General features: G+C 44.3%; 4 protein-coding genes and 2 pseudogenes across 4 annotated transcripts in view; 3 read left to right on the forward strand and 3 right to left on the reverse strand.

Annotated features, from left to right (window-relative positions):
• The first annotated feature begins 10480 nt into the window (after positions 1–10480).
• LOC124646517 lies at positions 10481–16238 on the forward strand (annotated as a pseudogene).
• A 270-nt stretch (positions 16239–16508) lies between these two features.
• On the reverse strand, positions 16509–17252 carry LOC124650239 (protein PHOTOSYSTEM I ASSEMBLY 2, chloroplastic). Its single transcript, XM_047189788.1, has 4 exons — positions 17195–17252; positions 16971–17036; positions 16838–16884; positions 16509–16724 (listed from the first exon to the last, which is right to left on the reverse strand). Exons 1-4 carry the CDS (start codon positions 17243–17245, stop codon positions 16637–16639), a joined length of 252 nt encoding a protein of 83 aa, XP_047045744.1. The 5' UTR covers positions 17246–17252; the 3' UTR covers positions 16509–16636.
• A 3018-nt stretch (positions 17253–20270) lies between these two features.
• On the forward strand, positions 20271–26593 carry LOC124708010 (serine/threonine-protein phosphatase 2A 65 kDa regulatory subunit A beta isoform-like). Its single transcript, XM_047239701.1, has 12 exons — positions 20271–20316; positions 21211–21627; positions 21889–22135; positions 23060–23172; positions 23303–23382; positions 23530–23671; positions 23770–23850; positions 24374–24478; positions 24997–25179; positions 25773–25865; positions 25979–26118; positions 26209–26593. Exons 2-12 carry the CDS (start codon positions 21235–21237, stop codon positions 26393–26395), a joined length of 1764 nt encoding a protein of 587 aa, XP_047095657.1. The 5' UTR covers positions 20271–20316; positions 21211–21234; the 3' UTR covers positions 26396–26593.
• Positions 26594–58448: 31855 nt separating this feature from the next.
• On the reverse strand, positions 58449–58597 carry LOC124650739 (annotated as a pseudogene).
• A 207-nt stretch (positions 58598–58804) lies between these two features.
• Positions 58805–62531, forward strand: LOC124646954 (lipoxygenase 2.1, chloroplastic-like). Its single transcript, XM_047186983.1, has 9 exons — positions 58805–58988; positions 59320–59591; positions 59759–59996; positions 60080–60409; positions 60529–60614; positions 60738–60848; positions 60961–61274; positions 61394–61660; positions 61772–62531. The coding sequence occupies exons 1-9, from the start codon at positions 58805–58807 to the stop codon at positions 62529–62531; spliced, it is 2562 nt and encodes an 853-aa protein (XP_047042939.1).
• A 5682-nt stretch (positions 62532–68213) lies between these two features.
• Positions 68214–72089, reverse strand: part of LOC124707976 (tubulin-folding cofactor E-like) — a 4602-nt gene continuing 726 nt past the window's right edge. Inside the window, exons 3-15 of the mRNA XM_047239665.1 lie at positions 71852–71898; positions 71164–71310; positions 71001–71075; positions 70650–70759; positions 70441–70568; positions 70293–70354; positions 70084–70191; positions 69970–70004; positions 69569–69637; positions 69042–69133; positions 68854–68930; positions 68520–68597; positions 68214–68337 (exon numbers count right to left, since the gene is read on the reverse strand). Of these exons, the coding sequence (XP_047095621.1) occupies positions 68239–68337; positions 68520–68597; positions 68854–68930; positions 69042–69133; positions 69569–69637; positions 69970–70004; positions 70084–70191; positions 70293–70354; positions 70441–70568; positions 70650–70759; positions 71001–71075; positions 71164–71310; positions 71852–71898 (1127 nt within the window). The 3' untranslated portion in view covers positions 68214–68238. The remainder of the gene's footprint in view (positions 68338–68519; positions 68598–68853; positions 68931–69041; positions 69134–69568; positions 69638–69969; positions 70005–70083; positions 70192–70292; positions 70355–70440; positions 70569–70649; positions 70760–71000; positions 71076–71163; positions 71311–71851; positions 71899–72089) is intronic.

Here is a 72089-nt window from a genome sequence, read left to right on the forward strand (position 1 = left end):
AGGAGAGACAGACACCCGCAAAGCCACTTATGCAATACAAGTTGCATGTCGAGCGTGGAGCAAATCTCATGAACGCGGTCATGTAAAGTTAGCCCGAGCCGCTTCATCCCACTATGCCACAAAGATGCAAAGTACTCAAACTAAAGACAACATAAGCATCAACGCCCACAAACCATTGTGTTCTACTCGTGCAACCATCTATGCATAGACACGGCTCTGATACCACTGTAGGATAACGTTGCATAGAAAACAAAAATTTTCCTACCGCGAACACGAAATCCAAGCCAAGATGCAATCTAGAAGACGGTAGCAATGAGGGGATTATCGAGTCTCACCCTTGAAGAGATTCCAAAGCCTACAAGATGAGGCTCTTGTTGCTGCGGTAGACGTTCACTTGCCGCTTGCAAAAAGCGTAGAAGATCTTGATCACGGTGCCACGAACGGGCAGCACCTCCGTACTTGGTCACACGTTTGGTTGTTGATGAAGACAACGTCCACCTCCCGTTCCAGCGGGCAGCGGAAGTAGTAGCTCCTCTTGAATCCGACAGCACGACGGCGTGGTGTTGGTGGCGGTGGAGAACTCCGGCGGAGCTTCGCTAAAGCACGCGGGAGCTATGGAGGAGAAGGGCGGCTAGGGTTTGGGAGGGGGTGGCCGGCCACTTGGGGGTGCGGCCAGCTTGTGGTCTTGAGGTGGCCGGCCCCCTCCCCTTGTCCCTCATTATATAGGTGGAAGCCCCAAGGGTTGGACTACAAGTCTCCGAATAAGACCCGAACCCAAAACCTTCCATAAGATAGGGAAACCTACCCAAGCTAGGACTCCCACTAGAGGTGGGAGTTCCACCTTCCATGGAGGGTGGCCGGCCCCTTGGGGGAGTCCACTTGGGACTCCTCCCCCACTAGGGTTGGCCGGCCATGGAGGTGGAGTCCCTTCGGGACTCCACCTTCCTTGGTGGTTTCTTCCGGACTTTTCTAGAACCTTCTAGAACCTTCCATAGAACCTTCCGCATCATTTTAATTCACATAAAATGACATCCTATATATGAATCTTATTCTCCGGACCATTCCGAACTCCTCGTGATGTCCGGGATCTCATCCGGGACTCCGAACAAATATTCGAACTCCATTCCATATTCAAGTTCTACCATTTCAACATCCAACTTTAAGTGTGTCACCCTACGGTTCGTGAACTATGCGGACATGGTTGAGTACTCACTCCAACCAATAACCAATAGCGGGATCCGGAGATCCATAATGGCTCCCACATATTCAACGATGACTTTAGTGATCGAATGAACCATTTACATACGATACCAATTCCCTTTGTCACGCGATATTTTACTTGTCCGAGGTTTGATCTTCGGTATCACTCTATACCTTGTTCAACCTCGTCTCCCGACAAGTACTCTTTACTCGTACCGTGGTATGTGGTCTCTTATGAACTTATTCATATGCTTGCAAGACATTAGACGACATTCCACCGAGAGGGCCCGCAGTATATCTATCCGTCATCGGGATGGACAAATCCCACTGTTGATCCATATGCCTCAACTCATACTTTCTGGGTACTTAATCCCACCTTTATAACCACCCGTTTACGCAGTGGCGTTTGGTGTAATCAAAGTACCTTTCCGGTATAAGTGATTTACATGATCTCATGGTCATAAGGACTAGGTAACTATGTATCGAAAGCTTATAGCAAATAACTTAATGACGAGATCTTATGCTACGCTTAATTGGGTGTGTCCATTACATCATTCATATAATGATATAACCTTGTTATTAATAACATCCAATGTTCATGATTATGAAACTAATCATCCATTAATCAACAAGCTAGTTAAGAGGCATACTAGGGACTCTTTGTTGTTTACATATCACACATGTATCAATGTTTCGGTTAATACAATTATAGCATGGTATATAAACATTCATCATAAACATAAAGATATATAATAACCACTTTTATTATTGCCTCTTGGGCATATCTCCAACACCTTGGGCATCCCCAAGCTTAGACGCTTGAGTCTTCTTGAAATATGCAGGGATTGAACCACAGGGGCATCCCCAAGCTTAGGCTTTTCACTCTTCTTGATCATATATCATCCTCCTCTCTTGACCCTTGAAAACTTCCTTCACACCAAACTTCTCATAAACTTCATTAGAGGGGTTAGTACTCAAAAAACTTTAATCCACTTTAGTCCCGTAGTGACACATTGCAAGAACTCAATAAAACATTAGCTACAGCTCTCCACGTCTAGAAATCCTTGCTTAAAGTCCACAAGAGACAATGCAAAAAACAGAGACAGAATCTGTCAAAACAGAACAGCCAATAAACACGAATTTTTAAGAGGTACTTCCGTTGCTCAAATCAGAAAACTCAAAACTAATGAAAGTTGCGTACATATCTGAGGAACACGCATGAAAATTGGCAGGTTTTTCTAGTTTCCTACAGAGAGACCTACTCAAATTCGTGACAGATAGAAATCTATTTCTGCGCAGAAATCCAAATCTAGTATCAACCTTCTATTAGAGACTTTACTTGGCACAACATTGCAATAAAATAAAGATAAGGAGAGGTTGCTAAAGTAGTAACAACTTCCAAGACACAACAAAACAGTAGCAAAAAATAAAAACATGGGTTATCTCCCAAGAAGTGCTTTCTTTATAGCCATTAAGATGGGCTCAGCAATTTTAATGATGCTCACATAAGGATGAGAGTTGAAGCAAAAGAGAGCATCAAAAAGCAAGTTCAAAACACATTTAAGTCTAACCCACTTCCTATGCATAGAAATCTTGTACACAAATAAATTCATGAAGAACAAAGTGACAAGCATAGCAAGATAAAACAAGAGTAACTTTAAAATTTTCAGCATATAGAGAGGTGTTTTAGTACCATGCAAATTTCTACAACCATATTTTCCTCTCTCATAATAATTTCCAGTAGCATCATGAACAAACTCAACAATATAACTATCACATACAGCATGCTTTTCATGATCTACAAACACATAATTTTTATCAAGCTCAAAAATAGTGGGATTAAAACTTTCAAACCCACTTTTATCAATAATATAACAAGATGATTGATCAATCTCAAAAGATATGGGACTACTAGATAAAGTCAAGACTTCTCCAATCCCTTTTTCATTAGTAGTACAATTAATATTATCAAGTAACATAGGACCATCATCTAGAGCTTTATCATAAACATTTGCTAAGCAAAACTCTTTAGTACCATGCATTTCGACATCAGGCACAAACAAAGCATTATCATAAGATTTATCAAAATAGCATGGATTATCATAAATAACAGTAGCATAATTATTCTCACAAGTTTTACTCATAGGGAATATTGCAAGAGAATCCACAGGAACATAACATTCATCCTCCTTTGGTAAGCATGGAGGACCATCAAATAGTGTAAGAGATAAAGAGTTACTCTCATTAGAAGGTTGGCATGGGTAGCTAATCCATTCTTCCTCCTTTTGTTCATCACTCTCCTCTTCTTTTTCATCCAATGAGCTTTCAGGTTCATCAATTTCTTCTTTCACATGTTCCTGCAAATTGTGAGTGCATTCTTGTGCATTAATGAGTCTATCTTTATAATCAATAATATAAGGATTATTGCTGTAACTTTCTATGCAAAAATTAAGGATAGAAGAGACATAATCTTTAAGGTCCTTACAAACAACACAAGTTTCATAATTTTTAGCCATGAATGATTCTATTTCAGAAGCTCCCATAAACAAAACAAATTGTTCTACTTCTTCGAACCCAAAATGATTATAGCTATTCCAATTATAGTTCTTAATTAAAACTTCCTCACTAAAGCCACATTGAAATTTAAGATGTTTAGTATCCTGTTTAGAGCAACGAGTTTATATCATGGCGTTTAAGCAAGATTTTAGCAATTGTATTCAATTTTTCTATCACATCACTCATAACTTTTCCCGTTCTTGATTCTCTATAATTATTATATAATTCAATAAGCTCCAAATAGGTTGTGGGTTCTCCCACAACAGTTTTTAATTTTTCGGTTTTTCAAAATTTTATGGATTTTCGGGTATATAGGAAAAATAAAACAAGACAAAAATAAACTAGACAAAAGTAAACTAAGCAAAATAAAACTAGACAGAAATAAACTAAGCACAAATAAACTAGATAAAAGTAAACTAAGCAAAACAAAATAAAATAAAACAGAGAGAGAGGTGGAGTGTACTCCCCAGGTGAACTTATGAGTAGAGCTATGCCTCCCCGACAACGGCGCGCGAGAAAATAGTCTTGATAACCCACAAGTATAGGGGATCGCAACAGTCTTCGAGGGAAGTAAAACCCAAATTTATTGATTCGACACAAGGGGAGGTAAAGAATACTTATAAGCCTTAACAACCGAGTTGTCGGTTCAGCTGCACTCGGAAAAGCACTAGTAACGGGGGTGATGTGAAAGCAGTAGTAATATGAGAGCAAGTAGTAACAGTAACACGGCGAGCGATAGCAGTAATATGAGAGCAATGGCACCAGAAAATAGTTGATACTACTTTCAATGACATATAGAAACGAGTATATGATGATGAGAGATGGACCGCGGTTCCCAGCTATCTACACTAGTGGTAACTCTCCAATAACAAGTGTTGGGTGAACAAATTACAGTTGGGCAATTGATAGGATTGAAATAGCATTAAGACAGAACATCAAGATTATTAATCATGTAGGCATGTTTTCCATATATAGTCATACGTGCTCGCAATGAGAAACTTGCATAACATCTTTTGTCCTACCAGCTAGGTGGCAGCCGGGCCTCTAGGGAATCTACTCGGAAATTAAGGTACTCCTTTTAATAGAGCACCGGAGCAAAGCATTAACACTCCGTGAAAACATGTGATCCTCATATCTAAGCCTTCCCCTCCAGCTTATCCCGATTCATCGTCACTCCGGGGCCTCGGGTTCCGGACATAGACATGTGCAAACAACTTGTAGATACAATCTAAGCAATAAGTATAGAGCTTAAATCTAAGATCATGCCACTCGGGCCCTAGTGACAAGCATTAAACACAACAAGATTGCAGCAACAATAACTTCACAAACTTATATAGATAGACTGATCATAATGTAACAATTCATCGGATCCCAACAAACACAACAGCGATTACATCAGATGAATCTCAATCATGTAAGGCAGCTCATGAGATCATTGTATTGAAGTACATGGTAGAGAGAGTACCAACTAGCTACAGCTAGAACCCGTAGTCCATGGGGGAACTACTCACGGAGCATGATGGAGGCGGTGGCGTCGATGGAGATGGCTTCCGGGGGCACTTTCCCGTCCCGGCGGCGTGCCGGAACAGATATTTTGTCCCCCGAATTGGAGTTTCGCGATGGCGGCGGCGCCCCTGGAGTCTTTCTGGAGTTTCATCAATTGGTATCGAGGGTTTAGGTCGCGAGGGGTCTTATAGGCGAAGAGGCGGCGCAAGGGGGCGCCTGGGGGTCCCACCCCATAGGGCGGCGCCCCCCCCGCCAGGCCGCGCCGGCCTATGGTCTGGGGGCCCCAGGCCTCCCCTCCGACTCTCCTTCGGTGTCCTGGTCCGTCTCGGTGAATTATGATGTTGGGTCTTCGTTTCATCGAATTCCGAGAATATTGCCCGAACGACCTTTCCGGAACCAAAAACAACGAGAAAACGAGAGCTGGCACTTCGGCATCTTGTTAATAGGTTAGTTCCGGAAAATGCATGAAATCATCATAAAGTGTGAGCAAAACATGTATGTATTGTCATAAAACTAGCATGGAACATCAGAAATTATAGATATGTTGGAGACGTATCAATGATCATCAAGTGATTCACAAGTTAAGGTTGGAATATAAGCCTAGGGTTGCTTATTAGTTACCTCCATATGATTTCATGTAGTGATTATTATCTACTTATCCTATTAGGATTTAACTTAAACAATGTTGATATATTCATTTGGGTATATGGATAGTTCTCTCCCTGACAATCAAGTGTTGGCTCAATTTTCTTGAGTGTAACACCTTAGCTTGAGCTCTCTCTCATAGGAATAGTTATTCTAGGGTTTATGGTGTATTCCTAATATTTCCTTAGGTATCTAGGCTACAACTCCACTTGGCTATCTTGGTTGGATTAGTCTCATTCTTACTTTATCAGTTCATGGATATAATCTTGTTCCACTTGATATTAGGTTATCTCACCACTCCAAGAGGAAATGGTTTACAACCTAATACTTTAGTTCAATGGTTGTCCTGGATTCTTAGATAGGTAAAGCTAGGATTGGGATGAATGGTCTCTCATTTGGGATGGACTTGAATAATATCCTGGGGTTCTTCTTTAAAGATGATGATTTAAATGCATGGATGTATATCCAAGGTTTAGCTCAAGGTTTGTTATTGCTTCTCTAATAATTATTATAGAACTCTCACCTCTCTAGGTTTGATGTATAAAAATATGGAATAGAGAAGGATATATACTTTTAGGGTTGATCTCCTTGTCATGTTTCCAAGTTTGAAGTGGAATGATTACCATGGGTTCATGGTAGGATCATAGATTAGTTTAAGACATGGAAAAGATAAGTTAAGAATGGTTTCTCCATTTATTGTTACTTGATTTCCAAATAGATGTATGTTCATATGTTATGGCAAGGAATTCCATGTTATGATCTTTAATAAGATCCAGTAGTTGTTCCTTGATTCATATGTTCTTGTGTTGGTTTTAATTCCATTTGATCTAACCCCTTAGATCAAATCATCTCTACCCAAAACTAGATTTTAACAAAGGTCACACTGAGGTTTATAGCACTTGATTTGATGAGCTACTTCAATTCCACCAAGGTCAAGTGAAACTTCAGTTACTGTGACTGTTTTACTTTAAAGCGCGAAAATTCCCCAGATTTTCTATGCATGAATGCAATGCACACAACTGTTTCCTCTATTTTTGTAACCCCATATCCTGGGATATTACAGCACTAGATGAGGCTGCCAGGTTCAAAAGATCGATGCTATATGAGTATTGAGGCATGCAAGCTGGGTTTCCTCCAAGGATGCATGCCTATGCTTTTTGTTGATGGTTGTCACATCAAGACTAGGTACAGAGGACAATTACTGACAGCAGTGGGAATGGATCCTAACAACTGCATATTTTCAATAGCCATAGCTGCAGTTGAAGTTGAAGATACATCAAACTGGTCATGGTTTTTGGATACATTGAAGAGTGATATTGGAATCTAGAACATCACACCATGGACAATAATGTCTGATAAACAAAATGTAACAAATGTTGTTTTCTTCGATGCATTGTCTGATGAAAAAACAAGTTTGTTGTTGTACTAATTGGAGTGTACTAGTGTTTGTTTCTTTATTGTAGGGTCTTATCAATGTTGTGAGACAGGTTTTCCTGATGCAGAACATAGGTTCCGTGTCAGATACCTTTTGGCAAAATTTTCAGTAGCTGTTCAAGGGTGATATCTTGAAAAAGCAGCTCTGGAGGATAGCAAGGAGCAGCACTGTGGTAAGTTTTGAAGCAAATATGGTAACTATGAAGTTATTAAATCCAGATTCTCATGCCTGGCTAGATGAGTTGGATCCAAAAACTTTGGTGAGGGCTTTTCAGAGTGAGCTGCCCAAGTGTGAAGTTCTACTGAAGGGCAGAGAGAAGGGTGGGGAAGAGTCAAAGGTGGAGAAGGGTTGCCGGTTTTGTAGAAAACTCACTCCTCTGCTTGCCCCTTCCAACTTACCCAATTAATCGGACTGGCAGATGGGTTCCATGTGCGCCACGTAAGTCCATACATCTCTCTACACGCGGCGGTGACCGTCTGCGATAGGCCAAAACAAGATTGGTGACCGTAACTGCGTGTTATGGGTGTACAATGACCTTCTTGTGCCACGCCGATAAGTACAGTAATCCGCCATGCATTTTACTCGTAGAATCAAACCATTTAGATTGCCGATTTAAATTGTGTCGCTAGCTAAGAGCATCTCTAACAGAGCCCGTAAACTGGTCAAAACCGAAAAATAACTGCCAATTTACGGGTTCGGTTCAGAAACTGGCGCAGATCAGTCACCGTAAACGAGCCAAAACCGAAAACAAAGTTTTCAGACCGAGACCGAAAACCCAACTTAACCTGTATTTGTAGGGGCTGAAAGAGCGAACTGAACACGGACCCCTGTATTTCGGGATCTAACTAAGGTGGGGCTGGCCAGGGCGGGGCGAGGCAGAGCGGCGCGGCGCGAGGCTGGGTGGAGCACGGCGGGGCGCGGCCCCAGCCTCGCCGATTCGAGATGCGCCAGCAGCCTGGAGCCACGGCGTTCGCGGCCGCTTGTTCGCGCGCGCGTGCACGGCTCTCCGTCGACTTCCGCTGCCCGCATCGCGCGCGTGGTTGACAGGGCTTGCTGCAAGCCTGTGAGGCGGCGCTGCCATCCAAGTTTATTACTTATCATGTCAAATCAACTGTGCTAGTTTAGCGTGCTGTCTTGTTGCAAACTAATAATTCCTTTATGTGTGATGATTTATGGTTCCCTCGCATTTTCGTATGGCGCAGAGCAGTCGGGGGTGGCTGGAGGAAGAAGAAAGAGCTGATATGTGGGTCCATTGGCATATTTAGGAATATGTCTTTTTACGGTTTTAGTTTATGGGCTTTGGTCTATGCCAGGTATTTTTTTAGCCCGTAAACACGAGTTCGATCAACTAAGAGCATCTCCACTCGTCTCCCCGACAAGGCCCCTGCTCTCCACTCGTCTCCCCGACAAGGCCCCCCGAACGACGTTTTTTCCATCCGGACGGCGAAATTCGGCCCAGTCGCGCCCGCGGTTCCTCGATTTCGTCCGGATTTGGGCCTAAATTCATCTGGCGATCCCACGCCATCCCCGCCCCCCGGGGAGCGCTCGGGGAGTCCGGACGAAACGAAAATGCGGGAAACGCCGAGGAAACTTCCCGCGCGTCTGGTGGCCCCAACTTGTCGGCGAGGGACACCGATCGTCGTCCTCATCGCATCGTCTTACGCGCGCTGTAAAAGCCTGTCGCCGTTCAGCATTCGCCGGCCGCGTAGCTTCCACGCGGTGAGTTAATGTCGTCGCATCGTCTTCCGCGCATGCATCGTCTTCCACGCGGCATTAATCGCCGGCGCCCGCCGCACCTATATAAGCCGCTCCGCTCGCCGCGACGTCCCTGCTCCACTCTTCCTCCATTCTCCCTCCACTTACCCTCCACCTCCACCGATGGCGTTCTACGACGACGACGGCGCAGCCAACAACGGGTTCCCCCGCCGATCTCTCCACGCGTGGGAGGGGCACCTCCTCCACCAGGCGGGGTACCCCTGCCCGCCGGACACGAGGCCCCCGGCGGCGGGTGGCGACTAAGCGCTGGTGGCGTTCCAATCCAGCCACCGCCCCAGGGCCACGCCCTCGACGTTGCCATCGAGGAGGCGCGGATGGCGATGACGGAGGAAGAACGCGCCGACCCGCGTCACCACCCCGAGAACTACACTCGGTGGAACTCTTTCTTTCTCCGGCGGTGGGAGCGCGAACTGGCGTCCTACGACGGCCCGCCACCTCCTCCTCCGCGCAACAACGCCGCGGGTCGCCGGCGTTGGTGGAGCGCCCCGAATAGGACGCTCCACAACGTCCTCGAGCACATCGAGGGCGGCAACTCGCCGAGGCTCACGATGCCCCCTCCATCGAGGGCATCGACCAGCCGCCAACGGGGAAACAGCTGGCAGCCATGGCGCATGGCTGCCAGTTCCTCGTCGTCCGGTTCGGCGGCGAGGTCGATCTCGAGGTCGGCGCCATCCTTGGCGCTGGTGAAAAAGGAGCCGGATTCCTCGCCGAGCCACCGCACGCGCGGCGGCGGCGGCATCGTCATCCGCGAGCCATCGACGGCACAAGGACGGCGCCGCCCCAAGCGCGAACATGACACCTCCGGCGAACGGAAGCGAAAACCGGCGAAGGTGAAGGTGGAGGAGGACGCCGAGGACGCGGCCATCCTCGAGGCCGTCATCGCGAGGTCCCTCCAGGACCTCATCCCCGCCGAGAACGCCATGCCGCTCGACCAGGCCTGCGCCTGGTCGAGGGAGCAGTGGGAGAAGGAGGAGGCGGAGCGGCAGGCGAGGCTCCTCCAGGACGTCGCTCGCTACCGACGGCCTGCGACTCCTCCATCCGGCGCCGTCGTCCCCGTCGTCGACCTCGAGGCCTCCGACGACGACCTATACAAGCCATCGCCATCCCCGCCTGCAGCCAGGCGGCTTCGGCGCCGCCGCAGTTGGACGACGATGGCTCCGACGATGGCCGCAGTTCGAGATGGTTTCCCACTGCCTCGTCGAGGTGGGACTAAAATAACGTTTGGTTGGTTAATCACGAAGCGCGTCACGACGCCAGCACCCCACCACGACTCCCCCACTCAAAAACCAAATCCCCGCCCCACCCAGCTAGGGTTCCGGCGACGGCGGAACCCCCTCGCCGGCCGGTCGCCCGCCGCGAGGCTCCTCCGCTTCCCTTCCCGGTGAGTCAGCACGCCCGCCCGCCGCCATACCCTACGCTTTCTTCCCTCCCTCCCTTACTTGCTGGTTCAGTTTCAGTTAGTCCACGGCGGGTCTGCTGTCTACGGGAGGGGATCCGCTAGCCGGCTGTGATCCGGCGCCGCTGCTGATTGTCTTTCTCTTAATTCCGGGAGGAAGCAGAATATGTGCTCTGCCGGGTTACTTTTTAGAACGCTGCTGCTGCTGCTGCTGCTTTGCACAGATTCTGCTGTTCAACTGGGACGACTAGTTGACCTGTAGTTGTAGATAGGAGTTGCGTGCAGAAATCTGCGAAGCGTGAGATGTTTATTGTGCTGTGTTGCCTTTCTTCCGTGGAGCCTACTCTAGGCGCTTCCTTGCTTGCCGTGACTGCCAGTCCAAGGAGAACTTTGCGTGCTAGGCTCCAACTATCCCTGATCAAATCTCAAAGAAAAGTGTGGCAAATGACCAAATATCCCCTCCAGACGGCTGATTGGCTTTGTACGGTTCTGCAATTAAATTAGTGCACATTTTGTCTGTGCGGTTTCCCACGATAAAGGGGCCAGCCAGGAATTGTGACGCCAGTGCGTCGTATTTTCACTACCTGCTATTCCAAGAATATGCTTTTGTGATCGGATCCGCTCTAACTTACTATTGTTGTAGACTAGACGGCAGCGATGCAGAGGGAGACGAGCTCTAGCGATGTTTCTTCCTCTTCTTCTTCTCCTTCGCATGGAGGACGTGTTAGGCATCGGAGACGCCCTACTGAGGTTGGTTATTTTCCTCATCATATTCTTTTCTTCTTTCTTATGCCTCTGGCTTGCTTTCCATGCTTTTATCGAATGGATAAACTCTTAGTTTCTGAGCATGTTGCATTCACGCACCTTGTGCATTGCTCCGTATACTTTCAAGAGGAAGTTGTTGATTGTTTTTTCTTTTCCTGTTAATTTATTCATTAATGTGATGCCTTGCTTCAGACATCTCTGGGCTACAATTTAATAGTAAACCTGCACTTCCATAAAAAGTTGTTTGTACTTGTGCATAAAAGATAATCTTACCCTGCTGATTCCCACCCGTTATTTATTTCATCCTTACTGCAATTCTTCTTGAGTACTATCAATTGGGGCATGCTGCAAAGTTAGAGCATCGACCTGTTTAATACTGACAACCATGACTCTTTTTGAGAGCTAATCTTATAATTTTTTTCTTCAGGTTACGGCCGATGGGAACAAAGCCAACGGACCGGCTTTGCTTGTCAGCGATCAGAACAAGTATAAGTCGATGCTTATCCGTACATATTCTACCATGTGGATGATTGGAGGCTTCGCTTTCCTAGTTTATATGGGACATCTTTATATCTGGGCCATGGTGGTTGTCATTCAAATATTCATGGCGATGGAGCTTTTCAACCTACTCAGAAAATCCAGTGAAGAGAAACAGTTGCCAGGGTTCCGGCTGCTGAACTGGTAGGCATCAGGCCATTCTCATTCCACTATTTATTTTGAACTGGAATATAACAGTGTCCCACCATTTCTTTGCAGGCACTTCTTCTTCACGGCAATGTTGTTTACATATGGTCGCTTTCTTAGTCGGGAGCTTGTTAACACGGTATCTTCAGATCACTTGCTGTTTAAGCTCGTCAGCAGCCTAATAAAATATCAGATGATTATTTGCTATTCCCTTTATATTACAGGTAAGGCTCAGTATATTTTGCAATGCGAAATCATGTTAATTAGTACTTGTTCATTTAGAAATTTCATCTTGTATTAAGAATATTACTGAGTTGTTATATTGTTCTAACATACTAGTATGTGTAAAGACCTTATCCAAAACAGAGTAATAGCCCGTCAGCCCATGACATTTATGGTCTGCTTGGCTACTTTGTTTGTTATTTGATTATAGGTTTCCCAGTCAATGTAAATGACAGTGCACCTGTGGCATTAACAACTATTCACACAAACTCCTAAAGTGGAAATGTTTTGTTAATTGAATGATAGTACTGAATATTGGAGGAATGTAGGACTGAAGGTTCTGGAAAATAATTCTATGGGACCTGGTCCAGAAATTGGCCCCTGTGGACCAACTCCAGCAGTTGACACGTGCATGTCAACTGCTCGAGTTGGTCCACGGGGGTGAATTTGTGAACCGGGTCCCATAAAATTATTTTCCGAAGGTTCTACATCATTAGACCTATTTTGGATGGGCATAATGGTTTGCAAATGTTAATAACCAACCGTTTTTGTAATGCATGTCTGCCCATGTAATCTGAGCAACACAATACTATGCAAAAGCGGGGTTCCTTTATATTTTGTAGTTCGCTTGGTTGCACGAGTTTTGCTTAGACATCCCTTCTTGTAGTGATCTGCTTGTCTTGGCTTGCTAATTTCTGGTTCATATTTTGCATAAGAGTAACATATAATTCCCATGATCCAGGATTTGTATGGTTTATTTTGACTTTGAAGAAAAAGGCATACAAGTATCAGTTCAAACAGTATGCCTGGACGCACATGATCCTTTTAACTGTTTTTGCGCAATCTTCTTTCACAGTGGCAAATATATTTGAAGGAATGTTCTGGTAAGCCATATAATTACCTTGTTAGCATGGTTTTCTTTACAATTCTGACTTGCAGACTTGAGTGAAATGTTGATCCAGTTCTGACATTTGACATGTATGGTATAGTCTAATATCCAAGTTTATTTGTCTAAAAAGCATCTGAATTTGCTGAAGTAACTTCAAGAATTAAGATTCCTAATTTGTTGTACAACTATAAAGAATATTGTTGTTATGAAGTCTTGTACCTCTTCAACTTACTAGGAATTTCTTAGAGTACCACCCTATGTGCTTTCTTCATAAAATCTAAAGATATCACTATAAGAATATCCAGGTCTTCAGCAGAAAGAAAAGAAAAACTTACGAGTGCTAGCTCAAAAACGACCAAACATGTTAGTATGATACACATGTTGCTATTGATATATGTGCCTGGCTATTTCCGTTATGTGTTCTCTCAGTTACAGGATTGTTAGTTTTTTTCTTGTTTCAGACTTGAGTTAAATAGTACACGTTGATAATAAATAGTATATACTGTTGAATAAGATAACTATTTCGGTTCTGTGCATGTTAATTAACTGAGTTCTATTGATATTTTAGCTTGTACATTTTAGAAGATCCATACATCTTCAATGCTATGCCTCTACAGGTTTCTTCTTCCTGCTTCGCTCATTGTGATCAATGATATTGCTGCCTATTTATTTGGGTTCTTTCTCGGGCGAACACCATTGATCAAGTTATCTCCAAAGAAAACATGGGAAGGTTTTATTGGTGCATCAGTGACAACTATCATCTCTGCTTTTCTGGTGAGATGAAAGTCTTGGTTTATATACTTATGAGATCACTAGTACCTTTAAGGGGATGAATCTTTAAATAATAGTTTATGTTCACATTTGATGCATGAAAAATTATTTAAGGCCATTTCATATTAATTCTGTACAATACCATTTGTTACTTACACTTAATTTCTTTGGCAGTTAGCAAATGTAATGGGTCGCTTCCAGTGGTTTACATGCCCAAGAAAGGTGACTTATCATTTCTTTCAGAATGTGACGTTAGTTGGATGGGCAAATGCTTGTGCTGTTGAATTTGTTCTTACTTTATTATGGAAATATTTTCAGGACCTGTCGACAGGGTGGCTTAGTTGTGATCCGGGGCCTATGTTTAAGCCAGAGCATTATTATTTGGGAGATTGGGTGCCACTGTGGGTAAGAACTAAAAAAATGTGTCTTTTCAGTTTGTTATTTTGAACACTTTTTTGTACAAAAAAAAAACCTCGACTCCAAAACTGCTTGGTCAATAACTTAGCTCATTGCCCCCACACGGCCACGCCAATGTTGCCAGTGTGTGTTTTGTCATGCAAGTGGTTTTGGATGGCCAATCAGCAGAATCAGCAAAATAACCAAAAAGATGGTGGGACCACATGTTGTCTCGAAACTTCCTTCATCTGTTTCTTTCTTTCTCTATTCCTCTTTCTGCTGCCCTCCCAAACACCGTCCTGGTCATCCCCATTGTGATAGAATGTAACCTTGGCGCTGCTGCCCCTTTTATTGTGCCCGGTCACTTTCTCGCTCATATTATTTTCATTGTGCCCCTCACCTGGGGTCCCACTACCTTTCAATAACAGAAGCACGAAACAAAGCACCACAAGTTCGCAGAGCATAGGGTTCATCTGAACATAACTGTTGGGACCTAATGCCTTCTCACTCAGATAGTAATAAGGACACCAGGAAGAGCATTTTGACCTTTGGTTGTCCTGCACCCAGACAGAGTTTAGTCTTTCAGGAGTTATGGAGTTCCTTGCGATAGGTGTCCAAACTATGTTAGTCTCTGTTGTGTGTTAGTCGTAGATTAATAGTCATATTATTACTGTTCTATTATATGGACTCCCTCTAGATAATCGGAGTGTGGCAGGTGCTCAGCTGAGCCTACATGCTGTTCATTTGCATGTGGTCAGGTGCTCAGCTTAACCTACATTCTGTTTAGTCTTCGTCCGTATCCATCAAATTCCCTTGCTTGATAAACTAGCGCTACTTCATCAAGATAATGGATCTATTTGCTTTAGTTTGTTGTTTCCTCATTGGATTTGTACCATTTTTCAGAAGTTTCTAGATCTTTTACTTGTGAACTTTATCTGATTACTTGTATCTCTTGGCAGTTTCCATGGAAAGAAGTTTTCCTTTTGCCCGTGCAGTGGCATGCTTTAGCTCTTGGTTTGTTTGCATCGATCATTGCACCATTTGGTGGATTTTTCGCGAGTGGATTCAAGAGGGCTTTTAAAATAAAGGTGTGTACTGTTTCTGATTATTTTGCTGCCTCTGGGAATAGGAAAGTATAGAGATTATACAGTCTTTACTTCCATTAATAATATCTTTAAATTCTATAGGATTTTGGAGACAGTATACCTGGACATGGTGGAATTACTGACCGAATGGATTGTCAAGTAAGTCATCGCAGAAAACATCTATAGGGACATCTTGCTCCCTGTGAAACATATATATACATATACCTTGAACATTTTGGTTCTGCAAAAGTTGAAATGAGTAGGCTTGTGGTTAGTAATTCAACTTTTCTTGGTGTGATTTTCCCAGATGGTTATGGCGGTTTTTGCATACATATACCACCAGTCATTCATCTCGCCCCACAATTTCTCCGTCGACGCAATCTTGGATCAGGTCTGCAACCCCACCACCTTGTTGTTTTCATCCGATGTTACTATTATCCTGTTTATCGCGGTTCTCATGCATCCATCCATCCATGGCATGCCTATTTTTGTCGATAACCAGATCATAAGAAACCTGACCTACGAGGAGCAGAAGTCCTTGTACCAGCAACTCGGGGAGATCTTCCAACAAAGGCAACTCATGCAAAGCTGAGATACCGTGTTCTTGCTTATGACAGCGACACAGTACAATAGGCTGGCTGTGTATGTGTATTTATTCGTGCGCTCAGTTCGCCAGTATGAATGTAGCTGTAGATTCATCATCATGTACAGCATCATAGACATAGCTCCTCTGTACCCTTTGTGATGGGGAGATGGTGTTCTTGATCCAAAACATTTGTACAGAATGGATGGGATGGATTGTGTGGTTGATGGGGGCTAATTACCCCCTATTCTCCCCCAGTTATTGATTTATTTGTTATCCTCTGACCTAATACTCTCCCCTTAAAGTTATCGGAGGTTGGAGGCCATATATATTTTTTCGTGTGTAACATTACTTGTTTGTTTGTTGTCTTGAGTCAGATATTCAGAGTGTTGCACATAATAATAATAATCAGAGAAAGTAGTGGAATTCTGCTGGTTCACCTGTTACACCTTTTGTTTTTTTTGGATTGTTGCATATGTTCACCCGTTTGTCTCAGAATATCTATGCCACGGGATGAGAGGCTTTGGTTACTTACAGTTAGGTGGCTGCTCATCCGCATTAACGGTTTGTAGACAGTGTTCGATGCCAGGCGCTACGCAAGTCCCAAGTGCGGCATTCGCCTTGGTTCAGAGTGGTATATGACGATTGCAGAGCATATAATAGTATTTTGTACGCCATTGGTATTGAAGGATACATCATACATGCATTCCTGGAGTATACTACTATGTTATCTCTCCCCTCTCTGCTCGGGCGTGAGTCCTTTCTTGCCGCAGCTGGGGCATTTCCGCATCCCGAACCCCTGGCAGTCGAAGCACCTGCAGGAGCCATCCATAATGCCATCAGTTAGTTGGTCACACTAACACTGCCACACTTATATATTTATATGTGCAGTAGATGACATGTAATCTTTGTTGATGATAAAACCTACTTCCATCTCTCGAATATGTTGCCGTTCTTCTTGTTCTTGCCGGTCCCCTGCGACCGATCAGCCAGTCAGTCAGTTAGTGTGCAGATACGGCTATGGCCTTGAGAAGAAACTTGCATTCTGGTGTCATTCGTACCTTGCACCCTTCGCATTCCACCGCGCCCTTCCCTCTGCACTCCTTGCAGCCCGCAGCGGCAGCCACCTGCATGCACACGCAACATGTGTTTCACTCCAGGTTTGAGATACCTGGCGCTGGTACTAAGATAGCCAGCGGACACCTGCTGCCAAGAACGGGAAGAAGGAAGAAATACGGGACAGAATAAATAGGTGGCGCGCGTTTGGTGAGATCTTCATTCATACCAGTCTCGCTCCAGGTTTGGATGACGCCATGGCTGGATGCGTCCTGCTCATCTTGGGCAGCCCTCGTTGCTGCCGCCACGAGAAGCCGTGGTTCGCGGCGGCGGCGGTGGACGATGCTCTCAGGGAGACCAGGCTAGTTGCAGCAGGCTCCATGGTTGGCTGTTGCTCGCCCGTTGCCTGTCAATTACAAGTCCTACGCAATGCTACAGGCAACTGTTGTTGGTTCCCAGAGTGCCTCTGGAAGAAGATGCATCCATCTGGCTGGGTAAGCCTCTGGAAGAAGAGACAGAGAGGGACAGGGATTGTTGGCGAGCTTGGAGCCACAGGAGGAGTTTTCTCTTGTGCTGTGTGTGTGAGGTTCTGTTGTGTCCGTATGTTGAGGATAGGGATAAAACGTTTGGTCTTGTGGGCTTGTGGCCAATGCAAACATGCAAAAGAAGAGGTGACGCCTTTTAAACCTTAAAAAAAAAAAAAGGCTTGGTTGGTTATGAATGGTTTGTCTCACAATACGCCGACCTATCTCTAGCTAAGCAGGACACCGTGGTGTACAACTTCTAATTGTTAATCGTACTTTCATTTCGGAATATGCCGATATGTCCATTGGGAATTAGGATAAAAGCATTTGAATGAAGAAGACAGGGCCTTTCCTTGGGTATTGATATGGTTGTCAACTAATTCATATGACTTCCTAGAATGCCTTCTGCCCACTTGAATGGATTTTTTTTTTTTACTTTTTCAATCAGAAGGCAGAGATTTGCCTTGTTACAACTCCTCAACTCGATCAATGGGCGCTCATTGGTTTCCTTACAACTCCCCAACAGGCGTAGTTGTCGATTGGGGGAGCCTCGAGCATCCAGTGTATGACTTAAGATTCTCCTATGGAGTAGTCCAAAATCAAACTAGCATGTAAGCGAAGCAAGAAAAAAGCTTTCTAAGAGCATCTGAGCCCGTAAACACGCGAACTGAAAATCCCGAGTTTAGTTCACCGAACTCGTGTTTACGGGTCAGAAAATCGCTGGCGCCAGCGACATCCGAACCCGTAAAAGTAGAGTTTTTCATAGAATTCATATACAACATGGTATAAACATGAACATACAACAATCGATCATAATTAATTAAATAATCATCCAAATTATTACAACAGATAAACAAATGCCCCAACCAAATTACAACAGTTTTGAAATAATAAAATAAATGAAGAAATGTCTCAAGCAAATTACAAATTTTTTCAAACAAACAAACAAATGAACAAATATCTCAACAATGATACATCTCACACATAAATTAATGGAATGGTAGGATGATAGCCGACGACCATGTTACTGCTAGTGGTGCATTTTGAGATTATAAACGAGCTGGGCATGGGTATTGGCATTCTCAATCTGCCAATGTGTTTTAAGGAAAGCTTCAAGCGATCGAGATTGCGTTGGGTTGCACTCGGGTGCCAACGTTGTCATAAAAGCAGGGCAAGCTTAACTCTCTTTCATCCTCGTTGATCATGTTGTGAAGAATCACACAACATGTCATGATGTTCACAAGGGCTTTTTTGTCCCAAAACCGGGCTGGGCCGCGAACAATGGCAAACCTTGCTTGCAAACACCGAAAGATCTCTCAATGTCCTTGTGAGCTGCTTCTTGAGTTTTGGCAAATTCAGCTTCTATTTTGTCTTGGGATCCTTTACAGACTCCCAATTCGGATAGATGCCATCTACTAGATAATACCCCATTGTATATTCATTATTCATGACCTTGTAACTGCAAGTGGGTGCTTCCCCATTTGGTAGATTCGCAAATAAAGGGGATCTTTGCAGCACGTTGATGTCATTGAGTGTTCCCGGTAAACCAAAATCAATGCCAAATCCACAAATCTTGTGACGTGATGGCCTCAAGTACAATGGTATCATCTTTGCTCTTCCCACGGTACTGTCCATGCCATGCCTTGGGACAATTCTTCCATATCCAATGCATAGAATCAAGACTACCAAGCATTCTAGGTCAATCTCTTTTCTCATTTATGTCCATCAATTTTTTTTGTGTCACCCTCATTGGGAGCTCGAAGATAGGTTGGCCATAACAACTTGATAATCATGCGAGCAACCTAGGCACGATCTCTGTGGTTGTATCTTCGCCAATGCGAAGATACACATCGGTGTAATCCGCAAGGATGCCATACGCAATCACCCTCATAGCAGCCGATATTTTTTGAAAGGGGCTGAAATCCATGACGCCGACAGCATTTCTACGTTACTGGAGTAATTTGAGTTGGCTTCGCAGGTCTTCACAATTTTGACAATTTTGACGAACAAACTACGACGCATGCGATACCTCCTACGGAATAGATGTGGCGGATAGGTAGGTACCTTGGCGAAGTAGTCCTCCATCAGTTGCTTGTGGCCGAGGAGGCGATTCCGTTGGATGTGGTTCCGGCCAATCACCGAGCAACGCCTCCGATTCAGCAGCTGCGCGCTGTCCTCCAGCTCCTTGACAGAGAGAAGGAGGATGGTGGCCTCCACCTCGTCGCCCAGTAGCAGCTCGTCGTGGTCGGGATCGTCCGAGCTAGACGAATCGGATAGATCGACGTTGATGAACTCGTCGCCGGAGCTCATCTCGATTCGGCGCGGCGGCGGCACCCGGAGCTGGGGGAGGAACCGCGGGCGGGATGCGAGGCTACCTGCGCTAGCTCCGGGATGCCGGGCTCAGCCGAATTGGGCGGTGCGGAGGTGGCGGTGGGAGAGTGTGGTGGCGACGCGGGGGAGGAGGGAGAGAGAGTGAGCGGTTGCGTGAGGTGAAATTTCAGCGAGCCCTAGATATGGATTCACTGTTCGGTTCGCTCCTTTGCCCCCTACAAATACAGACCGATTTTGGTTTTCGGGCTAGGCCTGAATTTTTTTTTGATTTTTGCCTCGTTGACGGTCACTGGTCGGCGCGGCCCAACCAAGCACCGAGTTACCGGCCCTGCCCAGATTCTCCACAAGGTGGTGCCTTGCCTTCTTCGTCCTCCTCCCTTTGCTTTGCACCTCTCCGCTCCCCGACCGAATTCACCGGCGACCTCGCCCGCCCGCGCCTCCCCCACCACACCGCTGCCGCCGCCGCCGACGACGAAGCCCGATCTGACCCCATCAGGTTACGCCCCTCCCTCTGCTCCCGTCCGCATTACTTTTTTTTGTACGTACGTATCCGTGCCGCCCCGCCCAGATCCGCGCCTGTTCCGGCGATTCCATCGCCGGTTTGGGTTGATGGGCTCCCGGATAAGGATTACGCACGGCGCAGGTGTTGGGGATCGTGATACGTTTCTGCCGTGCTGCCGGCCCGGGATCGTCCCGCTCTGCCTGCTTCGGTCCTATCGGTTTGCTACTGTTAATTAATCTCGACGAATCACTCGCGGACGGTGTGAATTCCTCCTCTTGTTATCTGCGCCAAGGAATCTGAAAGAATATCACCAGATTGAGCCGGGGCGGTGGTTCTCGAATGCCAATTGAGAGTGTTGCTGGCAGTGGCAGGATGAGGGCCGGTTGCGTCTCGTCTGTTTCGGTCTGAGACAAGCATACGCTAGTGTGATCTGATGGCACAGATTAGCGCTGCTTTCTTAAGTTATCCGCATCAAATGTCTGCTACGGGTCTATGATTTTGTTCTCTTCAATCATCATGTCATCTTCGGCAGGAAAATTCAACCACATGCATTTCAGCGTCCATTTTCAGATAGATGCATTGACCATATACGTGAGAATATTTTGCATTCCTCACCAGACATGATGTTTATCCAGAAATTTTTATGTGTTATCACCATATTACCGTGAAACTACCTGTTATAAAATGTGTGTATTTGCGCCTATTTCAAAACCGATCTAACAGTTTGCTATATTTTACATCTACCATCTGAAAATGCGTGGAAATCGTGTTCATTGTGCAGTAAATGTTTTCATTAGAGGACCCTCTCTCTATCTTTCTCCACACAAGCACAGTACGATGTTCAGTCGTAACCATCACATGGTCCTAATGTCGTGTCTTATTGTGCAGCTGTAGGAATCCTCGAAAAGCCCGATGGCTACGGTGGACCAGTCTCTGTATCCGATCGCGGTGCTGATAGACGAGCTCAAGAACGAGGAGATCCCGCTGCGTCTCAACTCCATCAGGAAGCTCTCCACGATCGCGAGGGCGCTCGGGGAGGAACGAACCAGGAAGGAGCTGATCCCTTTCCTCAGCGAGAACAACGATGACGAGGACGAGGTGCTTCAGGCGATGGCTGAAGAGCTTGGCGTGTTCGTTCCTTATGTCGGGGGTGTAGAGCATGCTCACGTTCTGCTCCCACCGCTGGAGACGCTGGCTACGGTGGAGGAGACTTGTGTCCGGGACAAAGCGGTCGAGTCGCTGTGCCGTATCGGTGCGCAGATGAAGGAGAAGGACGTCGTTGACTATTTCGTTCCAGTTGTGACGGTAAATACTGAAATGCTCTTCTTGCTGTTTGAAAAAATGTCAAGAATGCTGCCAATAGCTAGTATCTTGTTTCTTGTGGCTGCTGCTCCTCAGCCGCAGAATTAAATTTTTTGCTTTGTAAGATGTACATTTGCCAATAGCTAGTATCTTGTTTACTTGAAAGGCTGCTGTGCTTAGATGAATATAGCAATGCACTTTATTTTCTGGTGGTATCTGCAATTCTATATGTCTGTCCAATTTACTAGTCTTTACTCATTTCAGAGGCTAGCATCTGGGGAGTGGTTTACGGCTAGAGTATCATCCTGTGGTCTTTTCCATATAGCCTATCCAAGTGCCGCCGACCAGTTGAAATCAGAGCTGAGAATCGTTTATGGCCATTTATGCCAAGATGACATGCCTATGGTCAGAAGGGCAGCAGCATCAAATCTTGGGAAGTTTGCTGCCACAGTTGAACAGAGCCATTTAAAGAAGGAAATCGTCTCGATATTTGATAATTTAACCCAAGATGGTATGTATTATTTAATATCTGTTGATCTATTCACTAAAGGCTCGAAAATGGAATAAAATTAAATGTACTAGAATTGCTGAATTCAATATCAAAAAGTTATTATTTTGTTGTGTAATTGTGTTGGCTCAGTAAAATCATGTGGTCTAATGTATTTTGTCATTGAGATGCTTTGCTACTGTTGGTTTGGATTATCAATTGCTTCTTCTGATACATCAAAACTTATCAGTACTTATACCCGTTTTAGGGGACTTCGCAATCTACCAATTTAGATGCTATCCATTTTCTATTGGTTGAATTAAGTATGACGTCTGTAATTGCTGGAATGTTATCCCCACTTTACATGTTGGCTTGGAGTTTGCATGAGAGATGCCTTAGATCTAATATGAAATAAACAAGCATCTTGCTTCTTAGTGCTTGCATGTGGTTTATCGTAGATTCATTACAGTTACTAATTTGGCATATTTTTTCAGTGTACCGTGAAGTAGTTTATCTATTTGTGTGGTATCTTATGTTTCAAGTCCTTAAATTTTGCCTTTGCATTGTTTACGATTTTAACCAGGATCATAGTAGTCTTGTATGCCAGTATAGTAGCTCATCCTCCCACTTTGCTCAGAGATAACTTTTTCTGTATATTCACTTTCTTTACACAAGGTCATGTTATTATATTATCTTGTTCACTGTGACCATGGTATCAATTTCTGTATGCTTCAAATATCAACATAAACTCTTAAAGCTCAGAGGCCATTCTCTTATGCTTGAATGTAAAAAAGGTCAATAAATAAGCCCTAAAAATGGATGCTGACTTCTACTGTGCAACACTTTATACAAAACTTGATTAATTGAAACATCGATTGCATATTGTCATATGCACATTTTGCTCATTATGAACATTGTTCTAACACTGTTGCTGCCTTTCATTTGCAGATCAAGATTCAGTACGTTTGTTGGCAGTTGAAGGCTGTGCCGCCCTCGGGAAGTTGTTGGAACCCCAAGATTGTGTTGCACATATACTTCCGGTCATTGTCAATTTCTCCCAGGTACATTACTTCAATTGTGATAGGTCTTGATAGATTATTGGGATATACCCAAAATTGCTCTGATTTACTATAGTTGTGAATTACAGTTGTGCTACTACTTAATATGTTTTTCTCATAATTCCTTTGATAGGATAAGTCTTGGCGTGTCCGTTATATGGTTGCCAATCAATTGTACGAACTCTGCGAGGCTGCTGGCCCTGAGCCTACAAGGTTAGTGCTCTCTTTCTTTGGCTGTAGCATACTTGGCCTTTTCATACCTGTAATGGGTACTCAGACATACGTAGCCCAAGTTGTTATGTACATATAATACATAAAGTTGAGCCTGATTGATTCATGTATTTGTATATTTGTTTATAGAGCGGACCTGGTGCCTGCATATGTTCGCCTTCTTCGTGATAATGAGGCTGAAGTACGGATCGCAGCTGCTGGAAAAGTTACTAAGTTCTGCAGGATATTAAGCCCGCAAGTTGCGATTCAGCATATCCTACCGTGTGTTAAGGTGGGGGCATCGGAGTAACTGAACATCATCTGTTTTTCTCTACTATTTTTCTCTACTGTTTTATCAACAAACTAACTCGTGAGAAATTGCATTTGCAGGAGTTATCATCAGATTCGTCTCAGCATGTTCGCTCAGCTTTGGCTTCAGTCATTATGGGAATGGCCCCTGTTTTGGGGAAGGTGCAAGCAATGATGCAACCATGTTTTTTCTTGAATTGCTTTTACCTATGAATGAATGTCTGTATAGTTGTTTGAAGAGCTTCAGTCCTATGATTATGTCTATGACTATTTCATAAAATATATGTTCCCATTACCATATAATTGTCACTGTACCTGGAGGTCCACCATTACTTGTCAAAAAAATGTTGGTATTCATAATTTAATAATTTATGCTGAAGCTTAAGTGAAACTTGAACAACGGGCTGAGAGGTATCTGTGGGAAATTCGGATGTTTTTAATTGGTTTCTGTTTCTGTTCCATAGCGTGGTCTATTTGCCAGTTAGATATGTTCAGTTGATATGTTAGGCCAGGATGCAACTATGTTTCCTAGCCTTGTCTATCAACACAAGTCCGATTTAATTTTTTGTATACCTGTATGATACTGCAGTTAGTTGTTACTACTAGCCCCTGCTGTTCATACATTTACTATCAGCAACTCAGCACCCTCGGTAACCTTATCAGCCTCATTTCTGGCTTCCTGCAGGATGCAACCATTGAGCAACTTCTTCCTATTTTTCTTTCTTTGCTCAAGGATGAATTTCCTGATGTTCGACTCAACATAATCAGCAAACTTGATGAAGTGAATCAGGTTGGTGCAATTGTTTGTTGTTAGAGTTAGTTTGCCTTCTCTTTGAAGTCCTCAATCATATGTTAACTGTCTTTCAAAGTTCTTTCATAGGTTTCCATCCTTTTTTGTTTGTTTTACCACAAGTTCAAGTAGGATGAATTGTCATTTAAACTTTACCACAAGTATGCGGGCCTTGTGCAAAATGTAACCAATTGGGTTGGATAGGTCACTGTTGGCCCACTTGCCCTAGGCCCTTACGTACGCCCTCTATTCTTAAATGTACATGTAATTCTGTTTCTACCATTTCGAGATAGCCTCCGTTTGTCTATATCTAGCATCAGTTATTAATATGGCCTAAAGTTAACATGCAGTCTCTGAAGGTAATTAGTGGCTTAACAAAGGTGTGTAGTGCAATCTGTTTTACCTATGTCTTGGATGAAGTGTAATTTTCTGGAGGGCTAGCAGTTATTCCCTTCAACGTTCGTTCTCCTGTGTCATGTGTTTTTTCTACCTTAACTGACACCATTGCGATCTTTCAGGTCATCGGAATTGACTTGCTGTCACAATCTTTATTGCCAGCCATTGTAGAACTAGCAGAGGATAGACACTGGAGGGTCCGGCTTGCAATAATCGAGTACATCCCTCTGTTGGCCAGGCAGTTAGGTGTTGGATTTTTTGATGACAAGCTAGGAGCACTTTGCATGCAATGGTTGGAGGATAAGGTATGTGGTATTCATGTGATTTTGGCGTATCACATCTCAAAGATATTCTTTTAGCCTTGAAGTTTATATAAGTGCTCTGATAATTAGCACTTTCATGTTCATCTTATTTACCAGCAGTGCAGCCTGACCCCTCTGTTTAGTTTGTCTTGCATGTTTTCTCTCGTTGCATAATGAACAAAATGTTGCCACTGTTCTATTCAAATAGCATTATGCCTAGAAAGTTGGCAGCTAAGTGTTCACTAGAGCTGAGGTTTGGACTTCATAAAGCTGCTACTGTCTTGTTTGCCTCACATTTATTTTACCAGTTCAATTCTAGCATGACAATTCAGAACAACTAGAAAGGTCGCATCAGCATTGCCATTTCATGATTATACTTATGTCATAAAAATATTTGCGTTGTTTTTTATATATCTGTGCCTATCTTACATAAGTCTGTGTGCTCTTTGATTGCAAGAACCGTAATGGAATGTACTGCGCAAATCTGATGTATATTTTAGTGACAGAGCTTGCATCTCTCAAGAGGATTTCCAGAATTCTTACAAAAAAGCTACTGCTATTTATGCAAAGCTTGTTTACCAGAGTTTGAATTTCAGGTGTACTCGATTAGAGAAGCTGCCGCGAACAACTTGAAGCGCCTGGCGGAGGAGTTTGGTCCTGAGTGGGCAATGCAGCATATAATTCCTCAGGTTGGACCCTTTTGTACCATTGTCTACCGTAGTACCATGTACACATTCTCCTTGCCGTGATGGCATGTAATTTCTACTACCAGTCTCAAAAGCTCACACATTCCGTTGTGTAGGTGCTGGAGAAGATAAACAACCCGCATTACCTGTACCGCATGACCATTCTGCAAGCCATCTCATTGCTAGCCCCTGTCATGGGCCCAGAGATAACATGCCAAACGCTGCTCCCCGTCGTCGTTAATTCCTCAAAGGACAGGTGACTGATAAATACCATAGTAGCGATAAACTTCATATCTCCAAGGCTTCTTCGCCGCCGAGACACTGACATGTATCTTTGAACTTCCAGGGTGCCCAACATCAAGTTCAACGTGGCCAAGGTCCTGCAGTCGCTCGTACCGATCCTCGATCAGTCCTTGGCTGAGAAGACTTTGAAGCCCTGCCTGGTGGAGCTCAGCGAGGACCCTGACGTGGACGTGAGGTACTACGCGAAGCAGGCCCTCCAGGCGTGCGATCAGATCATGGTGTCGAGCTAACTAGCTAGATGATCTCTGTCCAGTTTTGGGGTACGTGTAGTGGAACCGACCTAGGTTTGTTTCCTTGTCGATAATGGACGGTTCCGTTCCCCCTTTTCTCGGTGTTGTTATTGTTGTAATTGATCATGCGACAGAACGTGACGCTAGCCTCGTTCTTATGACCCTTGCGCAACATGAGGAATGTGTATGTTTTCAATAGTTCTCTCTTGCAATAGTGACGGGTTGCCAAGAGGATGAAGAAACTGAAGATCTGTGAGGTGATCCTACCAGTTCCTCTCCAGAATTGGACGCTATTGGTGGATGTGTTGTCATGATCTTGTGCGCCGTGTGAAGGTGTGGGATGTTCTTAGTTAGACCAAACTTAGCAGGCTCCATGGCTGTTGCTTTGCCTCAGAAAATCAAGGATATGGATAGAGCTTTTCTGGCTACAGATTTACTTAGGTTCAGGAAAAGCACTCAAATTTAAACAGAACATGTACTAAGACAAATTTAGATAAATCTAAGACATCTTCGATTGAATGAAGGGATATTAATTCAGAGGTTGAATCGATCATCAGAAGAAGAAAAACAACAGTGTGGTATCATGCACACAAATACATATATTCTTTCTTCTCTCCCTGGGATACGACTAGTTCGCCCCTCGTCCTTACTGGAAAGCCATAGTTCCTCCATTTTCTAGCCGTGTATGAGCTCGGGCCTGGGGAGTGTCACGTCGTCCATCGCAACGTCCACCTCGTTGCCCCTACGAAGGATTTTCAACCGCCTCGACCTCAAACTTGCCAGCCCTTTCCGAGGCCTTTTGGTTCCTCGACCGCCTCCCACCCACAAGTGTTGCTTCTTTTCCATGAATACCATTTTTAGGTAAAATCGTATCGCAAACTCCCTCTGATGATTTTGGTGAGCGTATTTGGTGATTGGTGTTCCACTATTTTTTGGCGGACGATCTTGAAGTGTCTTTCTCAACAATTTCATCGATATGCCGTCCGATGATGACGATGGCATATTGCTCGTGGCCGTTCCGGGCCAGGGGTGCGATCCGAGGGCATGTCCATGATAACTCTGGGCACTTCTTCGCGAGAAAAGGGCGCCGCGCGAGGTGTAACTGTTGGGGGGAAACGATGCCCTGGTTTGGGGGCTCGGCTACATGTTTATAGTGTGATGGAAAATCCCCATCAGTGGCTCGATCATATAAGGAAGGCAACGGTGGTGTCTATACCATACGTGGAAGCCCAAAGTAGGAAACACAAAGTTACAAGGATATTATGTCTAGCACAAGCATGAAGCATCACCCTTCGAGAGGCGGCGAAGGTTTAGCCGTTCGAGATTCAGATGATGCCTACGGTTGGGGACGGAAGCCATACATGATGCTCATTTTAGTAGCCTCGAGCTTGTCGACATCAACACCGTAAGCCACCCCTGTCTCCAGAATGTGGAACAAGGATGAGGGGGTTTATGGTACCCCTAGTGAACACTCTAGAGGTAGCCGAGAGGGAGTATTGATACATTTTGCTGAGTTTGTGGACCATTTTGAGCGGTGACCACACTTTAGGGATGGAAAACACTTGTAATCGGCCGACCGATTGGAGAGAGAAGATCGGTCGTCGCTCCCGCGCGCGAACGTCCGCGTGCATGTAGCTTCTTTCCACGCTGTAGGTCCGTAGCTAGCTTTCCACCTCCGCGTGCCATCTTTTCCTCGGCCGCATGGCCGTGCCAACTGAGCACCGCATGCAAGTAGGTGATGGGATTCGTAGCATAGAAAACAAAAAATTTCCTATCGCAAGAACGAACAACAAGCCAAGATCCAATCAAGAAGATGGTAGCAACGAGAAGATCATGAGACTAACCCTCGAAGATTCTAAAGCCTACGAGATTAGATCTCGTTGTTGGTGTAGTCGACCACTTGCCGCTTGCAAAAGCGCGTAGAAGATCTTGACGGTGCCACGAACGGGCAGCACCTCCGTACTCGGTCACACGTTCGGTGTTGATGACGATGTCCTCCTCCTCGTTCCAGCGGGCAGCGGAAGTAGTAGATCCTCCTCGGAATCCCGACAGTATGACGGCGTGGTGGCGGTGGTGGTGGAGATCTCCGGCAGGGCTTCGCCTAAGCGCTGTAGGAGAAGTATGAGGAGGGGGCGGCTAGGGTTTGGGAGAGGGGAAGGCTGGGGCGCCGGCCTCTGGGGGGCAGGGGTGGTGCGGCCAAGGTGTGGCTGGCCCCCTCCCTCTCTCGCTCATTATATAGGTGGATCCCCAAGGGTTTGGCCAAAATCTTCGAATAAGACCCCAACTCCAAAACCTTCCATATGGCCAAACCTAGGGGTAGTGGGACTCCCCCCTTTCCTTTGGTGGGGTGGCCGGCCACCATGGGGAGGAGTCCACAAGGGAATCCTCCTCCCTTAGGCTGGCCAGCCAAGGTGGGTGGAGTCCCTCACCTTCCATGGTGATTTCTTCCGGACTCTTCTAGAACCTTCTAGAACCTTCCAGAAAAATACCGGATCATTTTCAAACCTAGAAAATGACTTCCTATATATGAATCTTATTCTTGGGACCATTCCGGACCTCCTCGTGATGTCCTGGATCCCATCCGAGACTCCGAACAAACATTCGAACTCCATTCCATATTCCATATCTACTTAAACGACATCAAACCTTAAGTGTGTCACCCTACGGTTCGTGAACTATGCAGACATGGTCGAGACTCTTCTCCGACCAATAACCAATAGCGGGATCTGGAGATCCATAATGACTCCCACATATTCAACGATAACTTAGTGATCGATTGAACCATTTACATACGATACCGATTCCCTTTGTCACGCGATATTTTACTTGTCCGAGGTTTGATCATCGGTATCTCCATACCTTGTTCAACCTCGTCTCCGACAAGTACTCTTTACTCGTACCGTGGCATGTCATCTCTTGTGACCAAGTCACATGCTTGCAAGCTAATCATACGACATTCCACCGAGAGGGCCCAGAGTATATCTATCCGTCATCGGGATGGACAATATCCCACTCTTGATCCATATGCCTCAACTCATACTTTCCGAATACTTAATCCCACATTTATAACCACCCATTTACGCAGTGGTGTTTGATGTAATCAAAGTACCCTTCAGGTATAAGTGATTTACATGATCTCATGGTCGAAGGACTAGGTAACTATGTATCGAAAGCTTATAGCAAATTGAACTTAATGACGTGATCTTATGCTATGCTTAATTGGGTGTGTCCATTATATCATTCATCTAATGACATAACCTTGTTATTAATAACATCCAATGTTCATGATCACGAAACCATGATCATCTATTAATCAACAAGTTAGTTATACAAGAGGCTTACTAGGGACTCCTTGTTGTTCACATAACACACATGTATCAATGTTTCGGTTAATACAATTATAGCATGGTATGTAAACATTTATCATAAACATAAAGATATTATAATAACCACTTTATTATTGCCTCTTGGGCATATCTCCAACAGTCTCCCACTTGCACTAGAGTCAATAATCTAGATTACATTGTAAGGTACCTAACACCCATGGCATTCTGGTGTTGGTCATGCTTTGCCCTAGGGAGAGCTTTAGTCAACGGATCTGCCACATTCAGATCTGTGTGTACTTTGCAAATCTTTACTTCACCATCTTCGATGTACTCGCGAATTGAATGAAAACGCAGCTTGATATGCTTCAGACTTCTTGTGTGACCTTGGTTCTTGTGCATTGGCGATGGCACCCATGTTGTCACAATAGATGACTAATGGGTCCAATGCACTAGGAACCACACCAAGCTCAACAATGAACCTCTTCATCCATACCGCTTCCGATGAAGCCTCCGAAGCCGCTATGTATTCAGATTCGAGTTGAAGACTTCGCCACCGTGCACTACTTGGAACTCATCCAGCTTATCTGCAGCACCATTCAATATAAACACGTACCCGGATCGAGACTTAGAGTCATCGGGATCGGTGTTCCAACTTGCATCGGTGTAACTGGTTACAACGAGCTCTTGGTCACCGCCATAACAAAGAAACATATCCTTAGTCCTTTTCAAGTACTTCGGGATATTCTTGACCGCTGTCCAGTTGTTCCATTCCTGGATCACTTTGATATCTGCTGGTCAAACTAACAGCATGTGCGATATCCGGCCTAGTACACAGCATGGCATACATGATAGAGCCTACTTCCGAGGCATAGGGGATCTTGTTCATCCTCTCTCTTTCTTCTGCCGTAGCCGGACCTTGAGTTTTACTCAAAACCTTACCCGGCAACATAGGCAAGAACCCTTTCTTGCTTTCATCCATTCTAAACTTCTTTAGAATCTTGTCCAGGTATGTACTCTGTGAAAGCCCTATTAGGCGTCTTGATCTATCTCTATAAATCTTGATGCCTAAAATGTACGCTGCTTCACCAAGGTCTTTCATTGAAAAACACTTATTCAAATAACCTTTTACACTGCTTAATAGTTCTATATCATTCCCAATCAATAATATGTCATCTACATATAATATCAGGAATGCTACAGAGCTCCCACTCACTTTCTTGTAAATACAGGCCTCTCCATGACACTGTATAAACCCGAAGTCTTTGATCACCTTATCAAAGCGTCGGTTCCAACTTCGGGATGCTTGCTTCAGTCCATAAATGGAACGCTGAAGTTTGCATACCTTGTCAGCATTTTTAGGATCGACAAAACCTTTGGGTTGTACCATATAAAACTCTTCCTCAATGTCACCATTAAGGAACGCCGTTTTGACATCCATCTGCCAAATTTCATAATCAAAAAATGCAGCTATTGCTAACAAAATCCTCACAGATTTTAGCTTCGCTACGAGTGAGAAAGTCTCATCGTAGTCAACTCCTTGAATTTGTCGGAAACCCTTTGCGACAAGTCGAGCTTTATAGACAGTAATATTACCATCAGCATCTGTTTTTCTCTTGAAGATCCATATATTCTCGACAGCCTTGCGGCTATCAGGTAAGTCTACCAAAGTCCACACTTTGTTATCATACATGGATCCCATTCCGGATTTCATGGCTTCTTGTCATTTGTTGGAATCTGGGCTCATCATTGCTTCTTCATACGTCGCAGGGTCTTCATCATTGTTGTCCACAATCATGACATTTAGACAGGGATCATACCAATCAGGAGTGGTACGCTCCCTCGTCGATCTGCGAGGTTCAGTAGCTTTCTCGTTCAAAATTTCATGATCATTATCATTTGCTTCCTCTCCTATCGGTGCAGGCTGCACAGGAACATCTTCCGGTACTGCGCTACTCTGATCTACGAGAGAAGGTTCAACAACCTCGTCGAGTTCTACTTTCCTTCCAGTCACTTCTTTAGTGAGAAACTCCTTCTCAAGAAAGGATCCGTTCTTAGCAACAAAGATTTTGCCTTCGGATCTGTGATAGAAAGTATACCCAATAGTTTTTTTAGGGTATCCTATGAAGACGCATTTCTCCGCTTTGGGTTCTAGCTTGTCAGGTTGTAACTTCTTTACATAAGCTTCGCAACCCCAAAATTTAAGGAACGACAGCTTAGGTTTCTTCCCAAACCATAATTCATACGGTGTCGTTTCAACGGATTTAGATGGTGCCCTATTTAAAGTGAATGCAGCTGTCTCTAATGCATAACCCCAAAACGATAACGGCAAATCAGTAAGAGACATCATAGAACGAACCATATCTAAGAGAGTTCGATTACGACATTCGGACACACCATTGCACTGTGGTGTTCCCGGCGGTGTCAACTGTGAAAGTATTCCGCATTTCTTTAAATGCATGCCAAACTCATAACTCAGATATTTGCCTCCGCGATCAGAACGCAGAAACTTAATCTTCTTGTTACGTTGATTTTCTACTTCACTTTGGAATTCCTTAAACTTCTCGAAAGTTTCGGACTTATGTTTCATGAAATAGATATACCCATATCTACTCAGATCATCCGTGAAGGTTAGAACATAACGATAACCACCGCGCGATGCTACACTCATTGGTCCGCACACATCGGTATGTATGATTTCCAATAAGTCTATAGCTCGCTCCATTGTACCAGAGAATGGAGTCCTAGTCATTTTTCCCATTAGACATGCTTCGCATCTATCAAGTGACTCAAAGTCAAGTGACTCAAGAAGTCCATCAGAATGGAGTTTCTTCATGCGCTTCACTCCAATATGACCAAGACGACAGTGCCACATATAAGTAGAATTATCATTTAATTTAATTTGCTTAGCATCAATGTTATGAACATGTGTATCACTATTATCGAGATTTAACAAGAATAAACCATTCATCTCAGGTGCATGACCATAAAAGATATTATTCATATAAATAGAACAACCATTATTCTCTGACTTAAATGAATAACCGTCTTGCATTAAACAAGATCCAGATATAATGTTCATGCTCAACGCAGGCACCAAATAACAATTATTGAAGTTTAAAACTAATCCTGAAGGTAGATGTAGAGGGAGCGTGCCGACGGCGATCACATCGACCTTGGATCCATTTCCAACGCGCATCGTCACCTCGTCCCTCGCTAGGCTTCGTTTATTCCGTAGTTCCTGTTTCGAGTTACAAATATGAGCAACCGAACCGAGTATCAAATACCCAGGCACTACTACGAGAACCAGTAAGATAGACATCTATAACATGTATATCAAATATACCTTTCTTTTTCTTGACAAGGCCGCTCTTCAGATCAGCCATGTACTTGGGGCAATTCCGCTTCCAGTGCCCCTTCTCCTTGCAGTAATAGCACTCAGTATCAGGTTTAGGGCCAGCCTTTGGCTTCTCAGGAGGCGCAGCAACTTTCTTGCCACCCTTCTTGAAGTTGCCCTTCTTAGGCTTGCCCTGCTTCTTGAAACTGGTGGTCTTGTTGACCATCAACACTTGGTGCTCTTTCTGTATCTCCACCTCAGCAGATTTCAGCATGGAGAAGAGTTCAGGTAACTCTTTGTTCATGTTCTGCATGTTGTAGTTCATCACAAAGTTCTTGTAACTAGGTGGCAGTGATTGGAGTACACGATGAATACCCAGTGATACGTCTCAAACGTATCTATAATTTCTTATGTTCCATGCTAGTTTTATGACAATACTCACATGTTTTATATACACTTTATATCATTTTTATGCATTTTCCGGCACTAACCTATTAACAAGATGCCGAAGCCTACACGGGAAATATTCTCGGAATTGGACGAAACAAAAGCCCACGGTCTTATTTTCCACGGAGCCTTCCAGAAGTCCGAAGAGGAGACGAAGAGGGGCCACGAGGCGGCCACACCCTAGGGTGGCGCGGTGGGGCCCCTGGGCGCGCCACCCTATGGGGTGGGCCCCTCAGGCGCCTCCCGATTCTGCCCCTTCGTCTACTTAAACACTCCGTCGCGAAAACCCTAGTACCGAGAGCCACGATACGAGAAAAGTTACGGAGACGCCGCCGCCGTCAATCCCATCTCGGGGGATTCAGGAGATCGCCTCTGGCACCCTGCCGGAGAGGGGAATCATCACCGGAGGGCTCTACATCACCATGCCCGCCTTCGGACTGATGCGTGAGTAGTTCATCCTTGGACTATGGGTCCATAGCAGTAGCTAGATGGTTGTCTTCTCCTCTTGTGCTATCATGTTTAGATCTTGTGAGCTGCCTATCATGATCAAGATCATCTATTTGTAATGCTACATGTTGTGTTTGGTGGGATCCGATGAATATGGAATACTATGTCAAGTTGATTATTGATCTATCATATATGTGTTGTTTATGATCTTGCATGCTCTCCGTTGTTAGTAGAGGCTCCGGCCAAGTTGATACTTGTAACTCCAAGAGGGAGTATTTATGCTCGATAGTGGGTTCATGCCTCCATTGAATGCTGGGACGATGTGACGAAAGTTCTAAGGTTATGGATGTGCTGTTGCCACTAGGGATAAAACAACAATGCTTTGTCTGAGGATATTTGTATTGTTTACATTACGCACGATACTTAATGCAATTGTCTGTTGTTTGCAACTTAATACTTGGAAGGGGTGCGGATGCTAACCCGAAGGTGGACTTTTTAGGCATAGATGCATGTCTGGATAGCGGTCTATGTTCTTTGTCGTAATGCCCTAAGTAAATCTCATATTAGTCATCATGATATGTATGTGCATTATTATGCCCTCTCTATTTGTCAATTGCCCAACTGTAATTTGTTCACCCAACATGCTATTTATCTTATTGGAGAGACACCACTAGTGAACTGTGGACCCCTGTCCATTCTTTTACATCTGAAATACAATCTACTGCAATCATTGTTCTCTACTGTTCTTTGCAAATAAACATCATTCTCCACACCATACGTTTAATCCTTTGTTTACAGCAAGCCGGTGAGATTGACAACCTCACTGTTAAGTTGGGGCAAAGTATTTTGATTGTGTTGTGCAGGTTCCACGTTGGCACCGGAATCCCTGGTGTTGCGCCACACTACACTCCTTCACCAACAACCTTCACGTGGCCTTCATCTCCTACTGGTTCGATAAACCTTGGTTTCTTAATGAGGGAAAACTTGCTGCTGTACGCATCACACCTTCCTCTTGGGGTTCCCAACGGACGAGTGCTTTACCGTCACAAGGAAGCTACTGTCGCACGTCAGCAGCTATATTTTCTGGCGCCGTTGCAGGGGAACTGAAGGGAAGTTACACCACAGAGATTTCTAACTCCCACGTCAACTACACGCCAGTATATTTTCTGGCGCCGTTGCCGGGGAGATCAAGACACGCTGCAAGGGGAGTCTCTCACATCCAATCTCTTTACTTTGTTTATTGTCTTGCTTTACTTTATTTTATTTTCTGTTTTATTTGCGTTCTTTATATCAAAAACACAAAAAATTAGTTACTTGCATTTACTTTATTTTGGTATCATGACTAGTCCTGTAGCTGTTACTCTATCACCTGAGGAATTGATCTTTACTTTTAAACAAGGGGGTGAGGAGAGTTTTAAAGAAGCATGGTCTAGAATTTTTGATTCTTATAGTAAAACTGAACCTAAAATGACTCTAAGTTTGCTTCTTAGTAACTTTTATTTTGGGCTTATTCTTCGCTATAGATATGCTTTAGATGCTGTAGTGGGAGGATATTTCCTTCACTGTGATGGGAATCAAGCTTTTAATGCCATAAAAAAATTGGTTACATCATCTAGCTCCGCTAATAATTTTGATTCATCTCTTGCTAGCATTCATAATAGATTAAACACTCTCGAAACAAATATATCTTGTTTAAAAGAAGGGTACAACCAGATTCGTGAATATTATGATTATGTTCCAGTAAGCTTTGAACCTTCAATGTGGGTGCCTACTATTAAGGTTGCTATTTGTGGTGAAACTTTTTATGCCCGTTGTGATATTATGTCTGAGTTTTGCCTTATCCCTAAAAGTATTTATGAATCTTTGACACTTTGGGAACTTACTGAAGGAGGAGAAGGAATAACTCTTACTGATAACTCTGTTATAATTCCTAAGGGAATAGCTGAAGGTGTGTTCACAACCTTTCTTGGAAGGATGGTATCCACTGATTATCTCGTTGTTGAATGTGTAGGGACAGGACAAATCACACTTGGAAGATCCCTGCTGAAACTCGTGGGAGCAATCATAGATGTGGGGAAGGGCACTCTAAATTTTACCTCTACACCCGGATGCGGTCATATATTCCCTAAACCAAAGAGTAAGAATAAGAGTAAGAAGGGGAGGCGCAAAGCCCCTGGTAATAATGTTAATGCTTCATCTCTTGATAATACTTGATTTACACTTTCTGCGCCTAGCTGAAAGGCGTTAAAGAAAAGCGCTTATGGGAGACAACCCATTATTTTTATTTCTGCAATTTTTGTTTTATATTTGTGTCTTGGAAGTTGTTACTACTGTAGCAACCTCTCCTTATCTTTACTTTATTGCATTGTTGTGCCAAGTAAAGTCTTTGATAGTAAGGTTGATACTAGATTTGGATTTCTGCGCAGAAACAGATTTTTAGCTGTCACGAATCTAAGCTGTTCTCTCTGTAGGAGAATCTAAAAATTCTGAACAAATTCGTGAGTAATCCTCAGATATGTACGCAACTTTCATGCAATTTGAGCTTCTTCATCTGAGCCTGTTAAGTGCCTCGAAAAAATTCGTCTTTACGGACTGTTCTGTTTTGACAGATTCTGCCTTTTATTTCACATTGCCTCTTTTACTGTGTTGAATGGATTTCTTTGCTCCATTAACTTTCAGTAGCTTTGGGTAATGTCCAGAAGTGTTAGGAATGATTGTGTCCTCTCTGAACATGTGAATTTTTGATTATGCACTAACCCTCTAATGAGATTGTTTTGAGTTTGGTGTGGAGGAAGTTTTCAAGGGTCAAGAGAGGAGGATGATATAATACGATCAAGAAGAGTGAAAAGTCTAAGCTTGGGGATGCCCCAGTGGTTCATCCCTGCATATTTCAAGAAGACTCAAGCATCTAAGCTTGGGGATGCCCAAGGCATCCCCTTCTTCATCAACAACTTATCTGGTCACCTCTAGTGAAACTATATTTTTATTCCGTCACATCTTATGTGCTTTACTTGGAGCGTCTGTATGCTTTTATTTTTGTTTTTGTTTGAATAAATTCGGATCCTAGCATTCCTTGTGTGGGAGAGAGACACGCTCCGCTGTTTCATATGAACACTGGTGTTCTTAGCTTTACCTTTAATGTTCATGGCGAAGGTTGAAAACCGCTTCGTTTATTGCTATTTGGTTGGAAACAGAAAATGCTTCATGTGGTAATTGGTATATGGTCTTGAATAATTTGATACTTGGCAATTGTTTTGAGTTCTCAAATAGATCATGTTTAAGCTCTTGCATCATGTAGTTTGAACCAATTAGTGGAGAATTATTGTAGAACTTGTTGAAATTTGGTTTGCATGATTGGTCTCTCTAAAGTCTAGATATTTTCTGGTAAAAGTGTTTGAACAACAAGGAAGACAGTGTAGAGTCTTATAATGCTTGCAATATGTTCTTATGTAAGTTTTGCTTTGTACCGGTTCATACTTGTGTTTGCTTCAAACAACCTTGCTAGCCAAAGCCTTGTACTTGAGAGGGAATGCTTCTCGTGCATCCAAAACCTTGAGCCAAAACTTATGCCATTTGTGTCCACCATAACTACCTACTATGTGGTATTTCTCTGCCATTCCAAAGTAAATTGCTTGCGTGCTACCTTTAAAATTTCATTCCTTGTCTTTGCAATATATAGCTCATGGGAAAGTAGCTTAAAAACTATTGTGGTAAAGAATATGTCAGCTTATGTATCTTATTTCTTATAAGTTGCTTGTTGAGCGGTAACCATGTTTACGGGGACGCCATCAACTTTTGTTGAATATCATGTGAGTTGCTATGCATGTTCGTCTTGTACGAAGTAAGGGAGATTTGCCATGAGTTGTATGGTTTGAGTATGCATATTGTTAGAGAAGAACATTGGGCCGCTAACCAAAGCCATGTATCATGGTGGAAGTTTCAGTTTGGACATTAATCCTCAATCTCTTATGAGAATATTACCTGTTGTTGAATGCTTATGCATTAAAGAGGAGTCCATTATCTGTTTTCTATGTTGTCCCGGTATGGATGTCCTCAAGTTGAGATCTATCAAAAACGAGAAATCAAATGCGATCTATCTCCTTGGACCTTTGTACAGGTGACATAGAGGTACCCCTTTGTGACACTTGGTTGAAACATATGTAATGCAATGATAATCCATGGAAATCTGAGCTAATTAGGACAAGGTGCGAGCACTATTGGTATTCGATGCATGAGGCTTGCAACTTATAGGATGTCTTATGCATAACACATATGAATTATTACTACCGTTGACAAAATTGTTTCCATGTTTTCAAAATAAAAAGCTCTAGCACATGAGTAATCCACTGCTTCCCTCTGCGAAGGGCCTTTCTTTTACTTTATGTTGAGTCGGTTTACCTACTTCTTTCCATCTTAGAAGCAAACACTTGTGTCAAGCTGTGTGCATTGATTCCTACATACTTGCTTATTTGCATTCATCATATTACTTTATGTTGACAATTATCCATGAGATATACATGTTGAAGTTGAAAGCAACTGCTGAAACTTATATCTTCCTTTGTGTTGCTTCAAAACCTTCTATCAAGAATTTATTGCTTTATGAGTTAACTCTTATGCAAGACTTATTGATGCTTGTCTTGAAAGTACTATTCATGAAAAGTCTTTGCTATATGATTCGAGTTGTTTAGTCATTATCTTTACCATTGCTTTGAATCACTTCATTCATCTCATACGCTTTACAATAGTATTGATCAAGATTATGATAGTAGCATGTCACTTCAGAAATTATTCTTGTTATCGTTTACCTACTCGAGGGCGAGTAGGAACTAAGCTTGGGGATGCTTGATACATCTCAAACGTATCTATAATTTCTTATGTTACATGCTAGTTTTATGACAATACTCACATGTTTTATATACACTTTATATCATTTTTATGCATTTTCCGGCACTAACCTATTAACAAGATGCCGAAGCGCCAGTTCCTATTTTCTGCTGTTTTTGGTTTCAGAAATCCTACACAGGAAATATTCTCGGAATTGGACGAAACAAAAGCCCACGGTCTTATTTTCCACGGAGCCTTCCAGAAGTCCGAAGAGGAGACGAAGAGGGGCCACGAGGTGGCCACACCCTAGGGTGGCGCGGTGGGGCCCCTGGGCGCGCCACCCTATGGGGTGGGCTCCTCGGGCGCCTCCCGACTCTGCCCCTTCGCCTACTTAAACACTCCATCGCGAAAACCCTAGTACCGAGAGCCACGATATGAGAAAAGTTATGGAGACGCCGCCGCCGTCAATCCCATCTCGGGGGATTCAGGTGATCACCTCCGGCACCCTGCCGGAGAGGGGAATCATCACCGGAGGGCTCTACATCACCATGCCCGCCTCCGGACTGATGCGTGAGTAGTTCATCCTTGGACTATGGGTCCATAGCGGTAGCTAGATGGTTGTCTTCTCCTCTTGTGCTATCATGTTTAAATCTTGTGAGCTGCCTATCATGATCAAGATCATCTATTTGTAATGCTACATGTTGTGTTTGGTGGGATCCGATGAATATGGAATACTATGCCAAGTTGATTATTGATCTATCATATATGTGTTGTTTATGATCTTGCATGCTCTCCGTTGCTAGTAGAGGCTCTGACCAAGTTGATACTTGTAACTCCAAGAGGGAGTATTTATGCTTGATAGTGGGTTCATGCCTCCATTGAATGCGGGACGATGTGAGAAAGTTCTAAGGTTATGGATGTCTTTGTTGCCACTAGGGATAAAACAACAATGCTTTGTCTAAGGATATTTGTATTGTTTACATTACGCACGATACTTAATGCAATTGTCCGTTGTTTGCAACTTAATGCTTGGAAGGGGTGCGGATGCTAACCCGAAGGTGGACTTTTTAGGCATAGATGCATGCTTTGGATAGCGGTCTATGTTCTTTGTCGTAATGCCCTAAGTAAATCTCATATTAGTCATCATGATATGTATGTGCATTGTTATGCCCTCTCTATTTGTCAATTGCCCAAGCTGTAATTTGTTCACCCAACATGCTATTTATCTTATTGGAGAGACACCACTAGTGAGCTGTGGACCCCGGTCCATTCTTTTACATCTGAAATACAATCTACTGCAATCATTATTCTCTACTTGTTCTTTGCAAACAAACATCATTCTCCACACCATACGTTTAATCCTTTGTTTACGGCAAGCCGGTGAGATTGACAACCTCACTTTGTTAAGTTGGGGCAAAGTATTTTGATTGTGTTGTGCCGGTTCCACGTTGGCGCCGGAATCCACTGGTGTTGCGCCACACTACACTCCTTCACCAACAACCTTCACGTGGCCTTCATCTCCCTACTGGTTCGATAAACCTTGGTTTCTTGCGAGGGAAAACTTGCTGCTGTACGCATCACACCTTCCTCTTGGGGTTCCCAACGGACGAGTGCTTTACCGTCACAAGGAAGCTACTGTCGCACGTCAGCACCCAGCTGGTTAGGAATCACTATCCCCAAGTCACTGAGCTTTTTCGCATGCCCGGACATAGCGAGCACGTGCTCACTAACGGAGCTACCCTCTTCCATCATACAGCCAAAGAAGTGTTTCGAGGCCTCATAGCTTTCCACGGCCGCATGAGTTTCAAAGATGGCTTTTAGCTCATGGACCAGCTCATAAGGATCGTGGTGCTCAAAACGCTTTTGGAGCTCCGCCTCTAGGCTGCACAGGATGGCACACTGAACTTGAGAGTACCGAGTTACCCGAGTATCGTAAACATTCTTTTCTTCCTCGGATACTGCAGGTGGTGGTGGGGAACCTAGCGGTGCTTCGAGCACAAATTGCAGATTTCCACCAGTGAGGAAAATCCTCACATGACGGAACCAGTCGGTGAAGTTGCTACCATTGCTTTTAAGCTTTTCTTTCTCTAGGAACTGGTTAAAATTGATTGAGGGGGACGCCATGATCTACAACATATTTGCAAAGAGTTTAGACTAAGTTTATGATAAATTGAGTTCAAATTTTAATTCTTAAATTAACTAGGTGAACTCCCACTCAAAACAACATCCCTTGCATTGTTTTAGTGATCACACGAACCAAATCCACTACACCAATTCCGATCATCACGAGAAAAGATGTAGCTTCAAAGGCGAACACTCAAAGTGTTCATCATATCATTCATATGACTCATGCTCTACCTTTCGGTATCCCGTGTTCCGAGACCATGTCTGTACATGCTAGGCTCGTCAAGGCAACCTTAGTATCCGCGTGTGCAAAACTGGCTTGCACCCGTTGTATGCACATGTAGAATCTATCACATCCGATCATCACGTGATGCTTCGAAATGACAAGTCTTAGCAACGGTGCATACTAAGGATGAACACTTTATTATCTTGATATTTAGTGAGAGGGATCATCTTATAATGCTACCGTCGCGATCTAAGCAATATAAGATGCATAAAAGGATTAACATCACATGCAATTCATATGTGATATGATATGGCCCTTTTATCTTTGCGCCTTTGATCTTTATCTCCAAAGCACGGACATGATCTCCATCATCAACGGGCATGATCTCCATCATCGTCGGCGTAGCGTCAAGGTCAATGGCGCCGCCTTCATGGTTGTGCTCCCATGTAGTAACTATTACAACTACTTTGAAATAATACTTCAACATGAAATTTAAAGACAACCATAAGGCTCCTGCCGGTTGCCACAATACAATAATGATCATCTCATACATATTCATCATCATATCATGGCCATATCACATCACCAAACCCTGCAAAAACAAGTTAGACGCCTCTAATTTGGTTTGCATATTTTACGTGGTTTAGGGTTTTCGAGTATGATCCAATCTACCTACGAACATGAACCACAACGGTGATACTAGTGTTGTCAATAGAAAGAGTAGATTGAATCTTCACTATGGTGGGAGAGACAGACACCCGCAAAGCCACTTATGCAATCCAAGTTGCATGTCAAGCGTGGAGCAAATCTCATGAACGCGGTCATGTAAAGTTAGCCCGAGCCGCTTCATCCCACCATCCCGCAAGATGCAAAGTACACGAACTAAAGACAACAAAAGCATCAACGCCCACAAAACCATTGTGTTCTACTCGTGCAACCAATCTATGCATAGACACATCTCTGATACCACTGATGGGATTCGTAGCATAGAAAACAAAAAATTTCCTATCGCAAGAACGAACAACAAGCCAAGATCCAATCAAGAAGATGGTAGCAACGAGAAGATCATGAGACTAACCCTCGAAGATTCCAAAGCCTACGAGATTAGATCTCGTTGTTGGTGTAGTCGATCACTTGCCGCTTGCAAAAGCGCGTAGAAGATCTTGACGGTGCCACGAACGGGCAGCACCTCCGTACTCGGTCACACGTTCGGTGTTGATGACGATGTCCTCCTCCCCGTTCCAGCGGGCAGCGGAAGTAGTAGATCCTCCTCAGAATCCTGACAGCACGACGGCGTGGTGGCGGTGGTGGTGGAGATCTCCAGCAGGGCTTCGCCTAAGCGTTGTAGGAGAAGTATGAGGAGGGGGGCGGCTAGGGTTTGGGAGAGGGGAAGGCTGGGGCGCCGGCCTCTGGGGGGCAGGGGTGGTGCGGCCAAGGTGTGGCTGGCCCCCTCCCTCTCTCCCTCATTATATAGGTGGATCCCCAAGGGTTTGGCCAAAATCTTCGAATAAGACCCCAACTCCAAAACCTTCCATATGGCCAAACCTAGGGGGAGTGGGATGATGTCTACGCACACTTCTATTCCTGTAGACAGTGTTGGGCCTCCAAGAGCAGAGGTTTGTAGAACAGCAGCAAGTTTCCCTTAAGTGAATCACCCAAGGTTTATCGAACTCAGGGAGGTAGAGGTCAAAGATATCCCTCTCAAGCAACCCTGCAATGAAGATACAAGAAGTCTCTTGTGTCCCCAACACACCTAATACACTTGTCGGATGTATAGGTGCACTAGTTCGACGAAGAGATAGTGAAATACAAGTAATATGGATGATTGTAAGTAGTAATTGCAATCTGAAATAAAAATGGCAGCAAGCAAACATGTAGCGAGAACTTGTTGGAAACGGTGTTTCAATGCTTAGAAATAAGGCCTAGGGATCATACTTTCACTAGTGGACACTCTCAACAATGATCACATAATTGTATAAATACTACTCTCAAACACTCTCTTGTTGGATAACAAACACCATTCATTGTGTAGGGCTACAAAAGCACACCTCAAGCCGGAGTAAACAAGCTCCACAACGTCCGGAGTTCATATTAAAGTAACCTCTAGAGTGCATAATAGACAAGAGCAACATCTACATATTCAACTAGATTACAAAACTTCACTTGTGCTACTCTGAATTACTCTCCTATTGGAATCACTAATCATCACGTAGTGGCTACGAAAGCTCCACTCAAAGTTCATCAAGTACTTGACAAACACCACTCATAGGGATATCCTCATCAAATCATAATCCAAGATAATACCATTGCAATTTAGACCGAGTACTAACATAGCATACACACTGTCAACAATAGCTATGAAAGGGGGAATAGATCACATCAATACTATCATAGTAATAGTTAACTTCATAATCCACAAGAGATTACAATCATAGCCTACGCCAAGTACTACATGATGCACACGCTGTCCTTTTACATCATGGAGGAGGAATAAACTACTTTAATAACATCACTAGAGTAGCACATAGATTAATAGTGATACAAAGCTCATGATCACATAAAGATCACACCATGGGAGAGAGAGATTAACCACATAGCTACCGGTAGAGCCCTCGGCCTCGGGGGAGAACTACTCCCTCCTCATCATGGGAGACAGCAACGGCGATGAAGATGGCGATGGAGTCGATGGAGATGGATTCCGGGGGCACTTCCCCATCCCGGCGGTGTGCCGGAACAGAGACTTCTGTCCCCCGAACTTGGCTTCGCGATGGCGGCGGCTACGGAACTCTTCGTGGAATATCGTCGACTGTCTTAGGGTTTTCGGAGACGGAGGAATATATAGGCGAAGGGGCGATGTCGGTGGAGTCCCGAGGTGGGCTCCCCACCTGGCGGCGCGGCAGAAGGGTGGGCCGCGCCCCCCTATGGTGTGGCCCCCCTGCTGGCCATCTCCGACTCTTCTTCGATGTTCTGGAACACTCCGTGGAAAATAGGGCCGTGGGCTTTTGTTTCGTCCAATTCCGAGAATATTTCCTGTGTAGGATTTCTGAAACCAAAAACAGCAGAAAACGGAAGCGGCGCTTCGGCATCTTGTTAATAGGTTAGTACCGGAAAATGCATCAAAATGATATAAAGTATGAATAAAACATGTAGGTATTGTCATAAAACTAGCATGGAACATAAAAAATTATAGATACGTTGGAGACGTATCAAGCATCCCCAAGCTTAGTTCCTACTCGCCCTCGAGTAGGTAAATGATAAAAAGAATAATTTCTGAAGTGACATGCTACCAACATGATCTTGATCAATACTATTGTAAAGCATATGAGATGAATGAAGTGACTCAAAGCAATGGTCTATAGTTTGCTAACAAAAAGGTAATGACTAAACAATTGAATCATATAGCAAAGACTTTTCATGAATAATACTTTCAAGACAAGCATCAAAAAGTCTTGCATAAGAGTTAACTCATAAAGCAATAGATTCTTAATAGAAGGTTTTGAAGCAACACAAAGGAAGATTTAAGTTTCAGCAGTTGCTTTCAACTTTCAGCAACACAAAGGAAGATTTAATATTTTTATATTAATAGGTTAGTACCAGAAAATGCATCAAAATGATATAAAGTATGAATAAAACATGTAGGTATTGTCATAAAACTAGCATGGAACATAAGAAATTATAGATACGTTGGAGACGTATCATGGGACTCCCCCCTTTCCTTTGGTGGGGTGGCCGGCCACCATGGGGAGGAGTCCACCTGGGACTCCTCCTCCCTTAGGCTGGCCGGCCAAGGTGGGTGGAGTCCCATGGTGATTTCTTCCGAACTCTTCTAGAACATTCTAGAACCTTCCAGAAAAATACCGGATCATTTTCAAACCTAGAAAATGACTTCCTATATATGAATCTTATTCTCCGGACCATTCCGGACCTCCTCGTGATGTCCTGGATCCCATCCGAGACTCCGAACAAACATTCGAACTCCATTCCATATTCCATATCTACTTAAACGACATCAAACCTTAAGTGTGTCACCCTACGGTTCGTGAACTATGCAGACATGGTCGAGACTCTTCTCCGACCAATAACCAATAGCGGGATCTGGATATCCATAATGACTCCCACATATTCAACGATAACTTAGTGATCGATTGAACCATTTACATACGATACCGATTCCCTTTATCACGCGATATTTTATTTGTCCGAGGTTTGATCATCGGTATCTCCATACCTTGTTCAACCTCGTCTCCGACAAGTACTCTTTACTCATACCGTGGCATGTCATCTCTTGTGACCAAGTCACATGCTTGCAAGCTAATCAGACGACATTCCACCGAGAGGGCCCAGAGTATATCTATCCGTCATCGGGATGGACAATATCCCACTCTTGATCCATATGCCTCAACTCATACTTTCCGAATACTTAATCCCACCTTTATAACCACCCATTTACGCAGTGGTGTTTGATGTAATCAAAGTACCCTTCTGGTATAAGTGATTTACATGATCTCATGGTCGAAGGACTAGGTAACTATGTATCGAAAGCTTATAGCAAATTGAACTTAATGACGTGATCTTATGCTATGCTTAATTGGGTGTGTCTATTATATTATTCATCTAATGACATAACCTTGTTATTAATAACATCCAATGTTCATGATCACGAAACCATGATCATCTATTAATCAACAAGCTAGTTATACAAGAGGCTTACTAGGGACTCCTTGTTGTTCACATAACACACATGTATCAATGTTTCGGTTAATACAATTATAGCATGGTATGTAAACATTTATCATAAATATAAAAATATTATAATAACCACTTTATTATTGCCTCTTGGGCATATCTCCAACAGTAGGTACTCCTAGCTAGCTATTCTCGCACACTATTCGTGCATGCATGGGCAGCTTGCTGGCCTTGGTGCATTCATACACAGCCGCTGCTAGCCAAAAATTCCGTAGCTTCTCGCCCAGATCAACGCTGCTATACGTACGACTATTTTCCTAGGAATCTTGTACGACGAAGCTGCTCTATTTTGCTGCATGCGTACGTGTTAAATAAATCATACTACGTTAAAACACATTTGTGTCCATCTAGCTCAGCCAACGGTACGGACGACTTCACCGATAATGCCGATGGCGCCTTTGATGGTATGTATGGTGCCATTGACCATGCCACCGACGCCACCGATAGTAGGACCAATGCCGCTAACCATGTCATTAATGTGAGGACGATGCTGCTGATTGTTCCGACGACCAGAGAGATGGTGATGTCGATGTCGCCGCCGTCAGGATTGACATATGGAATGCCGATGGGAAACTTGGGGATAGTGGCGATGGTGTCGATGGAGGGAGTGCCGCTGATCTTTGATGTTGCATACGTTTCCCGATATTTTGTGGAACACACCCACGATATATGTTGTGAACTCACAAGCGATATGTTGTGAACACGCGCGTGAGATATCGTATGATTTTTGCAGTGTATGATATAAGCGTGTTTCTCGGGTTTCGATGTTGCATAAGTGTGTTCCATTTGTAAGAAACTCATGTGCGTTTTGTTGTGAAAGCAAGGTTTTCGTGTGTTTGCTATATGTTTGTGTTTTCCTCATATTTTTTATATTGCACATGTTCTTTAATTTGTAACAATATTGTATTAGATTTGTTAAGAAAATGCACGTAGTCAGTGATGCCGAATTGGCGAAATGTAGTCCGCCAGGGATAAATTTTTCCGCAAACTTTTTAGATGTTGTATATGCTAATTAATTTTGTAACAAACGTGTATCCGTTTTGTAGCGAAAGCACATGCGAGATGTTGTATTGTTTATCTGGGTGGTTACCACAAGTTTGTGTTTCCCCATATTATTCAATGTTGCGCGAGTTATTTGAAATTGTAACAAACTTGTATGAGTTTTGTTGGAAATATAGAAGCCATGTGTTGCAAAGGTTCGGTACAATTAATGTGTCTTCTCGGATTTTTCGACGATGTTTACATGATTTTAAAATATAGCAAATACATACTATTTTTGTTGTAATAGTTGGTGATTTTTGTTGTAATTCAATGTGTAGCAAATTAATTGTTTCTTGACCACTTTTGCATTATTTGCAAACATATGAATATTTGTTGTAATTGTTTATGACTTTTGTTAAAATAGTGGTGACTTTTGTTGTTAATCAATTTGTGGCAAATAAATTGTTGCTTAACCACTTTTTTATTGGTACAAACACATGGATTTTTGTTGTAATTATTTGTGATTTTTGGTAAACAGCTGGCTATTTTTGTTGCAAATCAATCTATAGTTAAAAAATGTTGTTGTAACCACTTTATTGTAAAGTTAATTTTTATTAATGTTGCGATGTTATGTAATAGTCTATATTTTTTTATATGCTGGGGTGTTTTTTTTTGTAGCAATACTCTGTCATGTGGGTGAACCACTGTGGTGGCATATTTGTTGTAAATATTAGGGAGGACTGAGCCTGAGAGATATACAGATTTAGGTTTAGCCGAAGAAACCATAACCACGGGTTAATTTCCCCAAAACCAAGGGGCCAAATTGAAAAAATGTGTTGTGGCTTGTTACATTCATTGTATCGCGATCAAAGGTTCGTATTGCGATTGATTTTTAGCCTAGGATCCGTCAACCGATGGCTAGCGCTCCCCATAATCTTATTATTTGGTTGTACACAATTAGTCCTTTTGTTTTTATCGGTGATACAAATTTGTATTTTCTATTTCGTGACTTCCGATCAGCCTTGAGTTACCATAACATCATTTTTACGTGTAGTTTATACATGTAGACATAGCAATGAGTGTTTTATAGTGCATTTTCATGCACCAACTAGCCAGAAGCTAGCATGCACGCCAGCAGCTAGCACCGAGATGGGCCTTTATGTGCTTGCATGCAAGAAGAGCACCTGCGCTGCGGACAGAGATCCAGCCCTAGAGCCTGCGTGAATAAATCAACGCGCACGCGTAGAGTGGGCCACCCACAAGGTAAAAGATTCGATGCATGCAAAGCTGTGTTGCTCTGATCACACGATGCGGAGAACGAACGGCTCGGGTGCGACCGACGGCTAGCACGCCCCTGACCGACGGCTAGCTGTGTTGTCCTGTACAGTCAAGAGAAGAGGGCCGCGAGTCATTCTTTGACGGGAGGAGAAAAGTCTCCCCAACAATGCGAGATCCAGTGTTTGGAACCACTACCTTTGCTATCGGGCCAATAAAACTGTCACATCTGCCAGGACCATTGAAAGAGAATTCTGCCTTGTGGACGAGGAACACCTGAGCTATTCACATTCATGAATCTTACCTGGATTTGATCCCTACTGTACAGGACATGACGTACAACCACCTGGGTTGAAGTTTAGCATGAGTAGGCTGGCTTTGATATTAATTGTTGCCGATGTAGTTAAACTTGTACTAAACTGGCGACATCTAATACGCTTAAGGCTTATATTTTTTTGGAAAAGTCAAAACAAGTAAAATTTGACCAAAATTTTAGAATAATCTATCAATAAATATGATATTTTGTAGATAGCACATGAAAATATATTTCATTATCTATCTAATAATATTAATTTTGTATTTGACATGTTAATGATTTTTTTATAAAACCTTAGTCAAACTTAACATAGTTTGACTTTCTAAAAAAAATATAGGCCTTAAGCCTTGGGATGGAGGTAGTATAGATCAAAGAGAGTGAGGTGGCGTTTTGGCTCATAGGAGCAAATGCTCCCACTATACAAAATAATTAAAAATTAATTTTAAAAATGTCAAAAAATTCTGACATAATTTTTTTGGTGTATATCGTGACATTCTATGTTCGTACGCAAGTTTTCGTGGAAAAACAACATTTTGTGTGGTGTGTACAAAAAAGACAAAAAAGTGTGCAGTACGTAGTCGTGTTACAGCATCAAAATTTGTCTTTTTTACAGGAGCCACAGAATTGTTTTATTTTTTTAAAAAACTTGTGTACGAACATAAAATGTCTAGATGTACATGTAAGAATTTAGTTTAGAATTTTTTGACACTTCGAAACGTGGATTCACACAATGGGAGCAAATGCTCCTATGAGCCAAAGTGCATTTCCCAAAGAGAGTACTTTTTATTATCTTCTGTTGAAAATGATCTGTTGCCATGGTTAGCCTCTCTACACACCTGCACAAAGCGAGTAACAAAGAGTCCGGCGATCACAACCTCCCTGACTAGTCCGGCGCACGGCCTGTACTCTCAATTTAATTTTACCGTGAACTAATGCCCTTGAAAATAAAATAAAATACTCTCTCTATTTTGTAAAATAAGGAGTATAATTTTTTAGCCAATGTTTTAGAGAAAATCCATCAATAAATCTAGACAGATCATGGCTTATATTTTCATATTATATTATATGTATATATAGAAATATAATTTTTGGTAGATTTTTGTATTAGCTTGATCAAGCTTTATATTGTTTTATTTTAGAAAAAGTAATACCCCTCCGTAGTAGTTTATTAGGGTAAAGTTTGACTATAAGTTTGATTAATAAAATATAAATTATATGTCACAAAATTATACTTTGAAAACGTCTTTTGAATATGAATCTAATGATATAATATTTTGACATATAATCCATATTTTATAGATTAAATTTATAGTCAAACTTTTTAAACTATGTATTATCCTAATAAACTGGTATGAAGAGTACCCATCTCTTGAGAACCGTGCTTTACATGATCTTGGACTATTGGGATACAGCCCAGCCCATTGGGATTGGTCGCAGTTGAGTAGTATGTTTTTGGAGTCAATGAAATCTGGACCTGCTACCTTTTTGGCTATGCTGTGTGTCTCCTCGTTTCACACATACTTCCTCCGTTCTTAAATATGTGAACGTTAATTTAGCTTTAAATTTTATTCATAAAAGAGTGTACTTCTATGTTTCCAATGTATTTTAAAGTAGCAAATATTGTTTCTCTTTCATCGCACGAAATCAAACCCAATAATATTGATCACATGTTATCTTTATTTTCTACATGAAATTAGCTTATTAGAGGTAAAAGAATTAAAGAGTAGAGAGATGTTGGTTTGCTTCTTTCCAATATAATTATCTCTCTACTTGATAATTTCTTGAAAACCCCGTCCACTTATTTGTGGACGAATGGAGTAGTTGCTGGTCACCTTTGCCGGCCACCTTTGTTACTACCCTGTCATCACATCAACATGAAACAATGGCATTCATACCTCACATGGAGTACCTAGTACCGACTGTAATGATGTTGCACCTGTCTAGAGCTAGAAAACAAGACATAGTACAAGTTGTATTGCTAGTAGTATCTCCCACATTGTTTTCAGTCACATTCTTTTTTTTTTTGAGAAACACAGTACAAACGCAGACGCTCACATACACGCGCATACACTCACCTCTATGAACGCACACACGCACACCCTACCCCTATGAGCACCTCCGGAAGACTGAGCCGGCGGATTGGATCTTGAAATTGACGAAGTCACCACAGGCGCCTCGCTGTCGACGGGAACGTCGCCTCCCACTGAATGAATATTCCGCCTTTTATGAGACACACAGATGTCAAACCTGGGATTTGAACTCTGGTGGGCTGGGGATACAACCATCCTCCTAACCATCCAACCTCAGGTTGGTTCTCGTTTTCAGTCACATTCTACCATCACGTCAACATTAATATCCTGCAGACCATAGCATTCACACACCACATGCTACCCAGTACCCACGTAACTATATTTAACGCGTGGAAGAGCTAATTTCTTAGAAGTAGAGTACCGTCTTCCATGTTATATGTGGGAAGTCTCCCATGATAAAAGAGCTAAAATGAAGAAGGTAAACCAGTTGTATTGTTAAATAAAACGTGAAAACAGATACTTTCTCTGTCCCAAAAAAGAATGTCTCTGATTTATGCAAAATAGTATATACATACATAAAAATTTAGACAAATCTAAAACATCTTTTTATGAACAGAAGAAGGATTTTATGTCCAAGCATTGCCAGAAACCAGACACACACACATTTTTTAGTCAACCAAACGGTATTACTGCTGACAAATCTGTCCCCACGAGGAAATCCAATGTGTCGGAGCCACACTACAGGAATGGCTCGCTACGCCGACAGCCAGAAACCCTCGGCGTAGCCATATTGGGCCGTTGGCGTAGGCTACGCCGAGGGCAGCCATCGGCGTAGCTTCTCGGTAAATATCCACCTCGGCAGAGCCACGTGGGCCGTCGGCGTAGACCCGGCCTTCGTCATAGCTGCGATACGCCGACGGTGGCCGTCGGCCCAGGCCACGCCGTCCCGTCCGTTAACTTCAAAAAATTTTCAATTTTTTTAATGTCTCACATGCATCATTCTAATTCTAACTACACTTAATCTTAGGTCAAATTACCCCTCATAGTCAAACTTTCCAACCGGGTTACCCATCCTCCACCCCTAGCACGCTTAATATCTTCATTCCTTCTGGTTAAGCTTCCATCTTCTTCACGGAAGATTGCTGATAATACTATCATATCAAACCTATTAACCCTTAGACCGTGATATCACAACTCTTTATTATTTTTAATTTTAAATAATTATTTAAATGAACATCAATGGTTAAGTAATAATAATCTCTACCGAGGATGCAATTATTAATTTATTTAAAAAAACTAAAAAAAATATAAAATCATGTTTCTTTCAAAAACTAAAATCCACTTTATTATTGCCTCTTGGGCATATCTCCACACGGCGCCGTCTTTTTTATCCCACTCATCCCCCAAGAGAATAATTTTCACCGGATTAGGCCATTTTTCGCCAGGCGATCCCAAGCCAAACCCAATGAGTCGGGAGGCGTTCGGGAGCGCCAACAAAATTAAAAGGGTAAGTAGGCCAGTCTTTTCGGCTTCATAGCGCCCTCTCTCCCCCAAATTCGCTCTCCTGCATCTCTCCGCCGCACTCTCCCCCAACGGGCGCACGGCTGGGAGTTCGACGCCCCCGGCCTAGGGCCACCAACGAGTAGAGGTGCTCTTACACTAGATGAGCTAAGCCGTTATAAACATCCCATCAAAATGACTAGACTTTTATTTTGTTTGACTAATCTTAGAATCCCCGAAGTCACGTGTGTTCTCACCCATACATGCATGCAGAGCCTTTCGTACAGTTCCATCTGGCTAGCCTGAGCGCGGGTAACTCTATAAATTAGACACCCATAGTACTCGGTTCTTTCAAACAAATTAGCTAGCCTCGAGCACCATAGTACTAGCTTGCTTGAGTTACAACGAGGCTAGGCCACAATGACAGCGCCTCTACTGGCAGCGCTCTCTCCGAGCCACTGCCCTTCTCTCCTCAGCAGTACAATCTCGGCTAGCCGGTATGGTGCCGTTGGGCCACGCCGGGGGCGCCGGGCCTGTAGCTGGAGCACCGCTCGCAGTCGCGGCGGCACCGTCTCCAGGATAAGCTGCAGCAGCACCTTGGACGATACGCCGGCCGGACTCAACACAGTAGCGAAGATGAAGGCCACGGTGAAGGTAGAGCATACTGATCCAAGCAATCGCAAAGTCCTTCACCTTGAGCTCGTGAGCTCGGACTTGGATTCGCGTACGTGAGAAGCTATCCTCCTACCGTGTTAACTTAATTTCGTGCCTTTTTTATTTTCAAATTAATAGTGGCACCTCCTACCATCTCGTCCTCTTTTAAATTTCACACACCATCGATCATACATTTGTTAGTGTACAATCTATAGTTTGATCGCCATCAAATGATTAACTAGTAATTTCATAAGACCTGCCTATTTTGCTGCATCGAGTGCATGGATTTTTCTTTGCCAAGAAGCTAAATAGTAGTATATACTTTTTTAAAGAATACAAATAATATAGGGACCGGGATAGAGCGCGAACGTACGCGCGTTTGTGAGCGGGCGCGGTGCACACACAAAAGTTGCCATGCATTTTTTTAGGTTGTGGTCTCGGCAATTTAGCAACATAGCAGTTTTTTTTTTGCGAAACGCAGTACAGACACAAACGCTTACACATACGTACATACACTCACCCCTATGAACGGACGCACGCACTCTAGATCCTACCCCTATGAGCACCTCCAAGAGACTGAGTCCAAGAAATTGATCCGGCGGGTCTTGAGATTGACAAAGTCACCACGGGCGTCTTGCTGTCGATGGGAACGTCGCCTCTTACTAAAGAATATTCCACCTTTCAATGAGGCACCAAAGTGTCAAACATGGGGTTTGAACTCTGGTGGGCTGGGAGGGTGCCACTGCCCTCCTAACCACCCAACCACTGGTTGGTTCTCGCGACATGCCAGTATACAGTCTAAAATATGACAGTTCCTGGTACTTTTGCTTTGCGGGACTAAAATCCTTTTTTTATTAGAACCATACACTGCATGTATATATTAAGAAGATGAAAAAGGGCCACAGAAAGGCCAAGTACATGAACACAATACAAAGGTTAAGAAGAGGGGACGGACACGACCCCGACAAAAAAAAATACAAAAAACTAACTAAAGGTTAGAAGTCTAATTGTTTATCCAACTGGTAAGGTGAAACGAAAATTGCTAGCAACTACGTACCCACAGCTTGACCTCTGCTTTAATTTGATCAATGATCGTCTGGGTAGGTTTTTTTATAGCTGGACTAAAATCCAAAAAAGTTCGCTCAATAAAATTTTCCAATAAAAGTTTACTCCAAAACAAAATGCTGTTTAGTGTCGAAGGTAGCATGACACACACGGTCGGCCCAGCGGACTGGTCCGGCTTGAACTCCAAAATAAGGCTGATCCAATCCAGAACCGTTTACATGGGCACCCCGACCCAGCAGACTGACCCGGCTTGAACTCTGAAATAAGGCCGATCCGGTCCAGACATGTTTCCCATGGGCAACCCGGCTGAGTAGACTTACCCGACTTTAACTCTGAATAAAAGCCGACAAAATTAGAGTTTCTATAGCATACCAAAATAGTTAAAATGATATATTATCGCCTTGGTCATAATATGACTTAGGTGCCAATTGATCAATCAGATTGAACAAGATTTAAATCCAACAATCGCACCTCGATCCAACTAGGGACTCGTATAACCACGTCAGCAAATCATGTCCATATTGCATTGTGAAAATGAGACTGCCATGCATACATATATATTCTTGTTAAAATTCAAAAGAGGACATGTGTAAATCTTACTTCTAAACTTGAGGGAAAAAATGGTATGTATATCTGAAAAGGGAATTTTTGTTAAAAATATATTCACACGTGCTCTACAGCGGGAAAGGAGAATATGAAAATAATATGGGCAGCGTAACCCTAACAGGGCCGCAGGTGTGCTTTATATATGAGGCATACATCAACGTACATACAACGGACTCTATACAGAGTTACATACGGAATAGACCAGGAGACCTATACAGATATACACAGCTAGACTAAGTTGTTTAACACTCCCCCTCAATCATAACTTGTCCAAGTTAAGATTGCGACGAAATGACACTAGCTGTCTTAATGAAAGTGACTTTGTAAAACCATCAGCCACTTGATCTCCTGAAGGGATGAACCGTATGTTCAACAGCCTCTGAGCTACTCTCTCACGTACAAAATGATAATCCACCTCAATGTGTTTTGTCCGTGCATGAAACACAGGATTAGCTGAGAGATACGTAGCCCCTAGATTATCACACCATAAACTCGCCACTCGACTCTGTGACACGCCCAGTTCAGTCAGTAGACTCTGCACCCAAATCACTTCAGCTGTAGCATTTGCCAAAGCTTTATACTCAGCTTCTGTGCTCGATCTAGACACTGTAGCTTGCTTCCGTGCACTCCACGAGATCAGATTTGACCCCAAAAACACAGCAAACCCACCAGTAGACCTTCTATCATCAGGGCAACCAGCCCAATCAGCATCAGAAAAGGCACTAACAGAAGTAGAGGAAGATCTGCTCAACCGCAAACCAAGAGCCACTGTGCCTCGAAGATACCGCAAAATCCGCTTAACAGCTGTCCAGTGAACAGTAGTCGGTGCATGCAAAAACTGACAAACCTTGTTTACAGAAAATGCAATATCCGGCCTTGTCAATGTAATATACTGTAGAGCACCAACAATACTCCGATAACGAGTAGAATCCTCGCTATCCAACACCTCACCATCAGCCATTGACAGCTTATCAGACACTGACAGAGGTGTATCAACCGGCTTGCATGTCTTCATGTTTACACGATTAAGTAAATCGTTAGCATATTTTTCTTGAGACAGAATGATACCATCATGCACCCTATTCACCTCAATACCAAGGAAATAGTGCAAACTTCCCAAATCCTTCAAGGCAAAATCAAGACCAAGATCATGAAGGAGAGCAGTCACAGCCTTCTCTGATGAACTAGCAACAACAATGTCATCAACATAAATGAGCATAAATATAGACACTCCCCCTTTGTTGTAGAAAAACAGAGAAGTATCAGCCTTAGATGCAGAGAACCCAAGAGATTGAAGTTTAGAACTGAGCCGAGAATACCAAGCTCGAGGCGCCTGTTTCAACCCATACAAAGCTTTATCAAGTTTGCACACAAGCCCTGGATGTTCCTCATAACCAGGGGGCTGTCTCATATAGACCTCCTCTTCCAGAACACCATGTAAAAACGCGTTCTTCACATCTAACTGACGAAGATGCCATCCACGAGAGACTGCAATGGACAGCACCAAACGAATAGTCGCCGCCTTAACCACAGGACTAAAGGTATCCTCATAATCGATGCCATATCGTTGCTTGAACCCTTTGGCAACTAACCGAGCTTTATACCGATCAACAGTCCCATCTGCACGTTGCTTCACTTTATAAACCCACTTACAATCAATGATATTAGTACCACGACGAGCAGGAACCAAGTGCCAAGTGTTGTTCTTTTGCAATGCCAAATATTCCTCATCCATAGCTGCTTTCCACTTGGGATCACTAAGTGCTTCAGAGGTACTGGTAGGCTCCCCAGTACTGCTATAGTTAGCAAAACGAACACGATCATACCGAACTCGTCCATCAGTAATTTGTTTGGGCTGAGAGATCCCACTCTGGAGTCGTGTATGCGGGCGGCCAGGTACAGGCACAGCTGGAGCTACAGGAGCACCATTCACAGCAGATCCAGACGAGTCTGCCGCATCAGACAAAGTGGCCGCACTCGATCCTGTGTCCCCAGGCGAAGCTGAAGAAGACGCCGCAGAAGATCCCGCGACTGACGATGACACCGCGTCGTGACGCGCAGCTGGCGCATCAGTGCGCACGCCGGGCGGGAAAAGGCCTGCGCGGGGGCCAGGCGGGACACTGGCGGACGAACCGCTGTCCGCCACGCGGACAGAATCTGCGGCAGACCCTGACGCCACCCGATCCGAGGAGGATCGCGACCCAGATCCCGAAGATGATCGTGCAGGAGTATCCAGGGAAGCTGATTGGCGAGAAACAGCAGGAGAATCTGCTCCGGGATGCGTGCCAGCACTTGAAAAATCACCAGAATAGCCATCCGGACCAGAATTTTGATCAGATTCCTGCACAATGGACTCAGCAGGAACATTATTAGCAGGATTAGCGTCAGCAGCAAACTGTAAATCATCCCCCTCATGATCATGCATATGGATAGGTTGCAAGGAGGAAGGAAGAAGGAGAATTTCTGCTCTCAATTGTGCGCCGGCATTGGCATGAAGAGAGGCAAACGGAAACACTGACTCATCAAACACAATATCACGTGAGATGTACACACGACCAGATGAAATATCAAGACACTTGTAGCCTTTGTGTTGATTACTATACCCAAGAAAAGCACATTGCTTAGAGCGAAATTCGAGTTTACGCTTGTTATATGGTCGAAGATTTGGCCAACAGGCACACCCAAAAATCCGCAGAAAACTATAATCCCCTTTATGACCAAAGAGACGCTCAATGGGAGTTTGAGAGTTGATCACCTTACTAGGAAGACGATTAATAAGATAGACCGCCGTGAGAAACGCCTCATCCCAAAACTTCAGAGGCATGGATGCATAAGCTAGGAGAGACAAGCCAACCTCAACAATATGCCTATGCTTGCGCTCAGCTGGACCATTCTGCTGATGCGCATGAGGACATGACACAAGGTGGGAGATCCCAACCTTCTGAAACAAAGAATTGAGCTTCTGATACTCACCACCCCAATCAGTTTGCATGGAAATAATTTTCTTATCAAAGAGTCGCTCAACAAGATGCTGAAAGTCATGAAACTTCTGAAACACATCGGATTTATTTTTCAGAAGGTATATCCAGGTAAACTTGCTATAATCATCAATAAAACTAACATAGTATTTATATCTTCCAACGGAGCCTGGAGCAGGACCCCAAACATCAGAAAATACAAGTTCAAAGGGAAAAGTAGACACACTTGATGATATCGGATAAGGTAGCTGATGGCTCTTGGCCTTTTGACAAGCATCACACACTGACTCTTTGGTTGACTCACTAAACTGAATATTATTCTCACGAAGGACTTGATGAACTATAGCTGAAGAAGGATGACCTAAACGCCTATGCCAAAGCGAAGAAGACGACTTTGCTACACCATGGACTTGCCGGCCAGAAGTGGAAGATGATGGCGCCGGCATGGGATAGAGGCCTCCCACACATTTACCTTGTATGAGGATTTCCCTCGTGTCCTGATCCTTGACAAAGAAAGAGTTAGGCCAGTATTCAACAAAGGCATGATTATCTGTAGCAAGACGACTAGTGGATAAAAGACTTTTGGTGGCTTTGGGAACATGCAAGATGTTTTTGAGATGCAAATCATGAGTAGGGGTATGAATTACAGAATGACCAACATGACGAATATCCATACCTGCACCACTGGCTGTATGAATCTGCTCGTTCCCATTGTAGCGATCACGAACATGAAGCTTCTCTAGCTCGCCCGTGACATGATCCGTAGCGCCAGAGTCACTGTACCAGTTGGTATCAACTCCATAGGATCCAGACCCATAGGCTGCTCCAGCAGACTTGTCAGGGCCCCGATAGTTCTTCTGAAACCTTTTCCAGCAGTTCAGCGCTGTATGGCCAGTCTTGCCACAAACCTGACAGATGTCATCACTTCGCCCACCTCCATAGGGACGATTTCCTTGTGGGTTGCGCCCACCTTCATTGCCTCGGCCACCTCTGTAGCCGCCACGGTAGTTATTGTTGCGTTGATCATAGCCACCCCGTTGGTCACGGTACTGGAACTGTTGCTGATCGCGATACTGATCATGAGAGGGACCACGTCCACGGCCACCACCGCGACCACCACGGGTTGCAGCATTCGCCGATGATCCACCACCGTTGTTCCGAGCCTCCATACGAGACTCATATGTCATGAACTGAGAATAGACATCACTCAAGCTCACATGCTTTTCTGCCTTGAGAAGTGCATTGATCGCAGCAACAAAGCCGTCATATTCATCATCTAGCCCAGCAAGGATGTATGAGATTACATCCACCGTGTCCAAGGGCTTTCCCGCCGCAGCCATCTCATCAGATAGGCTCTTGATCTCATCCAGATAAACTTGTCCAGATTTATCATCCTTGCGGCATTGATTCAACTTGGTGCGAAGATGCACCACACGGGACTGCGATTGGGCGGAGAACATCTCCACCACGGCCTTCCGGACAGCTGCGGACGTCGGGAGACCAACCATCCGTGTCAAGACCTCTTTCGCCATGTTCCCGACCGGAAAACCTAACACCGTCACGGTCCTGCGCTATCCACCGCGCATGCTCGGGGTTGGGAATTGTCACCTCAGCCCCTTCCCTGTCCTTCGTCTTCAGGGTCTTCTCTGGTTCCACCGCCGATCCATCGAGGAAACCGTACAGCTGGGCTCCGCGGATCTCAGGAAGAACTTGGGTCTGCCATAGCAGGAAATTGTCTCGGGTAAGCTTCTCCGAGATCGAGATGTTGAGGGCTGCCGCGCCGGTCGTCGTGGAGGAGGAAGACGACGTGAACGCCATGAAGCTTGCGGCGGCGGCGGCTCCGATCTAGATGCGATTTTGGAAGAGCGTAGGCTCTGATACCATATGAAAATAATATGGGCAGCGTAACCCTAACAGGGCCGCAGGTGTGCTTTATATATGAGGCATACATCAACGTACATACAACGGACTCTATACAGAGTTACATACGGAATAGACCAGGAGACCTATACAGATATACACAGCTAGACTAAGTTGTTTAACAGAGAAGACGTCAATTCCCGGCGACGCCTACTACTGGGTGACTGATCCAATCCGTGGCCACGAGTTGTTACTCGAGGCCATCTTCGATGTGCCTGTCTCGTTCGGCCCCATTGGGGCCGTTCTCGTGGAGAACGAGGTTGACGAGAAGATGTTTCTCATCAACATCGTCGTCGCCCCCGACAACAACGAGTCTGCATCTGTCACCTTCGAGGGCAATTCTTGGATCAAGCCTAAGTCCGGCGACACCGTTAAGCATGTGTTCTTTCCTCTCAAGGTAAAAATTGGACCCATCCATCTATATATCCATATAACTAAGGAAATTGTTGTTTTGTTATGTACGGAACTCCTAATTTATCTGTTTTATTAATTGTGCATATGCACAGTACAGTAGTATAGAATTCAAGTACATGCATGATTGGTTTGATATGGTACGTGGTGCAGTCCTACCTACCGTCGGAGACGCCCCCGGGCGTGCAGAGTCTGCGCGAGAGCGAGCTTAAGGCCACCCGCGGAGACGGTACCGGCGAGCGCAACAAATGGGACCGCATCTACGACTATGAAGTGTACAACGACCTCGGCAAGCCCGACATTGACGACAAACTGACGCGGACGGTGCTCGGCGGCGACGAGCACCCATATCCACGACGCTGCCGCACGGGCCGCCCCTGCAGCGACAAGGGTATGTATGTATAAAGGCCGGCCGGCTGGGAGGGACGGACTCGGGATAAATGGAACTAATACCTGCTTTTTCTGTATATGCAGATTCGTCATCGGAGAAGGCAGGAAATTACGTGTACGTGCCCATGGACGAGGTGTTCTCGCCCTCGGATGACTTGGAATTCAAGAGGTTGATGTCATCAACGCCGGGACTATGGACGATGTTTGATACGCCAGAGAGGAAGAGCCTGAGCTTCCCATCCTTCACGGCGATCGACTCGCTGTTCGTGGAGCAGCCGCCTAGCACGCTCTCCGCCATGCTCGAGGAAATGGCAAGGAAGTTGCACAATGCATCGAGACCGGCGTCTGATAGGATGGAGGAAGCGCTTCAGGCGCTCAAGGGCTTGAAATTCGAAATGCCCAAACTTATCGCCAGTACGAATCAATTACAATCTCAATATATAGTTGGTCATTTAAATTTGAAGCAGTCAATCAGACGTTAGACCTGACATGCCGGCGGTGCGGTGCTGCAAATGCGTATATATTATGTGCAGGTGACAGATTTGCATGGTTCAGAGACGAGGAGTTCGCGAGACAAACCCTGTCAGGACTGAACCCACTGAGCATACAGCTTGTCACGGCACGTTAATCTATGCTATGTACACTGGCTATAGCTAGCTAGCTGGATTCGTTCATTGATTCGATCGATGGAATATATTGTTTCTCACCATGCATATGTATTTGCACATGATGGATCATGCAGGAATTCCCCTTTGTGAGCAAGCTGGATGAGAAAGAGTACGGCCCACGGGAGTCTGGCCTCACCAAAGAGCTCATTGAGGAGCAGATAGGTCAGGCCATGACGGTGGAAGAGGTGAGAAAACAGATCCATCGATGATATCCATGCATGATCGATTGGCAGCCAGCTAGCTAAAGTTAGTACGTAATGTATTTGGCGATGTATTTATGGTTGCCTATATGGACAGGCCGTCGAGAAGAAGAAGCTGTTCATGCTGGACTACCACGACATGCTCCTCCCTTTTGTGAACGATGTGCGCGAGCTAGACGGCACGACGCTCTACGGCTCGCGCACCCTCTTCTTCCTCACAGAGCAAGGCACCCTTAGGCCGATCGCGATCGAGCTGACGAGGCCCAAGGGCAAGCCCCCAATCCTTGCTGAGCCGTGGAGCCAGGTGTTCACGCCGCAGCAGTGGGACGGCACGGGTTCCTGGCTCTGGAAGCTGGCCAAGGCCCATGTCCTGGCTCATGACTCCGGGTACCATCAGCTTGTCAGCCACTGGTAAGTACAGTAGTAGCTACTCTCCAGTTAAGCTAGCTAAATCATGATCAAACCAGCAATATACAGCTAGCTAGAAGAAGCTGAAATAAAAAAAAAACCGTCCGTTTAATTTTTGCCAGGCTGAGGACACACTGCTGCGTGGAGCCCTACATCATCGCGGCCAACCGTCAGCTGAGCAGAATGCACCCAATCTTCCGGCTTCTGCACCCTCACTTCCGGTATACCATGCAGATCAACGCCATATCACGGGAGACGCTCATTAACGCGGACGGCATCATCGAGAGAGCCTTCTCGCCGGGGAGGTACAGCATGATGCTCAGCTCCGCGGCTTACAAGGAGCACTGGCGGTTCGACATGGAGGCACTGCCAGCCGACCTTATACGAAGGTACCTAATATACGTACACATTATATTAAGATTGAGTACCATACACAGTTATCTTGCTAGATGTAGGGTTCTTAATTTTGTTTTTATACCTACGATGGGTGCATGCGATAGGGGTATGGCGGTCGAGGAGGAAGACGGCAAGCTGACGCTGACCATAAAAGACTACCCCTATGCCAACGATGGGCTACTCGTTTGGAAATCCATTAAGGAATGGACCTCCGACTACGTGAAGCACTACTACTCGTCGGCGGCGGACGTCACCGGCGACAAGGAGCTCAATGGCTGGTGGGACGAGGTTCGCACTCAAGGCCACGCCGACAAGCAGGACGAGCCTTGGTGGCCAAAGCTGGACTCCCGCGAGAGCCTCATCCAGGTCCTGACTAGCATCATGTGGGTCACGTCGGGGCACCACGCCGCCGTCAACTTCGCCCAGTATCCCTTGGCCGGCTATTTCCCGAACCGGCCGACCATCGCACGGAAGAAGATGCCCGTGGAAAAGGGCCCCGACCGCGCCGAGCACATGGCGGATTTCAGGGCCAAGCCGGAGAAGGAGCTGCTGGAGGTGTTCCCGTCTCAGTTCCAGGCCGTCCTCGTCATGACGGTGCTCCATGTCCTGTCCTCGCACTGGCCGGACGAGCAGCACATGGGCCGTCACGTGGAGCCGGCGTGGGAGGCTGATCCCATAATCAAGTCGGCGTTCGAGAAGCTGCAAGACAAGATGCTGGAAAACGAAGAGATTATCGACGAGCGGAACGAGGCTGAGGATCTCAAGAACCGCTGCGGCGCCGGCGTCATGCCGTACGAGCTATTCAAGCGCTCATCCGGGGCCGGAGACACCGGGAAGGGCCTCCCGTACAGCATCTCCATCTGAGCCCTTCTAGTACTACCGGATAAGAAGTCAGCCCAGCTGCTGGCATGGCACTGTCCATGGTTACATGGAATCGACTATGCAACCCATGCTTGCTTCACTCGACTATTCACACATATGTATCTTATTACCACTTATGCGAGATATTCTACTATTTGCAATAAATATATATAAATGTCTCAAGTTATTTCTTCATTTATTTCATGAAAAAATTGCACATTTAATTATTATTTTTGGAAATGCCCCATGTCGCTCTCCATGGGCGGTTACCTAAACTCTAGCCGCCGGGCTCCCTTCTATGACTCCCACCACCGCTCATGTCGCCGGCTAGCTTGACGGGGTAACTTTATTATAAATCTTATGTAGTGAATAAGTCTACAATGTCACAATAAATACTCTATAATGGTACTCCGAATGATCTTTCGGAGAAGTTTGCTCACGAAAGTTCTATTATGATTAATTCTAGATAAATAACACCATTTCGATAAATGGAGCTTTTATTAACTCGGTAGTCACAATGATTTTTTTTAAAAGCCTCATTCATTAATTAAGAAAAAAGTGCTCACCTTTTAGAAGAAAACCAGGTGAAAACCTACAACCATAGGGCAAGTCCACACAAAGAGCGCACCCGCACTCACCGGAGCCAACACAAGAGACCACAAAACGACACGAACAAACACCCGAAACACGATACTCAAACACCTCACTGACAAAGACATGACACATAGTAACAACCCATCAATCAACAGTGGATCCTGCATAGGCAGCAACAAGGTTGCGAGAAAATCGCAAACCTCTCTAGCGACGACAGCTCCGGGCACTGCTGCCAAGAGTTCTAACTTAGCAACCCCATCACCAATAGGAACCATATGATTGTCGGCCCCATGCAAGATAGATACTGCAGCATCAACAACACCACTCTTCTCATAACCAAGATCAGGCGTGATCTGCAGCACCGGAACCAAGATCCCGTCTACTCCCTCATTCTTAGAGGCAACGACACAACATGTTGTGGCGACTGGCCAGAACTGCCACGAGGAGAGAAATAACAGTAGAGATGCTCTTACTCAACCACACCACAGATGACATGGGCTCAACGGAGCCAAGTGGAAGCGAATCCTGCACTGTGGCGAGCTCCTGCCCACCAGAAGAACAAGCCTCCGTCCGCTCCAAAGAATCACCAACGGGTGCCTACAACAGCTTGAACCTTGCAACCTCTTCACGAAAGGAGCGAGACGCCTCCTCGACGCGCTTAGTGATACGTCTCCGACGTATCGATAATTTCTTATGTTCCATGCCACATTATTGATGTTATCTACATGTTTTATGCACACTTTATGTCATATTCGTGCATTTTCTGGAACTAACCTATTAACAAGATGCCGAAGTGCCAGTTCCTGTTTTCTGCTGTTTTTGGTTTCAGAAATCCTAGTAACGAAATATTCTCGGAATCGGACGAAATCAACGCCCAAGTTCCTATTTTACCCGGAAGCATCCAGAACACACGAGAACCACCAGGGAGGGGGCACAGGCCCACCAAACCCTAGGCCGGCACGGCCAGGGGGGGCCCGCGCCACCCTATGGTGTGGGCACCCCTTCGACCCTCTGGCGCCGCCTCTTCGCCTATATAAAGCCTCCGTCGCGAAAACCCTGAGACGTTCGACGAAAACCACAGAAACCTTCCAGAGCCGCCGCCATCGCGAAACCAAGATCTGGGGGACAGGAGTCTCTGTTCCGGCACCCTGCCGGAGCGGGGAAGTGCCCCCGGAAGGCTTCTCCATCGACACCGCTGCCATCTCCACCGCCATCTTCATCACCGCTGCTGCTCCCTTGAGGAGGGAGTAGTTCTCCATCGAGGCTCGGGGCTGTACCGGTAGCTATGTGGTTCATCTCTCTTCCAAGTACCTCAATACAATAATCTCATGAGCTGCTTTACATGATTGAGATTCATATGAGTTTTGTATCACTACTATCTATGTGCTACTCTAGCAAAGTTATTAAAGTAGTCATATTCCTCATGCACGTGTGTAAAGGTGACAGTGTGTGCACCGTGTTAGTACTTGGTTTATGCTATGATCATGATCTCTTGTAGATTGCGAAGTTAACTATTGCTATGATATATTGATGTCATCTATTCCTCCTACATATGCATGAAGGTGACAGTGTGCATGCTATGTTAGTACTTGGTTTAATCTGTTGATCTATCTTACACTACAAGGTTACTTAAATATGAACAAATTGTGGAGCTTGTTAACTCCGGCATTGAGGGTTCGTGTAATCCTACGCAATGCGTTCATCATCCAACAAAAGTGTAGAGTATGCATTTATCTATTCTGTTATGTGATCAATGTTGAGAGTGTCCACTAGTGAAAGTCTAATCCCTAGGCCTTGTTCCTAAATACTGCTGCGTTACTACTGCTTGTTTACTGTTTCACTGTGTTACTACTGCTGCAATACTACCACCATCAACTACACGCCAGACAAGCTATTTTCACGGCACCGTTGCTACTGCTCATATATATTCATACCACCTGTATTTCACTATCTCTTCGCCGAACTAGTGCACCTATTGGGTGTGTTGGGGACACAAGAGACTTCTTGCTTTGTGGTTGCCGGGTTGCATGAGAGGGATATCTTTGACCTCTTCCTCCCTGAGTTCGATAAACCTTGGGTGATCCACTTAAGGGAAAACTTGCTGCTGTTCTACAAACCTCTGCTCTTGGAGGCCCAACACTGTCTACAGGAAAGGAGGGGGAACGTAGACATCACTTAGCCACCAACGCAAACTGGCTCTGAAAGAAAGACTCCAAACTAGTCTTGACATTGAACTCCTTGCAACACCTTGGGGAGGGTCTTGGCTGCGATGTTGTAGCAACGACAAGCAGCAAAGGACCTCAACCCAACTCCAGGACACCAAGGAATGACAAGGCTGAGCGGACGGAGAGCGGCTCCGCTGGAAAAGAGCACGTGCATCCAGAGAACGAACACGAGGAGATCAGGCCGGCGGCGGTGCGCATGCACCGGTCACGGGCATGGTCCCGAGCACGAGAGTCCCATTGCATCTCAGCACTCAGTCCTTCCGCAGTGGCTCCTTAGTCACAACAATTCAATACACCTGGTCTCTACATAAGAAAGATTCACACAAGCCAAACCAATGAAAATTAAATGTTTCAACAATGATCAAACTTACCAGGCAAAAGAGGTAGAAGCTAAGGTGCCCAACATCAAGTTCAACGTGGCCAAGATCTTGCAGTCGCTCGTACCGATTGACATAGGTATGCCTAACAGGCATGCCGAATAAGGTACCCGGGTTATCTGAAGAGAACGACAGGCCCATGGACCCGAAGATTGAGAAACCCGGAAACCCAGCGAACTTCGGATAACGAAAGTAGAGTTGTAATAAGAATATGATAGCAATATAGGAAAGGTCCGTATGCCACTCATAGTTTGTAACTTATATGGCACGAAAAGCCTCGGCTCCACCTCTTATATAAAGGGGAGCCGAGGGAAGAGAAAGGGATCGAATCTATTTTCAACAGAACCACCATAATCTTTAGTCGAGCACCTTTTCGGCTGAAACCTTCGAGATCTACTTGTCCTCTACTTCTTACGAAATCCTAAGTCTACAATCCGTAGGCATTGACAAGTTAATCCCTTGTCACCGATCCTCGATCAGTCCTTGGCCGAGAAGACTTTGAATCCATGCCTTGTGGAGCTCAGCGAGGACCCCGATGTGGACGTGAGGTACGTGTGGTGGAACCGACCTAGGTTTCTTTCCATGTCGATAATGGATGGTTCCGTTCCCCCTTTTTTGTCGTTGTTGTTACTGTTGTAATTGATCATGCGATAGAACGTGACGCTAGTCTCGTGCTTATGACCCTTGCGCGACATGAGGAATGCGTATGTTTTCAATAGTTCTCTCCTAAGACCTTTGGTCAGGCGACGACGGTGCTGGTGCATTGTTCCCTTCTTGGAGGCGTCGCTTTTGGAGAGGTTGTACTTCAGGTGTTGTCACGGTGGTGGTTGTATTGCTGTTGCTAGGTCTAGAAAGCTGTAGCGGGACTTTTAATTATTAGTTTTTTTTTACTCTTTTTTGGCCGTGTGCATCCGTACTGCCACTATGGGGCGTTGTTGCCGAGTCTGGGTGTAATTGGTATCTTTTGATATTAATATATTCCTTTGATCTTGATCTAAAAAAAATAGCTATCTCATGCTCCATGCTGTTTCTTTGCCCCATAAAATTGAGGATATGTGTAGAGCTCTTGTGGCCACAGAAAACTTGAAGTATGTAAATGGATTTTGAGAGAAAATTTCGGCGCTTTGGCCGAAACGAAAACCGAAATCACTAGATAGTGAATTTCAACGGCATCCTGCAGTGTACGTGCATGTGGTGCTCGTCGCTAGAGGAACCAGGGACTCGACACCATGGGTTCAACTCTACTCACATGCACTGTGTAGATAGGCCGGAGTACTTGCCCCGATGGCTTGGGCGCTTCGCGTCTGTACGACCATAATCAGCCGGGGCGCCCCGGGGCCGGCGGCAAGGCTGGCCTTGCCCACCCATCTCGGGCCATGTCCGGTGCCGGCCTCATGGACCACCGCGGCGGGGCACAGACTGCTCGGGATGGCACCTCTCAGCTCGACGCCGCCCACGGCTTGCACTGCGCACCCGCCTCGCGCCACCGACGACGACGCCGGAGGAGGTCACCAGACGCTCGCGAGGGCCGTCGTGGGGGTCGTGGTGCTGAGCTGCGACGGCGAGCCGCCGCCTCACGACGTCTACGGCTCCGTCACCGCGGCAACCACCACGATGCCTTCCACCACCTCGCCGCCGCTGAGCCACAGGCTGTTCGACAGGGCGAAAGGCGACCAGGTCCGCGTGCCGGAAGGAGCGGCCACCATACCGATCCTGACGGAGCGCGTCGTCGTCCCCGCGCCGCTGCGCTCGGAGCTTAAGGTATCGGCGAGCCTGCGGGGCGTCAACAACGCGTACTACCTCGGCGACCACGAGATCGCGGAGGGCTCCGTGGTCTTCGCAACGAGACTGGACGGAAACGACACGGCGGTGATCGCCGGAAACCACGGCGAGGTGAGGGTGGAGGTCACTTGGTCGTCTATCTAGGTCTAGTAGCACGTACGAGAAATCTTAACTTTGGTAATCGAGGATTTAGCACCAAGTTAGCACAACTTTTGTACAAGTTCCAGATACTTATTATTGTATCCAAGTTCCAAGACCAAAAGGTGCCAGATACGTCAAACTTTTGTACAAGTTCCTGACAGACTGAATTTTGTAAGATTGAGATAGCATGGCATGTAGCATGAGCTGAACGCACACACCTATAACCAGGCTGCCTTACCTTAGGTCATGCCTAAGCACCATGCTGATCTCTTGCCAGACCCCATGGCTCCACCTCTGGGCAGCAAGCTACCTACCGAGAAATCCTGGCAGACATTGTAAAAATCATTCACAGTTTCAAACCAAGTTCATGGGAGTTAATACACGGTGTTGCGTGGCAAGGTACGAAACGAACCGAACGCGAGCTTGACCCCCATTTTCCACTCCATACACACACAATGCAATGAAGTTCACATTTCTCTGTGGTAAATCTGAACGACGGAGGAACATGTCTGATCCTTCTCAAAGCTAACCCGATTCATGTACACGCACACGGATACATAGTAATTTCTTTATTCTGTTCCCCGCGGACCACTAGTTCTCTTCATCGACGATAATGGTTGCTCCTGCGCCTATCCCAAGTTCCACGAGCGAAGCCGTCTCTTCATCGAGCAGTTGGGGTAGCGGGCATCCCTGCAAAAACACAACCAATGCTTCAACAACAACAACAGCCTACTTCAAATACTGGCATATTCATAAGCCAATTCTCTGGGGACAGCTAAGCAGTGTTCTTTTCCGACGCTTATGCATGAGCAAAAGAACTCCAGAAGTTTGATCGTGAAGGAAGCAATGACGATACAAGAGATATTGCATACCTCTTCCTCGAGAAACAATCTCAGTTTGATTTCCTTCAGTTTAAAGAAGCTCTCGCACAAAGATTTCAGCTTTCCAACCTGTAGAGCACGAACTTCAGCGGTTAGGAGGATGAGTCACAGTGCTGCTGCAGCATCTAGTAACCAGCTTAAGAAGACAATAGCAGCAAACGTCGATTGGCACTAAGTGCCTCTTGCTTATCAGCAGGTCTAATCTACGTAATAATAATAATACCAAAAGGCACATCGGAAGAACAATCTGTAATCGCCGCAAGTAACACCGGGAAGTACCAAAGGGACCCAAGAGATATGGATAGAAGTGGTAACAAGTACTTACAGTAGTTGTAGAAGGCAGTTTCTTTGTCAGTGGTTGCTTCTCACCCATAGATGGCCCTACACATTTGAAGGTGATACCTGCATGCAGGGTACAACATCTTTGATTACTTATTAGCCCAGAAGCCATCTTCACTTATAAGCCATATCCTTATCCAATTCATGAGTTATGTTATAGTTCAAGATCATTACTTATAAGCCCAGATGACATCTTTTGTGGGCCTAAAGTCCTTGAAGTTTGCTTCTCATCTTCAATGCCATGTAAAGCCTTCAGTTCAGCAAACCTACATTAACAATTATGTACAGCATAAGCATAAGTATAATCAATTGATCCCCTTAAAAAAATAATCAATTAATTACTGGTGATCCACCAACTGGGTATCTATCAGAAGTAATCAATTTCACAAACAAAGCCAGGAAACATAAGTAACATGTCAGTAACAAGCTAACCATATAGTCCTAATTGACTAATAAGTTAAACATAATTTTCTTCAGTCACGTAATCTTACAGAAGTATTCTTATAGAGGATTGTACTCCTCTAGTTAGAGAGGTCATTGCCATAGAGTGATCTCGCAGCACCCTTTTGAGAAAGAATATGGGAACACCATTTGAACAAATGGAATTGCTATTTGAGCCAAAAGAATGCTCAAATCAATGGATTATCTCCTCGATGGATCCTTTGGTGCTAGGAAAAGGAGCAACTTTTTTACAAACATACCTAGGGTGTAGCTGTTTGATCACGTCTGGGTCGTCTGATTCTGCTTTTCCCATAACAAGACGAATGTATCTACAACATACATCACGTGTATCAGAATTTTGGTGCTAGGCAAGAAATATACTCCCTCCGCCCATAAAAGGATGTCAGTGGTTTGTCGAAATTCGGATGTAGCCACCGACATCCTTTAATGGACAGAGGTAGTATTTTTTTATACATGAAATTAATGAGGCTTCTCAGAACACCACCAGAAAGTTTATGGGGACAGAGCAAAACAAAAATATGGCCCAACCAATCGACCAGCTTGAAATGACTAGCCACCCATACAGTCTATATGACATGAAACATGTGATAATTTACAGGACCAAACGTTTTTCGCAGGAGAAGAGCAAAAGGGCACTAACCGTATTTCTGCTTCCCTCCGTTCACGCGCACTTACCTAGAATAATTGTAAAATATTAAGTGTGTGATTATTGCTACTTGTATGCTGAAGACACACCAAGAGAAACATCAATTACCTCACTACCATTTAGTATTTTAACATTTCCTAGCCGAGCAACAAGCACAAATCGAGGAGCACCACCCTTGGCCGGGTCAGCTATAGGATTATCAGAGATCCTGACGTCCTTCCAGAAAAACAGATTTCAGTATAGTCATATCGACCTATAATTATGCACCACGTAGCAAATTCAGAAAATAGTAAGGATATATCTGGAAACCAGCTTACCATTAAACTCGGAAAGAGGTTAAGTGAATCAACAGAAAGAAAGTCTTCTATTTCATTAGATCCTGCAGCATTTGAATGTCACCGTGAGCACGATATTTTTGTCCCTACCTGAATGGGGAAGACAGCAAAAGGCAAGCCATGAAAATACCTAACAAAAGGACTTGCAGTTTCTCGAAAGGAAGGACAGATACATCATCAAGAGGCCCTGATGATGGAAGATTAGACGGGTATCGCACATGCTTTATCTTGTTCTTGTTCAAATGGAGCTGTTCCAAGCTGTAGTTCACAGGTTCCAAATGAAATGCAGAAGTAGCACTAAATTAAGGACAAAAGCTTCAGTTTTTTTTTTATTTATACCTTCTTAAATAAGAAAGCTTCACCATTTCATCCCATGAAACAATGTGATTGTCTTCCAAATTTAAGAGTCGCACTGTATTAAAACCTTGAACAAATTTACCAGCCGGAGTCTGAAGAGGATGATAAAATAGATTTGGTTCTTAAACTGATGTTTGCTAATGCATACTTTGCAAAAGCAATGAAACTATGAACTGCAAACATAGGGAATGACAATCCAGCAAACAGAGCACTTCGGCATATGAGGTATATAAGGTGTTTTTCTCTTTCTTTGGATACAGATAAGATGAAGAACAGGAAGATCGAAATATAAGTCAAACACATAACAACTGAAATACGAAAATAAGTTCTAACCGTGATTATGTTCATGTTGTTCCATATTAGATGGAGTTCTTTGAGACATGCAAATGGGACTTTAAGCTTTCCAACCTGTTGCACATAAGTCAACATCAACTTCTCGTATGATTGATATCAACTGATAATACTTCAAGTGATTACCATGCAGCATAACACATACCAGTTCCCACGTTACACCGCAGTTGTTTAGAACCATAACACGGATATTCTTCAGAACTGGACTTTCTGCAATATCATTCTCCATCCTATTGTTTGTCAAATCGAGAACTTCCAGAGATGGCAGAGCTTGACAAAGAGAGAAGATATCCTGAGAAAAAGCTAAACTCTTTAGGCACATACCAGAGTAACATGGCATTAACATTGGCCCCAAGAAACCATAGGTAAAAGAAAATGATTGGTTATGGATCAGACAAGTTATTAAACATGTATTGCAAACTCAGTGAAGGTTCTAAAGGTGCTTTGAACTGATGTAACAACATATTGGGTGATGATGGCATGGGTTAACAATGAAAATGGACAGCATTAACACAAGGACTTACTCGCATTTCATTCTCTAAATTAGAGCATTAACACGTTTGTTATATATGAATTAATAAAATTTCCAAGCATATGAGTGGTGAAATTTCGCAGCACCACATGACACCATCAAATTCTTGCATTCCTTGCTCATGCTATAGTATGCTCTAATTTAGAGAATCAAATGGAATGAGAAAAGAAACAGGTATGGCATTTCTGTGCCTGTTTCAGCTTATTAAGTTGCAAGTCTTATGTCCATACTAAGTAAGAATTGCATGAATTTCCTAATTTGAAATTTGTGAAAGTGTACTTGCAAAAGAAAGGGTACGTACTTTCCACTTAGAAAACAGATTTCCAGTTAAATCAAGCTGTCTGAGATCTGGAACAAACAAAACAATTAGCAACACTCGTGAATACATGGGATTACTATAGACTTTCTGCTGATGCTTGACTAGCTCCAAAACTCAAATAAACTATTACTAAATCATCAATTCTGATGATATATAGTACTAACTGATGGAACATACGAAATGCAGACCGTTTTCAAACAGATCATGAATTAGTAATTTC

This window comes from Lolium rigidum, chromosome 4, assembly GCF_022539505.1.
Source record: "Lolium rigidum isolate FL_2022 chromosome 4, APGP_CSIRO_Lrig_0.1, whole genome shotgun sequence".
Classification (NCBI taxonomy): Eukaryota; Viridiplantae; Streptophyta; class Magnoliopsida; order Poales; family Poaceae; genus Lolium; species Lolium rigidum.

Coding starts and splice junctions, on each gene's coding strand:
- LOC124708010 (XM_047239701.1), top strand. CDS start 21,235: ATGGCTACGGTGGACCAGTCTCTGTATCCGATCGCGGTGCTGATAGAC. Junction 23,383..23,529: donor GCTGGCCCTGAGCCTACAAG/GTTAGTGCTCTC, acceptor ATTTGTTTATAG/AGCGGACCTGGTGCCTGCAT. Junction 26,119..26,208: donor GTTAATTCCTCAAAGGACAG/GTGACTGATAAA, acceptor TTGAACTTCCAG/GGTGCCCAACATCAAGTTCA.
- LOC124646954 (XM_047186983.1), top strand. CDS start 58,805: ATGTTCCCGACCGGAAAACCTAACACCGTCACGGTCCTGCGCTATCCA. Junction 60,410..60,528: donor AATGCCCAAACTTATCGCCA/GTACGAATCAAT, acceptor TATTATGTGCAG/GTGACAGATTTGCATGGTTC. Junction 61,661..61,771: donor CCAGCCGACCTTATACGAAG/GTACCTAATATA, acceptor TGCATGCGATAG/GGGTATGGCGGTCGAGGAGG.
- LOC124650239 (XM_047189788.1), bottom strand. CDS start 17,245: ATGAGCAGGACGCATCCAGCCATGGCGTCATCCAAACCTGGAGCGAGA. Junction 17,037..17,194: donor CCAAACCTGGAGCGAGACTG/GTATGAATGAAG, acceptor GTGTGCATGCAG/GTGGCTGCCGCTGCGGGCTG. Junction 16,725..16,837: donor AACATATTCGAGAGATGGAA/GTAGGTTTTATC, acceptor TGGCTCCTGCAG/GTGCTTCGACTGCCAGGGGT.